Here is a 72,089-nt window from a genome sequence, read left to right on the forward strand (position 1 = left end):
AACTGTTGTGTAACAGATGCTCAAAGTGGTATGGATGTTGAAACAAAGGTCACTCACAGTTTCTTTCCAGTGAGCCAGACATAAAGCCCACTGATGCCAACATATCACAGGAGAGCTTTCACAACATGCCTCTGTATTTTTCCATTAATTAATCAACCTTATGCAGCTGAGTTTCACAGCCAATAACTGTTATATGTATCCAATTATTCTAATACAATTGCCCTGAGCCCTCTGTTTTTACAGGTAATGCTGACTGCAGGTTTTTACTGCTCTGCCTGTGGCGTCCTCTCTCCCCTGCTCCCTTCACAGCCCCTGGTACTGCATCCACATCTCCACTGCTGCTGCAGGACAGTGGCAGCAGAAATGGGAGAACAAAACCTCTCAAATACCTCTGCCAAGCCCTTTGGGTTTGCACACTTGTTGCCAGACCAGTGATGACCCCAGGAGCAAACTGGACCTGGGATGAGGATTCTCAGTGGGATTTTTGGTGGCACAGCCTCTGGTGTTGTCTATTTGGTCAGAGGAAAATAACCCTTTCTAATGCTTGAAAATTGACACAAAAGCAAGTGGATAAAAATGCTTATGAAACTTGTGGGTTTTCTTCTAACTAAAAAGCAACAGATGTCATATATTTTTGTCTGTCATGCTTTATTAGCTTTGAGTTTTGTGCAATTCAATATTCATATTTGACAGAGTCTTCAACTGAGTCCATATTATGTAGAGACCATTCATGAGCAATTTTAAAAGCATAGTGTATAAAAGTAGAAAATACATCAAAGTCACAGAAAAAATCCAAATTGCAACACGTTTTCACTTTCTGACTTTTTTTCTTCTAAATTTCCTTCTAAATACTATTTCAAGAGAGTTGAGACATTGACATTAATGCAAATTTTCTTTTAATAGGGAAATTACTTTTCACTGTTTTTCATAGCAGATTATACAGCCTCTGGAAAAGAAAAGCAAAGCATGTTTCAGATAAAATAAACTGCACTGCCTCAATGCACAGCAATTCAATATATTTACATTCTGTACAGATGGCTGAATGCATACATACATTACTTTACAAAGCAATAAATAATATTCATAGGAGATATCAAATCTGCACACATTTTATGAAATATGTACAATCTTGTAGTTTGCAATGAAGGTTTTGCAGACATGCATTTGGAAACTGGAATGAAGTGGGCTGTGCCTTCAGCTGTCCTCAGAGTGCACTGCAAATAAAGCTGGTCTGTGGCTTCTCATCTTGCTGTTATAATTTTTATAAAAAGCAAATACTGTGTGGTCTCTTTAAGATATTTTTAAGTGCATGTCATGGTAATGGATTGCCACCCTTCCTGAATCGATTCCTGGCTTGTTCTAGATTGCCAGCAACTGGTCCTGAATGCACATTCAGAACCATTAGAAGTGCTCAATGATTTTTCCTCCACGAACAACTGAACTTGAAATGCCCTCCTGGAGTTTAGTGCTCACCACTCCCTCAAAGGGCTCCACTTCTTGGAAGGAGGTGAGTTCTGCCTGGAGACTGCTAGCTGCTGAGTGAGGGCAAAAAATTTGAGTGTTTTTCAACCTAGACTCTGTCCCTCAGATGGTACTATGCAGCTTGCCCCCTCTCTGAAATGCAACACCACACTTATAGGGAGAAACACACCCAATGTGCCCATTTCCTTTTGGTCATCAACAGATTATGGTTTTCCTATAGATTGCCTCATGGCACATATGTACACTCATGGCACATATGAATGTGTATTAGACCAAGGACCATTGTTCTTGCTCTTTACCTTCAGCCTCTGGCATAGATAGCGAAAGTGTAACTACTGTAGGCATAAGATTTGGCTTGAGAACATTCTGCATTTGCTCTTACCTTCTTCTGAATGAATCTATGGTAATAAGACATTTTTATTCTGACTTTTCCTCCCTATTCAGTCTCCTACATGAGTAACCCACATAGCACAGGGGAGACAGGCCATAAGTTGACTTCTGGTCTGACAGAGCTTGAAGCAAGCTGTCTAAAGTCCCACAGGGTGCCTGTGGCCATTGGGAGTGTTTTCAAAGCCAATTCCCCTTATCATGCCAATGGGGAGTTTGACATCCCCAGAGGGACAAATGAGCAAAGACCTGAACCACCATCAGAAGAGGCCTCCTATGTGCTTCATTTAGGTGACTTGTGGGGAGTAAAATACTCCTTGTTAAACCCTCTTAAGAGCCTGCCTAAGATGACATGAGATAGTGGTGACAGGGCAGCAGCTGGTGAGAATAGATAATGGGGCATCAAGTGCATCCTTCTGCTGGCCAGTGAGGGGCTGGACAGAGAGGTGCCCTGGGCAGAGACACTCAGGTAAGTGTGGTGGGACTTAGCTGGACAGACATCAGCCATTTTAAAATTAGGCATTCAGCCCATGTGGTCAGCTAGAGCTGGTCTGGGAGACAGGAAATGGGGTGCTGTGTCTCATGTAAAAGGGAGGCATCCAAAACAGGGGCTACAATGTGCACTGGATGTGCTTGTCCATCTCTGTGGATTGGAGAGGACAAGGTGGGTGTTCAACAAGGCTGGGTTCAACAAGCCTGATTTTATCAGTGCTATAGGTAGGAGAGTGGCACCCTACACCTTTGGAACTATGCTCAACTTTGTTGCTGACCTCCAGGACCAGTGGGGCCACCCTTTTCTACCTGCTCAAGTAATTTGACTTGAGTTTAGAGCAATCATAAAACACAGATAGAAACATCACTTTTTTTTTTTTTTTTTTTTTTTTTTTTTTTTTTTTTTTTCTTCATTCCTTTAACCTTGGAAATGCTTTGGACATGAAGACTTGCTCAGTGGACAGGTGTTATAGTCTTCCTTCTGTGCCTCAGTGTGGAGCCTGGTGTCGAATCCACCTCCACTAAAACCCAGCTGCAGAGAGATGTTGGTGTGGATAATACACTGTCTGACTCTGCAGCTGGAAGTGCTGAAACAAAGCCCAGATCCATTCACTTCAAAGCAACATACTGGGTGGACCTGACTTGCCTTGAAAACACAGAGTAGCACTTACAAAGAGATGTTCAGCACAAGGCAGGCATTTTGCCATTATGTGTAATTAATTTACATTAAGATAGATTCAATCTTTTATTTCAAAAGAATTCTAGGGCTGATTCTCTTTAATTCATATCCACTTACAGTAAAACAGTCAAGCTAATCACAGAAATCATTTGAAGTAGCTATTTCCATAAACAAGCAATTAGGCACTTATAAAATGAGTTTTAGATGTGATTTTAATATAAAATGAGACATAGTCTTCATGGATAATCTTAGCATTAAGCAGAATGTTATGAAGTCTCTGTTCTTTTAAGATTTTACAATTGCTGTACTCAATTATTATGAAGTGCAAGGTAGACACATAATACTAATCCAGCTGGCCAGCAGTGAGGGACTTTCCAAAGGAGGACTCTTTCCAAAGGGAACTCTTTCATCCCTCTTGTGGCATGACCTGCGCAGCTGCTCCACCTGTGTGAGGACTCAGGGGTTAAGGGTGAATTCTCATGAAACTCAAACAAATTTCAAGGTGCTGAGCCTTTCCAGGTGGCCTGTACAATTAAAGTTCAGGCTTCCTAGGGATAATTATAGGAGATCTTTAGCCTGGGCTCAAGCAAAGAGCACTTGGGGTGCCTGAAGCACGATTTGGAGATGTGTAGAGCCTCTTTTTCCAGGGGTAGAGCAGGAGGCTGTCCAGCTGCTTACAGCCCCAGCTGCAGGCAGGATGGCGGGGGGGAATCCTGCCAGCCCTTCCGAGAGGAGAGAGGGGTCAGGGGCTTGGTGGTCTGACCAGAGGGAGTGTGTGAGCACCAGGCTGCTGGCTCTGGGGAGGCTGCAGAGCTGCATGTGAGACGATCTCGCCCCTACAAGAAACACTCTGTGCCAGGGAGGGCTGCAGGAACAGCAGCTTGTCCAGCTCATCCTGCTGAGCCCCCCTGCAGGCTGGCTGAACTCACCTGGGAGGGGTGTCTGTAGCTACCCAAGCTAAATTACGTGTTACAGCCTAACAACAATTTTTCTGTTCCTAAATATCAATTTACAGAAGACCCAAATCAGCTAGAATCAACTATCTTTCATCCATGATTTTCAGGGTTAAAAGACAGTATCACATATAAAGATGGTGTCACAAAAATGAAACAAAACAAAAAAAACCCAACCAACTAAAATGAAATTATTTTCTTGCATCCCTGAACTACTGCCATCTTCCTCTTGGAAAGGGCAATATCAGTTATCTCTTATGATTTAGGGTGAATGACAGAGGCCCTGCTGTGGTTTCCTAGGATGGAGAGGATAAGCTACCCTGTTATCATGGCCCAGCACTAACAATGAGCAGTTAACATTCAGGGGATTGCTCACTGCTCAGATAAGCAGCACTGAGCTTCTTGCCTTTATAAAAGACTGAAAGACGGGGATTTTTTTTTCCCTACTGAATACACACAGATGGTTTTCTGCTGTAAAAAAATATATATTTTGTCAGAAAAAATGGGGAAGAAGGTATATTATTTCTGCCAAATCATGCATAAAAGTATAATCTTTCTGGGTTTTAACTATAGCATTCATTCCACATAAATCAAGCTAATTGGGAGAATCAGGATTGCACATATCAGTAACAGGTTTCCTGTTTTCTTTTTAGGTGAATAGAGATGCTTTAAATTTTTGTTTGTTATTTAAACCAAAGAAAAGCTCATTACCTTATATATTTTGGTGGATTTTAAAAAATAATTGAGTTAAACAAATATTTTAATAAATAAATATTTGTGTTTAAAAGTAAAACTCTTCCTTTCCTCCATCTGGTATTTTTTCTTGCTTGCACTTATTGTTGCCATGCAGCAGAATGACACACCTTTGATTTTTCATATTTAAACATATTCTAAAAGGCAATATTTGGAAGTACTGCAAGGAAAATGCCTCTTGTAGACAGAGATGAGGAATCTGAATTGTTTACCTGGTGTCAGTATTAGCAAGTTTCTGTACTTTTTGATTCTTTGTGGTGATTTTTCAAACCTAGAATAAATAGTTTTAGAGCCAAATTTCATGGATTAATCCTAAACTAAAGTACGAACAGCTGAAAGCTGTGATTTACTTGGCATCTTCACCTCCCACCAGATTCAGGAAGGGAATTCAGGAATCTCAGAAAAATTTAAATTTCTAACAAAGAACAATGTTTCATCCTATTTAATTTCTCCTGAGAAAGCCTGGACATAACTCAATATAACAATGAACATAACTCAATATAGAATCAAAAAATGGTTTGGAAGGAACCATAAAGACCATCTATTTCCAACCCCCTCCCATGGGTCCGGACACCTTCCACTAGACAAGGTTGCTCAGAGCCCAGTCCAGCCTGGCCTTGAACACTTCCAGGAATGGGGTATTCACGACCTCTCTGGACATCCTCCTCCAGTGCCCCACCACCCTCACAGTAAATAATTTCTTCTGTATGTCTAAATGTAAAGCTCCCCTCTTTCAGTCTGAACCCACTGCTTGCTGTGCTATCACTGCAGTTCCTGATGAGCACTGCCTCTCCAGCTTCTGTGTAGTCCCCTTTCAGACACTGGATCTATGCCTGTTTAACATCAATTTTGCATTTCACACCGATTCAGCACATGGCAGGCACGTACTTTCAGTGCCTCTCTGCCCGGTACACTTGTGACCCAGGAGGTGGGGAGCAGCAACACTGCCCAGCTATGGAACACACACAGTTGAAATGCCATGTGTGACACAGGACAGGGCAGGCTGAACCCAAAGGGCTGCCTGGTTCAAAGGGAATTTCACCTTTCCACTTTTAGACGTGGACCCAGTGTGGAAAATTCCTCGGTCTCCCAGGAGCCAGGCATTTCAGGGACACTGAAACACAGCATTCCTTAAACGACACGGTCTGAGTCACTACGGCAATGCTTCCAGTGCTGATGGAGTGAGCAGAGCTGAAAGGAGGGTGGAGAGCCACCCCAGGGTCACGGCCAGGGACTGCAAAGCCTCCCAGGACCGGGCAGTACCTGAGTGCACAATGCTGGAGCTGCCTGCCAGCATTTTATCTCGGGCACAGGTTTTCTTGGGTTATGCTTGGGCACAGGTTTTATCTTCGGCACTTTGAAAATTGACCAAACAAACAAACTGCTGCAGACAACGCTCCAGGTTCAAAGAATCAGCACTGCAGCTGTGCCAGCAAACACTGCGAGAGCCCGAGATAAGGGATCAGGCTGCTGCTGCAGTGTAAAGTACATCGTGTTTTTGAAGCCAAGGTAATGAGAGAAGGAGTGAGAAAGACACATAAAAAATTGCAGCTACAAATATTTCAGTTATATTCTGGGATATTTCAGAAAACTTTCTTGAACTTTCCTTCCTTCCCTGACTTCAAATGTTGCATTGATATTTTTCATTACTTTAATATGAAGATGAAATATAATCAATTCCAACCTCAGGTCTGCTCTTTCAATGGTATTAAAAAATGAGTGCAAGTTTGTGAAATATGTTTCAAAATACTTTTTGCAAGGAACTTTTTTCAATGTATTTTTTTTCACAGACCCACTCAACTGTCTTAAAGATATTGAACAGGGAGCCAGGGATCTGAATAAAATGAAGAATGTTAATGAAAATTGACATCTCATCTGAAAAGGCTTGATCTAATTTTCTAAATATTAAAATAACTTGTATGTATCTTAGATCCTGATGAAAAGATTGCATTTTGCATGGAGCTCCCCCTAAATTTATGCCTATCAGATGCCCAAACAAAGTTAAAAGGAATCATAGAATCACAGAATCATTAAGGTTGGAAAGACCTCTAAGGTCATTGAGTTCAACCAGCAGTGCCAAGTCCACAACTAAATAATACTGAGCAACTTAGAGTGGAGTGGGGCTGAGACACATGTGGACAACCTGCAGCTGCATTTCTGGAAAGCACTATTCAGACCAGAATCATATCCATCTTTCCTGTTCTTGGAGGAGTCACTTGCTCTATTTCAAAGGAAAGTATATACTCAATAGCACTTATTTAAATCTACAGTGCTAAATCTTCATAGCTCTCCTGTGTTCAAAACAACATCTTTCTCAGGGAGGCAGGGTACTTGATTTGGCATAGCCCTAAGGCAGTTTTAACAGTGCTCTTTCCCCCGTATTTATGATTTTCTCAGTTTTATGATTCATGATTTATGATTTTTTCCCCTTTCCTCAGAAACAAAAAACTCAGAAACTTTTCAAGTCTCTTGTAGAACAATGGTAATCTCTTGTTTGCTACCAAATAGGAGGACACATTGTGTAGCACACCTGGTGTGTTTGCTGTTGAAGTATGTAATTCCTGCTTGCCTTTGATTAAATTCTTACAAGGCTAAAGAAAATATTTAATAAAAATACCTCAGGCCAGATAAATTTTTCTCATTTTGAAATGTCATAAACAGCTTGGAACTCAAACAAACTCTCTGAAAGAGCTGCAGACTGAGCTTCTGGTACTGTATGTGGCTTCATAATAAAGATTAGGGAAAGCACTGAAAATTTTAATAAATGAGGACTTCAGATAGCTCAGTAAATTGCAATTAACATCGCAGTGACACAATCAGCCAAGCAAGGGAATTGACTCATCTGTAAAATAACCCTATCCCATTAGTTTTCAGCCTGATTGGTATGTGGGGGCACTTATAACTGCAGGAGGGAGTGACACACAGCTGGCAGTGCCCAGGGCTGGTGGGGGAACAGGGCAGTGTCACCCTGAGCAGCACACCAGCACAGTGCTGTGGCCCCATCCTGAGCCCACCTACCTGCATGTCCAATCTCATCCAGAGGACAAAAGGGAAAACCAGGCAAAGTTTTCAGAGCTCTGCCTTTGGCATCAGAGCTTGTTTGAGTGCTTGGAGACAGCAGCTCCCACCAGCGTCCCAAAGGAGCTGCAGACATGGGGCTGAGTGCTTTTACACTGCACACATGACTTTCTCTACAAACACAGAGCAAACCCAGGACAAAGTTTTACCAGCTTTCATTTATCTTTTGGTGTGATAATGAAAAGGATCATCATGAAAGAGGACAAGGGCCATTAAAAACCCAATATTCTGCTACAGTGACTGGTTTATGGCCTCATTTGGCAGCAGTTTTATTTATCAGGTGTGCAGCTTCATTGCGTGTCTTATAGCCCAGGTGCTTCAGGAGCTTGTTATCTGCAGGACACTGTGCTCCTGTTCCAGAATAGATGGCACCTGGCACAGGAATTGTTCTGGGTCAAACATTACAGTAGACCAGTTTCTCCAACCTGCTAGCCAGTTTTGGCACGCTGTCTTCACAGAAATCTGTGAACACAGTAGAAAAAAATGTAAGTTGGAGATCACACCTTGAATTGCTGATAGCTTTTGCTGAAAAACTAGTTTTTTACAAAGCACTACTACATGAAAAAATAGCTGTACATCAGTTTCTGCTATTGCCTGCCCTTAGTTAAACCTGACTAAGATTTTGTGGTACCACTTAGGTGATGGAACATTCACTCTCTCACACCTTTGAAGACACTAATGCTTAGAAATTGCCCTGCTGTCTCTTCCACAACATGGCAAAAGCTCACACAGTTGAAAGCTGTAAACATATTCCAACTCACGTTTATTCACGTTACTGCTTTCACATTGACGTGGTGCAAGATACTGCTCATTTCAGATGGGGCCACAGACATGCCCCAGTAAACTCTTGATATCTTTTAGACCATGAATTAATACTGTACTCAGAACATTAATAAATACTTGAAAAGTCTGTAAATGACCTACGTTGAACTTCTCTGTAAAAGTATTTACCTTATTTAAATGCATTTATTTCTATGTCAAAATACATTACACCATGAAGTGATGGATGCAACTGTTCTGACAAATTGTGTGCGACTGATATGGTCTTTATTACTGCTGTAAGTCCGCGTAAGTTTGGGATTGAGCAGGAAGTAATGAAGATTCTGCTGAGCCAAAAAAGATTTGATCTTGGGGTGCTCATTTTGCTCTCACTGAAAGCACAGCAGGGAGATCCTGTGTGCTGGTGCTCAATGATCTGATGCTCTGGCAATGCCTCAGTCCAGGATGAGATGCTGGATGCTTCAACCTCAGCCCAAGATGAAATGTTGGATGCTTCAAGCTCCTCTGAGTTCTCTGAGCACACCACACCTCCTTGCATGCGTACATGCATGCGTAGGTACATGCGTATGTGCATGCGTGTGTGCACTGCTCACCATCCCCACGGAGCAAAGTCCAGCAGCCACGCTCAGCAATTGAAGTCCCTGACTGTGCCCTTTAGACACAGCCCTCGTGGCAGATGTGGTTGCCATTGATCAGGCTGAAGGTGGCCAGGGAGTGATTGGTGCTCTTGAGGGAGGTCATTCGTGTGGTGCTCCTGGCCATGCTGTGGGAGCGGATGAGGAGGCGAGCCCTGCAGCACAGCAGCTGGTTGTTGAACTGCTTCCGAAAGCTCTTGCTGAGCAAGTAGAGGGCAAAGGGGTTGACACAGGAGTTAGTGAAGGCCAGGATCCGAGCACAGATGCTGGCAATGAAATGCAGCACTGAGGTGTCCACCTCGGAGTAGTGGTAGGAGCGGTACAGGTAGATGATGTGAGTGGGGAGCCAGCAGAAGGCGAAGAGGCACACAAAGACCAGCACGGTCCTGGCCAGGCGCTTACGGGACTCAATCTGGACAAAGAAAGAGAAACACAGATTAGCTGCTATTCCTAGCTCAGACCAGGGGCTGACTATTTTTGCCAGTGCTGCAGCTTTCCAACTAACATGTGGCAGGTGGTGTGTCCAGAGAAGGAAAATCTGGACTGCAGGTGAACACAATCAAGAACTCTCCTTGTCTGTCCTCAACCCCTTTCCCTTATAAATAAATAATTCTGGAAATTTATTACATAAGAAGCAGCCTTTCCTTTCCTGTTTAGAGATAAAATTCCAATGGCTTGTCCCTTTGCAAAACCCCAGCTCTGGCAACAAAAGTGTGGACAGTCTGCATAAGTTATCCACACATAATATATACAATCATATGTAATTTTAATAAATTACATTATTATTATTACTATTATTATAATTAATTATCGTCTAGGAGTCTGGGATATTTCACAGAGCTCACAGGCAGGACATTCTGCCATGGGGCCATGTGGTGTATGTACATAAAAGTGTTGTCAACAGCTCACAGCCCTTTGAGACCAAGGCAGAGTCTGAAGGGAGAGGGAGAAAGAGAATATTCTGTACGTGGAGGAACACCAAGGCAGCAGCAGCAAGGTGGACCCATCTTCTAAAAGCACTGGAGCCACCAGGAGAGAGCTACAGGTGGTGAACAGATGGATGACCATCTCTTGGCATCATCTCAGCTTTGTCAGGGAAAGGTGCTTTCCCACAGCCAGTTAGCACACAGTATAACCTTCATGCAGATCAGCCCTACTTTTGTTTTACTTACTTCTACAGGCTTGGAGTCAACCCAAAGGTATTGCTCAACTGCGGGGAGCTGAGGTAAACCATACCTTGTCTTTTGTCCACAAGTGCTGCACATTAAGATAACAAAGCCACTGGAAAACACATCTCTCTTCCTAATGAATGCAAAAGCCATGAAGGAGGTTGCCCAAAATGAGAGGAAAGACAGAGTTGCCCAGAAAAACCTGCTAAAATGCATTGCTCCCTGGGAGAGGTTGTGCAGCTAGAGTTTGCAGGATTGGAAAATGTAACACTGCTGACCTTTTAGGGTTCCCTAATGTTCTTCTCTGTGGGAATCCCAGAGTAATACTCCCCAGACACTCCTAGGGAATTAGTTGCATCCCACTTCTTGCACTTAAGTAGGATGTGAATGGCCCGGAACTGCTCCTAGCCTCAACCCTGCTACCCTTGCTCCTGCCCCAGTGCGGCCACAGTGCCTGGCCAGGCTCCCAGGACACTGCCCCACCCTCACTCTGCTTCCAAGCTCCACAGGTAAATCAGAAACTGAGCATCTTACACAGGCTGATCTATTCTCAGGACAGCTGCAAGCAGGCAGGAGAGACATGGCAAGCCCATTTTGACTTTATTTTGTGCCCCTTTAATGGCACTGACTAAGAATTAGCCATTGAGCTCAGGAAGGACTGACATGCAGCAGGTGGTAACATCTCCAGCAAGCAGGCTGAAAATTAAATCCTTTGAGAAAGGGCTCTCCTTGGCTAAACCATATATTCTTTTAAAATGTATTCTTAATTTGATATAGGGCTATTGAGGCCACATCTGCACTATAAAGAAAGGAAGTAATGCAATAAAGAAATCGATACCAGTTATCTCAGATGGAGACGTATAGCACTTGAATGCACTGCAGGACGGGAATGATGGACGGAGGGGGCTAGACCAGCCTGGCCTTTTGCCTTCTTTAGAGTTCTCTCCCCAAAACCAAAGGGGAAAGGGCTGCTTGTACTGCTCACTTTATTGCCACTAATCAAAACAGCCATCGAATCAGCAATGAAATGGCCTGCAGGGGACAAGATTTACGCACATTCAGAAGGGAAAAAGGATAGGGATTTCAGGGATTGCACATCATGCGATGGGCAAAACCCAAGTCTTTCCAGCCTTACTGCTTCAGCACAGGCACCTGAAGGCTATGTAAGATGATTGTGTTGGGTCAGCCTAAGGTGGAGGTGTCAGCTGGGTGCAATTGAGAGGACAATTGCTCAGCTACGAGCAGCTTGTGTCAGTTTAGCTGAGGTTGAAGCACACCCCAGTTCAAAAGAAGAGGTAAGGCAAACAAGATAAATACATAAAGGTAAATACGTTGTTTAGAAACAGGCAAGGCTTTATCAAGGTCCTCTCTCTGACAAAGCAACTTTGTGAAGTTTTGATTTTCTCCCATGTCACCCCTTTGCTTCAGTCTGCAAACACTGTATCTGCTCTGCCCCCTTCCCTGCATCCCAGTCAATACCTCCCCAGGCTTTGGCAAGGGTCTCCTGCTATGCTTGCCATGGTAACCACTCTGCCGAGATCTCTGAATTTACAAACAGGAGGAGATGCTTTGACTGTTTAGCCCTGTAACATGGCTTCTTTCAAACATTTAAATTCTTTTACCCCACCTAATCTATTTAAAATCTGTGTGACAGACATCGTCTTTCACAGTATAAATTTCCCTGTATTCCCTCTCTCCTCCCAGATTGCTAGAGAATGTGGATTTTTGAAAAAAGTCAAATGTCTACCTGTTTTCTCACATGCACATTTCCTTCCACGGGGATGTTGTAAGCACTCCGGATCAAATTCTTAGCAATAAAATAATAATACACTGAAATGACAGATAGGGGAATAATATAAAATATGAGAAATGACGCCATTGAGTGAATTTTGGGATGCAGCCCATCTGAATGAGGGTAAGGAGCACAGCTGATAAAAGTTTTATTAGTCTCTTTGTCATGGAAAGGGTGCAGATCTGAAAATACTGCTTCAGGGATGGCAAGCAACATGGATACAATCCAGATTATAGCAGCTCTCACACAAATCTTCATCAGTGCATGGGATGCTTGAATCTCCATTGGCCTTACTATAGCTTTATACCTAAAAAAAAAAAAAAAAAAAATAGTTTATTGACCTTAACATTCAAGCATAGTATTCCTGCTTTTCCCTTCCATTCAGAAATAAAAACACAAACAAAATCATTCTTTACTCAAGACTATATTTTCTGGTGTTTTTAATTTCAATATTTTCAATAGATTTCTCAATTAAAACCAGAGCCACCTGTCATCTGTTCATTCAGTTTTGTGTGTATTGATTCTGAGTTCATTTAATTTGCAATTGACCCAGGAAAGCAGTGGGCTCCCTGGCATTAACATGTTAATTAATATTAATATTAATGTTAATTAATATTAATATTACATTAATATGTGTCCAAATAGCATTAAGAGAGGAAGTGCATAGACTTCTCTTCAAAAGTGTACAGCAGCTTACACCCCTTCCCAGAACAGTGCTGAAGGAAACTGGGCTGAGATTTTGCCACTTTTCAAGTGTGAATACAGTGGTCTCCTGCAAATCTTATTTCATTTTGATCTACAAAGAGCATGTTGCCTGCTTAATTGCTGTTTGGTGGTGCAGCTGGCAAAAGTTTTCCCTAACTCAATGCATTCAGGTTAAGTAGCCGGAACTGCTAACTGAGTCTCTTGCAGAAAAAAACCCACCATCATTATTGCTCACTATTCTGGATATGTAGAGACATTTTTTGATTTGAAATTTTGTCTTTCATTATTTCAGCCTTTCAAAAAAAAATTACTTTAGAATCCAAGAATATTGAAGAATTAGAATTATTTGAAATTGGTGTGTGTAATGAGCGGGATGGAAAACATCAGCGCTTCATATATGCTGGAGCCCTGCTGTGGCAGGATTTCATGCTCCAAGCAAGCCACAACTCACATATGCATTTAAGGAACACAGTAGAAGAAAAGAAAAGGTAATTTGGAAGGAATATCCACAGGTTTCACAAATTAACACAGAGGGTCATTACTATAACAGCTACAAACTGTTGGATGTTTCTTCCAGGATCTGCCTCACTCTGCCCATGGTGCATTTGGCTCCCCTCTGGTCACTTCTCCCTGGGGACTGGGTGTGTGCCTGGGTCCTGGGCTCAGCCCTCTTGTGTGGCAGGGGACATCCCATCAGCTGTTCCAGAGTCCATTTCTAAGCTCCTTCCAGCATCCTGGCTCCTTCAGACAGCTGAACTGGGTGCTGGAGTGGGAGCAGAGGCAGTGAGCACAGCACCCTGCCCCAGTCTAGGCAGCACACCAGGGCCCCTCCATGCAGCAGCACAAATCCAGGCTCTACACACACTGCATGACTCCCCACCTGCTATAGCCTGCATTATCCCAAAGCTCAACATTTGAAAGAGAAGTCCATCAATCCTGCACTGTTTTACCTGGGCAATTGCTTTATTTGCAGGGTAAGCATGCATTCAACTTCTGATTATATGCAATATTCTGCTCAGCATACCTAACTTTCCCTCCATGTAAGTATATATGTGCCTACATATCTCTGTATGTATTTTAAATACACATATTTATATGCATGTATATTAATATATACATAACTACATATATAGTAGTATGTAAGTAATTGCATACTTATTTTTATGAAGACTGTATCTAGACATTTTGTCATTTACAGGTATTTCTCCATACAGATGTCTTGTGTAGACGACTTTTCCTTTCATGTACTACAAACACTGTGCTCCATACTTTGCTGTTTAACCACTTATTCTCCAAGCTCTGAAGCTCCTCTTTTTTCCAGCTCCAGTGGCCAGACACAGTATTTTTAAGGTTTGCTTAGCACCTCTTTGACTTGCACTCTGAAGGCTGGGGATTAAGTGGTGTCATACCACAAAGCACAATCTTCCAACACCAGATCATAAACTCAGGCGAAGAACGTCACAGCTCTTAAACAAATATGATGCTCTGGATATTGCAGTCATAAAGCAGAAGTGCTAGGCAGATTACTAAAGGAGTGGTGTTGTAATAGCTCAATTTATAGTCTCATTGACTAGATATAGATTATTGACAGAAACACTAGCTCACTGAAAGTCTTCAATAAACCTTAAAGAAGAGAAATGCAAAAGGAAATGAATATCAAGATATTAGCAAAATTAGTTTATTCAAAGGTCTTTCTGTATATGTTTACTGTATGCTTATAAACACGACATGTTAGCATGATTATTTCAGGGTTTGTCTTATAAAATATAGACAGCTGAGAGAATATTTCCAGAATTATGTTCCAGGAACATGGATAAGTTACAGAATATAGAGAAACTGTTTAATTTTTATTAACATTAACAGAGTTGGGGGAGCCAGAAAATTACTCCATTTCAAGTTATTGGAACATTTTAATCAGACATGGCATTTACAAACAATTTAATTTGGACAGAACATAATTAGAAATGTCTAGGAATGCTGGCACTGACTACTAGGCTTTTAGTGTCTTTTAAAAGCCTCCTACAGCAGATGTAAGAGAAGATATGAGACAGCTTTTGCTTGCAAGGGGTTCAGTGTAGACCCAAAGGATGGGAGTGAAAGAACAGAAAGATAAAACAGAAGAAACAAAGCTAGAAAACAGATTTCAAAAATATGAGTTCTCAGGTGCAGAAACATAGGTAGATATTTTCTTAATAGGTTGGCAATCAAATAAAATTATTTTGCTGACTTTCTGCATTACTTCCTTCCTGCATGATGCTGGGTTAATTTAAGCAGAAATCTGCAGTAATCTCTGTTAGTCTCGGAGTATTGATGTGTGACTGATCAGTACTGATCTAGCAGGAATCCCCATTTCCAGTCACCTTGCTGGTGTGTCAGTGGGTCTCTCCAGTTTGTGTTTCAGCAGCTCTACTCTGCCACACCAGCTCAGGCTCTGGACAGGAGCTTGGGAGCTGCTCCAGGTGAGGGCACAGGGGTGCTGTGCATGAGGAATTGGCTCCCCAGGCTGGTGCTTGGGCTGCCATCACTAGATTTTCCTGTTGCTGGTGTTCAGGGTGTGAAAAAGCTGCATCTCCTGGTTGGCTTCTGAGTTTCCCTATCAGCTTTTAAAGAAATTTTTGAAAAAGTTTAAAAACCAGAGGTACAATTCATGCACTGCAACAAAGCCCAAAACTTCAATATATGTCTTCTGAAGATTCAGCAGAATAAAAAAAGACACTGTCAAGAACTCATGCCAAACCGCCCAGATGAAAATGACTGGGTTGCTGATCTGATTGGAAATATGAGAGAGATGCTGACCTTTATTACTGCTCAGTCTTTGATTTTCTCTGTTCCCATTTGTGAAGCAGCAACCTGCCATGTGCACAAAGCTCCCAGCCAGGATAGAAGCCAGTCAGCTCCTTGCCTCGCAATCTCACTCAAAGAAGCCCTCAAAAAAAATTACTCATGGGACTATCCTAAGTGTGCTTAATATAATTGCAATTCATATGAGGCACTGGGAGGATTCCCCTGCTAAGGAAATCCTCCCCACACCAACTACAATGACTCTGGTACTGTCCCTGTTCTCCAGGTCAGTATCCAAGCCTCCAAGAGAAAGCTGGTGATTGTGTTGCTTCAACCCAGAACATCTGATCAGTTCTTAACCTAATCACAAAAATTCATTGCGGATTGGTAGGAGCCCACAGAGCATGTGCATCTCCATTGAACCCTTGAAAACATCTTTTACACATCCCTTAGGATCTCCATCTTGCTCATTGAGTAATTGTTTCTCACAACTGAAACTACTGAAATGACCATAAACCAATAAAATGTGGCACACCCAAGGTCTTTCTGTGCTAAATACTTTTCCCACTGAGGTTACTGTGCCAAGGAAACAGGAAAACTGTGTCATTGTCCCTGTGTTAATAATAATGTAACTAATGATACGATCACCTAGTGTACTCTAAATCTTGGAGTATGCAAACATTGGTTAATACCATGCAATTAGCCCCAAAGCTGCAGCTCCAAATACAAACACAGAAGTAGCTGTAGCACAAAAAAGACAGTTACAGATACACTGTCCAAAGATACCAACCCAAATATGGCCCCAAATGGATGTCAGTGTTTCCTAGGTGTAGTTTCTCTGTTGGTACAAAAATATTTCATCCATATTTGTGCTCCTCAGCTGAGCCAAGAAAATACACACCACCTGAAGCATAAAAAGGCTTTGCCTTCAAAGCCATACTGCCTATACATTTCTAAGCATAGAAAGGCTGCAGTTCTGCTCTCTGGGAAAGAAAGGACCTTATTCACAATGATTGCAGCCTCAGTGCTTCCTTCATGGCTTTTTCCTGTCACCTTCATCCACTTACTTATGCCTGCTACAACAGCCAAATAAATTAAATTAAAACAACTAAAGCATGGTGAGGAAAATCAGATGTTTCCCTGGGATTTTCAATTATTTTAGCTCCATATGTCTAAGTCTCTGGTTTTTTGGTTTCTTTTTTCGGGAAGTAACTTCATGCTGTATGGAGAAGCTGGTGCTATAGGCAGCCTCAGCTTGCTCTCCTCTTCTATGACTACTTGGTATTAACGCATTTCTCCCTTCCCTTATGTCAGCAAGGAAAGATAATGTAGATGACCCAGGAGTGTAGGGAGAAAAAAAATGGTTGAAAAAAATGGCTCTGCCACAGAGTACTGCCCTTTTCTATCTCAGTCCCTCCAAGCACATCCATCTTTCTACAGCCTAACCTCACTTTTGCAAGAAATATAAGAGGAAAAACGGCCTGCCCAGCCTTCCTCCAGAGAAAAGGGATAGTACCCCTCCCAAACGAATTTACAGGAGTACTTAAGTGTCAAGGAAAGTTTCCTCCAAGTAGTATCATCTGTTACTATGCCCTACACCAGCTACGTAAAACGATCCTGTGCCCTCCTCCTGAATTTGTATAATGGTTTAAAACCCAAGTGGGTTAAAACCTTTCAAACAAGATTTCAGAAGCCTTGCCCATCCTTGCTTCGTTACTGGCTCCACTGTTTAGACTGTATCAGGCTGATGGAGAGATGTATGTATTGCTACTTTATTTCTCCCTGAAGTGAGAAATCCACTTACAAAATTTTTAATCTGTTTAAACTGTGATCTATTTTGAGAAGTTGAGCTAATTTGAAACTCAAATTTAAACAAAAACGTAGGGATTGGCTGGAATGGACTGATGTCTTACAGAAACAGTCACATAAATTGCTGAGAACTGAAAACACTGAGTTCCTCCCAGTTCTAGAAAATGAGCTTCTGAAATTGTCATGACTTCCTGTGGTAATGATGGTAGAACTACCCCTCAGTCAGCATGTCCCCCATATTTATTCTGTTCCCACTTATAACTGATATAATGAGAAAAGAGCAATTTGCAGTCCCTCTGATCCCCAATCATCTGTTCCTATTTGCAAGGTTAATGGCACATTGGTCTGGTCCTGGCCTGAGAACAGACCAAACAAAAATCCTTTCATTAAGATGTTGCAATTATGTTCTACAAGCTATCACATTATTGTTTTGCCCACATAATATGAAGGACTGGCTCAATTACCATGCAAAAAAGCCTCAGGCAAAAGAGAAAAATTGATGCTATGGAAAATCTACATAAATGAAGAAGATGGAGCCCTGCTTAGTGTGAAGCTCCACCTGGAAAGCAAGAAAAGAGTCTTACTAAATATACCAAGAAATTTATGACAAACGCAATGCCACAACTTTCTTTATTGTTTCCACCATGAATATTATGAATATTTATAGCTCTGAAGACAATTCAGTAAATCCACAAAATTGCTAGACTGTCTAACCCATCAACACACTCCGACAACCTATTCTGGGTCTATCTGCTTTCTGCATACTTAGTTAAGATTATCATTATTATGCACGATTCTTGAGTGAACATCTGTTATTAAAATCTTCAGTAAATTGCATATGGGCACAAAGACGTCTCTAATGGGCAAATCTTAAATACATTGGCAGGTACTGCCTACTTTATCTTTTTATTAATTTAACATTTAAATAAAAAGAAAAATGAGGCATTGATGGAAGAGGCATAGTTCTTACTTTAAAGCATATGTTCAAAATTCAATCTGTATACCTGCATACTGCTACGTTATCCTGGAATATGGACAAAATAAGAATCTCAGTCTAGGAATGCCTAAATTCAGAATTGAGACAGAGTGTTTTAGAGACCACTGAACTGCACTACATACTGGGGAAGGAGAGCATAAACACTCATCATTTGATAGTGAATGTGTTATTTCTAATCATAACCATCCACAGCCTAAAGTATTTCAGAAATTAACTATACATATGAAAAACAATGGCCCATGGACATCATAAAACCCCCCTTTTCATCCAGGATAGTTATTCCCAGAAGGTGATCTTCAGCCTCATGCCAAGTTAAAGATTTCAGTGTAGTCAGCTTCATGGTTCCTTATGAACAGATGTGAGACTTGCTGTCTGAAGCAGGGCTGGGACCCATTCATTTACAGAACCACAGAATATGCTGAGTTGGAAGGGACTCACAAGGATCATTGAATCCAACTCCTGGCACTGTACAGAACACCCTGCATCAGACCTTGTGCCTGAGAGCATTGTCCAAATGCTTCTTGAGCTCTGTCAGGCTCAGTGCTGTAAACACTTCCCTGGGGAGCTGTTCCAGTGCCCAACCACCTTCTGAGTGAAGAAACTTTTCCTGATATGCAACCTAAACCTTCCCTGACACAACTTCAGGCCATTCCCCCTGGTTCTCTCAATGATCACAAAAGGGAAGCGATCAGTACCTGCCCCTTCTCTTCCCCTCATGAGGGAGTTGTAACTGCAGTGAGGTCTTCTCCCAGTGTCCTCCAGGCTGAAAAGACCAAATGACCTCAACCACTCCTCACACAGCTTCCCCTTGATACCCTTCACCATCTTTGTTGCTCTCCTTTGGATGCTCTGTACCAGTTTAATGTCTTTCTTGTATTGCAGTGCCCAGAACTGCCCCCAGCACTCGAGGTGAGGCCATCCCAGTGCAGAGCAGAGGGGGACAATCCCCTCCCTTGCCCAGCTGATGCCCCCTGGACATGGTTTGTAAACATCCTTTAATTTCAAAACCAGCAAGCTCTCACACAGCTCTCCAGCACCAGCTAAGCATTACACACATTTCTATGTGCTCAGTGCCTGGGTACAGCCAGAGGGATGTGCCTGCTCATGCCTTGTGGCACCAGAACACATGTAACACATGGGGTTGCAATGTGCTGAGTGTCTGGAGTGCAGCTGGGAGAACTGGTACTGGCATTGGGGCCACCAGGCAGGAGAAGCAAGAACCAGGGATACTTTCCATCCAAGGCTTTACTGCCTCAACCCGAGCCTCCAGGGATATCAGCAGCCTGGGAGTGGGAGAGCTGCATGCCTGAAGATTGAACTGTGACCAGGGCAACTAAAGCTGTGGCCTCAGACATGGAGCCCTCATTTCACTCAAGAATCTGCCTTATTTCTGCTGAAAGCACCATCTTTGGTGCATAAAGACAGAATCACTGAGTAATCTAAGCAGGTGGCATAACTGCTGGATATCCCACAGAGCCAGTTATAGAAATTCATTCGAGTTTCTCAACAGAAAAAGGTCTGCCTGTGATGTACAATAATTCAATATTGCACCTTGTTTTGACAGAGAAAGAAGAGCTCATCATTGACCTAAAAATTAGCACTTCCATAAGCTGTGGCTGTGGTGTGCTTACATTAATTTTGTGGAAATAGAAGAAAATGCTATATATATTTAGCATCAAGGCGAGACTGGATGAGGATTTGGGCAACCTGGTCTACTGGAAGGTATTCCTGCCCACTTCTGGGGGGTTGGAAGTTGATGACCATTAAGGTTTCTTCCAACCCAAACCATTCTATGATTCCATGATCCTGTAACCTTTAGAGAAGCAGATTTCCTAAAGTTAAAAGCAGCTTTCAAATCAACCGACTGAGAACACAAATTTAAAGGGGCATCACTAACTATACAACAGTTGGTGACTTCCAGCCTGCTCCCTGGTGTCTCCTTCCTTGTCACAAAAAAAGCATGGCAAAAAGCTGCCCTGGATAACAGAAAAGGAGGAGTCATGCTAAAACCTCAAAGAAGTAATTACAAAAATCAATATGCAACAGATGGGGAAAAAAGCAAAAGTAAATGACAGCAAGTATCGAAGTTTTAAAATGTTGATGACTGATAAGGGACGCTGAAGGACCCAACAAATTATCAAAGGTCACCCTGTAACAGACAAATGTGCATTTTTAAATACATTAGGAATAAAAAAATCAGTAAGTCAGGCATACACATAAATAGTGAAGATATGAACAATGACGAGACAAAGTAAAAAGCAATAACCCGACAGTCATCTTCAGCACCAAATGAACAGGAGATATATGTGGTTCTGTACTATGTGTGCAGTACTACACATGTAGCAGAAAACTTGTGAGCTGTATTAAAGAAGATGTGAACCAACATCTGCTAACATAATTTCACACCAGCAGGCCTGAATAATTTACACCGAGGAGTACTAAAGGAACCAGCTGAGGAACAACTGGTGCTAATTTTTTTACAAATCTTGAAAAAGTGATAAATTTCCTCAGAAGTGGAGAACTGGCTTCAGAGATGTGCTGTTCAGAAAAGCTGGATGTGTGACCAAGAAAATTGCAAGTATTTGTGCTGCTCAAGTCCAGTTTTAGAGGGAATAAGAGATAGCCTAATCCTGTTAACAGGTGATAATTAACACGTCTGTCTTGTTTAACAGACAGCAGATGTCAGGTGTTTTTTATCTGGTCATAACATGATAGGGGATGTAAATAGGATGTGGGCCATGCTGGTGTACAGAGGAGCTGGGCATGGGGACTGTGCATGTAGATATGCATATGTGTGAACCAGGGTATATGCGGTCCTTCCTCTCCTATCCATGCAATCCCTGTCCCACTCCCTCAGGAAAGGGTTAAAATTAGAACTCCTGGTCTGGGGAGGGGGGGTTTCAGGTGGGGACCCTCAGCCCCATGCTTCCCTAGCAGGGCAACAAGTATGGTGGTAAAAAGCAGTGTGTGGAAACTCTCGTAGCCTGGATCCTGGGAACTTTCTCTAGCTGCAGTGTTATTTATTGTGCATATCACCTGCCTTCAGCAGGCTATAAAACCTCTGCTGGAAAAGTTTACAGATGACACAGTGACTAACCAGACTGAGAATGCTGTAGAGCCATTGGGGTAAATGGCCATAGTCTAAAATAAACCATTTTAATTCAGTTATGTGTAAAATAATAAATGCAGGAGCCAAGTGAGCAGGAGATAAAAAAAAAATAGTGCTTTGTTAAGGAAAGAAGAGACAAAGGAAGACATTAGAGTGACTCTTCTGCATGTGACAAAATGAGATTCTCATTTCACAAAATTCTCATTGTGTCATGGCTTTAGTGTAATTTAATATAAAGCTAAGCCAGTTATATGATGCTTAAGTCCTTTCCATGGTTTCAGTAAACATGGGTTTCATAAGAGATTATCACCACTATATGAATCTTCAGCAGCATGCAGGAGCTGAATATTCTATTGCTATCCTTGACTTCTCTAATCACAGAGCCATAGAATAGCTTGGTTAGGAGGAGACCTTTAAAGGATCAACAAGCCTAACCGTCTTCAATAAGCAAGGACATATTCAATTAAGTCAGGCTGCTCAAAAACCCATCCAAGCTGGCCTTGAACACTTTGAGAGGGGGGTGTCCACCACTTCTCTGGGCAAGCTCCCTCCAGTGCCTCACAACCCTCACCATAAAAAATTTATTCTTTATGTCTAATTTAAATCCACAGTCTTTCAGTTTAGAACCAATTCTTTTTGTCCATTTCAAGCCTTGGTAAAAATCTCTCTCTGCCTTTCTTATAAACCCATTTAATATTGAAAGGCTGCAGATAGGTGTCCCCAGAACTTTCTCTTCTCCAGACTGAACAACCCCAGCTCTCAGCCTTTCAGGTTTGCTGTGAGTTAGGTTATTATGCAGTGGTTAGAGGTCAGACAAATTTCAATTTGAAACATGACATGAGTTCTAAACAGAGAGGATAACAGTGCCAGACGCACAAGAGGCAGCAGAGTGATATATGCGCCTTTAGTTTGAATACTCAGAAAGCAGCCTCATATCACTGGAAAGATTTGTTTTAATCCAAATCCTATGAGATATTCAGTAGCCTCTGTGCAGAGGTGTGGGCAAGACATGCTGCTGATTTGATGGCTAATGAGGTATCCCCTGGTCCTGCATCCACATCTCTGGTTCTCTCAGGTCATTTGGGCATTCATCAATCTCATGCTTCAGGGTTGCCTGAAGGTGTGAAGAAGCATTTTTTCTCTCAGGGTGCCACAGTACTGTTTTCTGTCCTGACTTCTCAGAGAGCTTCAGAGACTGACTTTGGACAAAGGGCAAATGAGGACAAGATGGGCAGAGCTCTGACAGTGCTTCTCCCTTTGATGATCCACAGTCCAATTAAACTGATCACTAGCCTGGCATCAGGAGGGGAATTTCTGCAAGGCATCTCCAGCTTTCTGCTTTTCTCTACAGCAGAGCACTTGACTTGCTGCTGGGATGCCTTCAGGTGCCTTGGCACTGTGAGAGCCCCATGGACTGTCTCCGTTTTCTGCCCCATGGCATAGAGATTTTGAACGTCCTTGCTCTGCCTGAGATCCTATGCAGCAGACATTGTGTGGGGGGATTGCAGAGCCTGTTATGTGCAAGAGATCCCATGGTGTCCTTGATTGTATGGGGTGAGGTGGGCACCTGGGTGTCAAACTGCTGAAAAACAAGGTGAGAGGACTCCATAGGGACAGTGGTGAAGTCTCTTTCCAAAATAAAGGAAACAGGTTATTGCAATGGTTGTCTCTGAGCAAAGCAGTTACTAGATGCTTCACAGCGTGGTTGTGCCTGCTTCTACTTTGTCAGCTCAGCTACCTCCTACTCTTCTCAGCCAGGCCATTGTCCACACCTGAACATCAAATAGTAAGACACAAACTGATGGGTCCACCGTAAACTCATCTCCCTGCAGTGATGGTGAAATGCCAGCCCACTTCTGGGACACATGGTTGGCTAAGTCTCTGCAGCTGGTTGCTCTCCTTAATAAGTGTGTACAGCACCTCGTACTATGAGACCATGACAACTGATTGGGGGTTTTGGGTTTTACTGAAATGTAAACAATAGGTAATCTGACTTTTCTGCCTTTTGATTGCTTAAATATTGACAGTCTCCAGCACATTAGCACTGACTCTAAACTCAGACTTCCGCACCAGTCCCACCGCTATAAATGGGAGTCTAATCTTCCTGGTTATAGAAGTGCATCTATTGTGTTTAGGCCATCTGCTCTGGTTAATCAAGAATTCAGAAAGTTTGTGCTGTTTGATCAGTTGCTCATGGTGCAGATGGATGCAGGGGCTGAGGAAATGAGAACTAAAACTAAGGGTGTAAAGAGTGTTTATATTATACTGACACAGTGGCCAGCAATATGGATCTTAGGCTCTTGTACATCAGCTGAAGGAGATCTGTATATCACTCTGTTACCTTCAGCACATGAAGGGCAGCAGCATAGACACTGTGCAAGTGGCAAGGATGGAGATGGGGCTGCCTGGTGCTTCAGTGTGAGGGAAGGCTTTGGGCTGGGCCTCAAAGTCCCTCCAGTTTTCTTCCCTGGCTTGGAAGGACCGATGTTTTGGCTGAAATCATGAGGTCACGTCAGTGGATCCATGTGGGATATCATTCTGCTGACTTGCACTGACTGGGTTAGAGCTGTCTTGGTATTTCAGAGTGGCTTTCTCTGCCACCCCCTCAAATCTTCCTGGGGCTGCACAGTAAATTACAGCACAAGTAAAATGCTCCAAAATAGTGCCTTAGAGACCTGAAGGTATTTTATGAATACTGTGACTAGAATGCCCAGAATTCTTCTTGACTACTATGGACTTAGCACTTTACAACTGATGGTATTTTTTAAAAAAAGTGTCATTATGTAAATCAGTTCAGTGGAAATATGGGGTGGCTTTTCATAGCTTTTTCATAGTCCTCTAGTGGACATATAAATCAGTGATTGTAAAATAAAATAAATTAACTGGCACGTAGATATTACACCTCCTATAGTATTGTAGGTAATATTAATAGTAGGGGCTGGAGACATCTAAATCACAGAAGAGATGAGTCCACTAAACAAAGACTTTTGCATGTTTAAAAGTGTGTTTGTAGAAATTCTGGACTTGTTTCTTTCCTTGCACTGCTGGTTTTTTTAGGAGTGTTGTTTGAGAGTTTTATTTCTTAGATAAACAAACTGTCATGTGATTTCAGAGGAATATCAAAAGTTGTGTTCATGGGTGCATTCCACAGGACCCAGCATAGCTGGGAGCCCTGCAGCATTCCTGCATCCATCCCTGCACCCAAAGCACTGAGGTGAACATTTCCAAAGCTAACATCCTCCTTGCAGGTGTCCCACATGACTGCAACCCTGCTGTCTGCAGCTGGTTTTACCACCGTAAGCCGCCTAATCTCCCGTGTAATGTCACTGCACATATCTCACCACGCTGTCACTCCCACCCCAGGGCTGCAGGCAGCTCCGGCTGGCAGGCATGCTGCAGTTTTCCAGTACTAGAATCCACGTAATCCAAGGTGCTTAAAGTAAAGATGCTGCTTGTAAACTCCAATTACATTTTACACTTACTCCGCGGTGTGCTTGTAAAAACAGCATTGCTTCAGGAAGGTTTCGCTGCATGAGCACCAGGGCATTTCGATCTTTTACGATGTCAGCCTAACAGTGGGGAACTATGATCAATGCTTGACAGTCTGGTTAATTCAAATGCAAATGTACATACCCTGTCAGTCACGGGAGAAGCCAATTAAATAAAGACGTCTCCCATGACATGGCCAATTAAATAGTTGCTTTTCCTCTCGCTGTGCAAAGATTTTCCTTAATTTCCTGTCCCTTGCTGAGACAGCCTTGGCTTTTTTGCCTGGGCTAGAAGCCCAGGTGTCACTGCTCTCACGGGTGCCTCTGCACTTCTTATCCTTGCACTGAGGAGGAGGCGGAGGAGGGCAGAACCCAAAGCCGCGGGTTTTTTTCTGGGATGAACTGAGCAGCAGCTGAAGAAACCATTGGCTCGACAGTGCAGAGCAGCAGGGCAGACAGATGTCCTTCCCCTACCAACCTCATTTACTGTGTTTCTAAAACACACAAGCATCATGCACACACATGGGCTGCTTGTTTCCTTGCTCTTGAATACTCAGCACTGGCGCCTTATCACTCATGAAAGGTGGCTGGAAGCAGAGAACATGCCTTAACCCTCTCCTGGCTGCTCTGAAAGTTTGACCCACTTGCAGGAAAACAGGTGTCACCAGACAGCTCCCACTGCTCCTGCAAATGCAGCCAGACAGATGCAAGCACTGTGCAGCCAGTGGAGTGGTCCCAGAGGAAGTACATTTGTAATATTGTTAACTCTTTCTTGTCCTTTCTTACATATTTTCTGAAATAACAATGAAATCTGAAGGAAATCTCATGATTGTACACAGACCCATCCTAAGCACCCAGGGACCCTCTGGCTACCCCTTCCTGCTCAAACCTGTGCAGGCATGCTCAGCTGTGTCCATATGTACACAGAGCATTTGCAGGCTGGGAGGCTCCCACTGCAGGAAAAGCTGAGGTCAGCAGTCTGTCCCTCTGTTTCTCCTTGAGAAGTTTTCAAGTGAACAGTCAATCCTCTGGACAACCCCTCCTTCTGGCAGCTTTATGTGCTCTGTGCTGGAGGCTGGCACTCAGCCAAGTGTTTACCCTCACTGGCAGATGAGACATTCCTAACACAGGGCAAAGTGGAAATGATAAAAGTATACCTCAGGAAGGCATATACTTTTGCACTGATGATGTGAGCGCAAAAACCTACTATAACTGGCCCCTCATTTTCAGAAGGTGTTTTTCTTTACACATCAGGCTTCTGTTCTCATTGATGTCTCTCTTGGTGTCACCATGATATGTTAAGTAATGCCAGCAGTTGTTTCCATTTGCTTTTGTCAATGGAAGGATGCAGAAACCAAGAAAGTTTTATGACAATTTTTTGCAGATGATGAATTATAAACAAAAGGTCTGTACTACACTGACAAGTCTCCCTTTCCTTGGAGACAGTGCAATGTAAAGCTGTTCAGAGCAGGAAGTTTAAGAGGCTTTTCTCTCACATGGTCTATGGCTTTGATTAATGAGAAGAGAAACATTCACATGCCTCATGTGAGCATTTCAGGTAGAATTCACATCATTGAGCATTAATCATCTCACCACCCCTTTCATTGGTTTCCCTTCAGGCAGTGCCATGTCTGTCATCAGAAATTGCTATCTGTGAAACCACCCCACATGCCAGGCTCAGCATCTCACCTACAGCAGGGTGTTGGCCTTCCAGACCCTCCCCAGCCCCCAACAAGAATGACCATGCTGGTTCACATTCAACTCACACTTTGGAAGTTTCCCCTTTACATTTTAAGGTTATTTCCCTAATGATTCTGACATGATTAATACTGGGGTCTGGAGTTCAGGGTGACAGCTTTAAGGAAATAAGATTAATGGACTGTGAGCTGACAAAATATAGACTGTACTATTTTGTAACAAAATTAACCCAGCACTGCTGTTAATTTATCAAAACAGAAACTTCAGCAAACTTAACAGATAAGGGACACTGGTGTTTCAATGCACAGCATGTTAGATTCATAGACTTCACAAAGTTACAAATTTCATTATTATCTCCTGCAGTGGATCACAGATGCATTAGAAGAGGGTCAAATGATCCCTTGGAAATGGAAACATTTGATCATCAGTGCAGCATGATGGTTAACAGGTTCCTGATAAAGCTAAAGTTCAGAACTTGAAGTCATCAAACCCCAAGCTTGGCACAGCTGCTGTTTTCTGTTCTGTTCTATCACTTCAGGCAAAAAGTGCTATTGATGTGCTGCTCAGTAAAAGCATTTGCAATGTTTACTTTACGTAGCATGTGATCAGATAGCAATAAATATGTCTAATATAATCTTCTTTACAATGCATTTTTCTTTTCCTTACATCCCTTAAAACAGCTTACACTATAGCTTGAGAAAGATGTATTTTCCTGGAGAGATACTTATTGTTTTTCCAACATTTTCTTCAGAGAAGTCAGAGGGGATCCAGACATCAAACTCAGGTAGCAAAAGTGCATGTGGTCTTTCACTAGTGCAGTTTTCCTATCTTCACAGCACTTTAAAGCATATTGCTTTAAGACTTTTATCTACATATAGGTCTGTTTGTCATCTGCTACTGGGATAGACAGTGCTATTTTTATATATCCCAACATGGAGAAGAGGATAAACATATTGACCATTCTGTCTCTGAAACACTGAGGAGTTGTCTGCTTTTGTTGAGACTGCAAAAAGTATAATGAAATATGTTTGTGAACTACATTGAAATCTGAACAAAAGAAGTCTTATGTTTTAAAGCAGCTTAGCAAGAGACAGTGGCATGCAAGAGACTACCCAAAGCAAACCTAGTTTCACTTACTTGTGAGCAAGGATATAATCCCCATGTCTTTTGATCACAACAAAAGTGAAATAATTTTTCATTCAGTACCTCTGTGTCACTTCAGCATGGTGACAATGTATTTCTTAATCTCTTTTGGAAGCACCCAGAAGATAAACCAGGATATTTACTACACATTATTTTTACTAAACATTATTGGAAAATGAAGTTTCTGAACCAACAGCACAGATCAGTTTTGATTGGATAAGGGGCAAACTGTTTAACCAAGGGAAATACACTGGCTATGGCAACTGTGATTCCTGGTTTCAGGGAAGCTCATTTGAACATTTGAAAAATATTTCATGAAATATTGCCTCACATTATTAACTTTAAGGAAGCAAGCCACTAGAAAGCATTGATTCTCACTGCACTTTAAATGCTGCTGCAGTGCCTTCGCACTTCATGAAGTATGAATAAATTATCTTTTTGGCATTTATGAACATGCTATCTTTTAGCAGAGCTTCATTAATGGCATTTTCTCATTTTCTCTCTCTGGTCTTTAGCTTGATCTGCTCTTTGAATTAATGTAGACTATTAGCTAAATTAGACAAACATGTAGTTGAGAAAAAGTATCCTGTGTTCAGTCTGCATCCTCTTCAAGTTGTAAGCTAATATCCACCAGAAATCACCTGAGGTGGTTCTTCTCCTCTCGTTACATTAAAAAGAAACATTTCACCTGAACATACAAATTTATAATTGTGCATTTTATGAAGTCATAATTATGCAGGCTTCTTTTCAAGGCAACAGCAGCCAAGCTTACCTGTCAGCTGAGAGAGCAGTGAGAGTAAAGACTGACACCCCTACAGAGGTGAGCTGTATGAAGGGGATAAGTTTGCATCCAGTTCTGCCAAACAGCCACTCATCAGCAAGGTACCTGCTGGCATCCACAGGCACACAAGTCACTAAAAGCAGCAGGTCTCCCAAAGCCAAACTGGAAATGAACAAATTAGGGACATTTCGCATGGATTTCACAGTACAGAAGATCTTGATCAAAGTGATATTGCCAATAAGGCCTATGAGAATGATGATCCCATAGATCGTGGGGATGGCATAGAGGAACGCTGGGTAAAACCAGTCTTCCCCAAGGAGGGAGAAGTTTGCACTCTGGTTGACAGAGATGTTATAGAAAACGAAGTTATCTGTTTCTAGGTCTAGCAGAAGGCACTCTCCAGATGCCATCGTCCTACTTTGCTCTTCTCGGAAAACAGCTTTCTTCTCTGAAAGTCCTCAAATTAATTTCTTGCTTTAATTTTGCTGCTCCTTGCTGGCTTTAAACAGTCAGAAGAGTTTTAAAAGTCATATTACTTTGCAACACATCTTGTCAATAACCAAAAAGCACCTGCAGCTGTCTCCACAGTCCTGTTTCCATAAGGTGAAAGGAGAATATGTTTTAGCATTGTTTGAATTGTGAAACTTGCCTTTTCCTCCTTGACTTCTCTTGCTGTTAAGTATTCCTCAGCTCTGGAAGTCCAATTATCGAATTCAAAGACCAGCTAGTGGCAGGCATTTTCGCAAACGGGGCTTGTTAAACTCCCAGCTTCAGGTCTGCCCGGCAGCTCCGAGTCCGAAAGCAGGGAGTTACAGAAAGCAAGAACTTTGGGGAGTTGCTGCCGCGCCGCATTGCCAATCTCTCCCCGCTTTCGCTGCCCGCCCTCGCCAGCTGGATTTAAAGCGACGGGGGAAAGCGGGGCTCGGCTGGCGGCTCGGATCCCATAGGCAGGATGTTCTGGACGTCAATCCTTGCGCTGCTTCCCACGGTGTGCGCGGGCTGCCGGCGGCGCGGCGGGAGCGCCCGGGAGCGCTCGGGGAGCGCCGGGGAGCGCCGGCCGCCTGCTGGATGCTCCGGGCAGCGCGGCCAGCGCCGCCCTGAACGCTTGAGGCGAAAAAAATACACATCGGCTCGCTTAGGGCTCCTGACGTGCGTCAGCGGCTCGCCACACACCTCCTCCTCGCCCCCCCCCCCGAGAAAAACCAAACCCAAATCTCCCCCGCCAAACCTTCCCCCCACCCCCGATCTCCCCCCCCCAGCTGCCCCCAAACAAACCACAAAAACCCCCAAACTCACCAAAACCAAACAGCCCGACCCCAAACAAATCAACCAAACAAAATCCAACCCAGTTAATTTCATACTTCAAACAATGTGTTCAGAAAAGCCATCCCACCTTCTTAACTAAAAGCACACCTATTTTCCTTGCACTCTGGTATTCAATTGTTCCAATGAAAGCGAATGATAATATAAAACCAAATTCATCTTCCCCTTTCCTCCCTAGACAAGTGAAATTAATAAAGCCAATTAAGATAAAACCCAACATTGTCGTTAAGGTAGGCAAATGAATATTAGCACTGTGAGTCTGAAGTTATCTGAGGAAGCCTGAACTCTGCACATTTGTTGTTAGTTTTTTAATTTGGAGGTAACAATACCGAGGTACAAAGTTCACCATTCTATGCAATAATTACTATTTATGATGTTCCCATCATACTGGCATCCATAGATAATGCAGGTTGAGATGCAGCAAAAAGAAATTTGCTTGGCTTATAACAGTCAGAAAAAACTCCTTTGTAGAACTGAATTAAGAAATTAAGATGTAACTATTACTGATGCCTTACTGCTTTATATCAGGCTATTTATGAATATATGCAAGGACTTTCTGGACTGTGGTGATACATAGTTAATTTGGAAACCAGCCTGCAGAATTAAATGAAGCTGTACTTTACATTTTCTCTTGCAACTGCTCATTTTTGCAAGCAAAAGAACGTTTCACCAACTGTTAGTGTTACTTAGAAGTGAGAGGGGAGGCAATTCAAAGCAGGCATTAAAGTGATCACTGGTTTCTGCATAAAAGAAGCATTTCAGGACACAATCTGGAAAATCTCCAGGGGCTTGAAAGTGGTGTCCCAGGGTGGGATTTGAAGCAGGAGGCTTCAATAGCTGTTTTTCTGCCTCATTCTTGTGACCCGGGTCAGTGTTTTCAGCTGTTTTTCTGCTGTCCACTCTAAGTCAACAAAGGACTTATGTGTACCCTTAACTTCAAGTAGGGCTACTTACATATGTTTTTCAAGCCAAACACCCATGAAAGTGCTGTGCTGAGAGCTTCAGCATGCAGAGGAGAAGCCAAATTTTCTGCTATTCCTTTCAGACGGAAGCCTGCTTTTAAGAAAAGGCTGGAGGTTACCCCCGTTAAAAGCAGAGGACACAGAGCAACTGTGCACATTCTGGTCGGGGCACACGGGCACTCTGTGGGTCAGGGCCAGCTCTGGGCAAGGCTGCCAGGTTGGGTGGATGCCATCTGGAGGCAATGCCATATTTGGCACAGCAGAAACAAAGGCACAGAGAGAAACTGTGGAGCTACTGACTCAGCCCTGCCACACATGATGGTGGGACTCCTCTGCCAGAACATCCCCCAGCATACCTGGGAGCCTGGTGATAGGAGCTGCATGACAAAGGGACGCACACCTCCCCCTTCCTCCTCCCACACTTTGCCTTCTGAGCATTGGCTAAAGGGGAGAGGACACTTCTGGAAGTGGGAGCAGCCACTTGGTGAAATCCGGATGGACCCCTTTTCCCAGCAGCCTGCTCAGTAGTTGGCAGTGACCTACCCTGAGTAGAAGGTGGGGACTTCTTGTCTCCCTTCCCATTCAAATGACTAGTTGACACTGGGATTTGTAAACCCACCACACAGATCTCTAGCTCTCATCACAAGCCTTTATTTTTCCAGATGGAAAACAAGGTGGTCAGTTTGACAAAAATCCTCTAAAAGAAACTCTAAGTCATCCCTCTTCACCATTTGAACTCTTCTACACTGAAACCTCTCTTCCCTTTACATGGCAAACCATGTGGGGTGAGCAAAGGAAGAAATGAGAAGCAATGCTGGAAATCCTGCTGATCTGGTAGCAGACAGTGATGTTGATCACTCTTTTGAGATGGGGCATATCACCATATGCCAGATGTCTCCACCAGTGAAAGAAAGGGCTCTCATGACCGCTGGGAAGATGCATTTCACCTTTATTTTTGCAAGGCTGATAGTTTTTCCAGGAAGCACTTCAAGTCTATGCTTACAGCTTTCTCATTTTTGCTTTTGACAAATCCAGGCTTCAGGTTTAGGACAAAGTCTTCTGACCACAGAGAATGAGAAACTGAAAAGCCAAAAAAAAAAAAAAAAAAAACCCCAAAAAAACCCAAAAACCAAACCAACAAAAAAAAACCAACCAAAAAAAAAAAAAAAAAACAACAACAAAAAAAAAAAAAAAAAACAAAAACAAAAAAAAAACCCCCAAACTCTAAACCAAACAAAACCAGATCCTATAATGCTTGAAACAGATTAGATTAAAAAAAAAATTCATTATTTGTGTCAAATGTAAACAGACTGTTTCAGGGAAGATGAAGGCACAGATTTTATTCACCATTGCCTGGCCTGCAGATGTTTCTGAGAAGTAACTTAAAAATGCTGAGGATGTTTCCCAGACATGTTTTTGTCTTGTCATAAATTAAATTTGAGAAGTTTTGTTTATAATAAATGGTGTACCTTTTAAATAATTTTGCTATAGCATTTATCTTCCCTGAGCAGGCAAAATGTCTGGGCATTTGTATGAGCATACTACTTCTGTGCTCATTTCAAGATCCCAAGCCTCTCTCCAAAGGAAGTAAGCATCAATACCCCTGTTTTACCACTGGAGTAACCTGCATGCATTAAAAAAAAAAAAAAAAAGAAAAAAAAAAAAATAAAAGAAAAAATAAAAGAAAAAAAAAAAAGAAAAAAAAAAGACTGGCACAAAGTTACTTAACAAGATGTTGGCAGAGCTGTGAATAGAATAATGCAGGGCTTATGAGCCTGGTCCTGCATTATAATGGTTTTTGGTTGGTTGGACAATGAGAGATTCCACACATACTTTCAGTAGATGCTTTTTTTTTTTCATCTCTTAACCTTTGTCCAGCCTCCAAATGACAGCTGCAAAGAGACAACCTTCTTTTACTCCTTAACTGTGCACAATGGAGAAGATTTGTAAAAGTTTGATAGGCAAAATTTTCAAAAGCACTTAAACTTACATGAAAGATAATGAAATTTAGGCTCCTGCATTGCTAATGAGCTCACCACCCAGAAGTGGACACAGAGTTTCAAACAAATGCAGTCTGCATTGAGAAAAGTACATGAGGACCCACTTTTCAAAGGTGCTTGGAGAGCTGCAGCTGCCACAATCACAACTCCAGGCAGATTTTCAGAGCCCTAGCAGCCAGTGTGCCAAGGTCTTTTGAAAGACACTGATCATGTGTTCCACAAATCTAAATGGACCACTTTGGAAAATCTAATGCAACAGGGGATTCTGAGGCCCTTTGAGTTTCCATGGGAGATGATCTGGTGATGGGAGCCAGAGAATGCTGGTGCAGCCACCAGCAGACCTTGAGGCTGGCCCAGCCATCACCTCAGATAGCAGGAGCAGCCTGCTGCACCAGGGTGGGCAGCCCATGCAGCATCTCCCACACCAGGCACCTCCAGCAGGCAGGGAATGTGGGGGTGATGGGGAATCATGTCCTTGGAGCATGGCTCTTTGGCCAGGGCTGTCATGGTTGCTTGTGTGACTTTGCTTTGTATCAGCCTCTTCCCAGCTCAGAGGAGGTGGATAAACTTGCATCCACAGTCAAGAATCAAGAGAGGAGTCCCTGTGCTAGGGTTCAGCTGTTTCCTGATAACTGGATTACTGGGGCTAGGAACTAGTGAACCAGGGATTACTCACTGCTGAGCTTGTGGAACACAACATCCGCTGATTTACCAAATATTCTCCTTCTGCAAACTCTTCATCTCCCAGAGGGAACAAAGCAGTGTAAGGCATCCTGCCTATAATCTCTTCAAGCAAATGCTGCATTTTTATTGCTGTCACCCCTACATGCCCAAATCATGCTCTGTGTTCACCACTCCATTTCAGTCACCAAAGTTAACAGAAACTGTTCACAAAAGGGTGATTTTTCTAACCCATTTCATTCCAGGGATCACATTTATATCAGGGCTTTACAGAGAGTAAATTACATAATTTTTTTATTTTCTTGAGCAAAGATCTGTACTCATACCTGCATGACTAGAGGTCAGAGAGGCTGGGGAAGGAACTGAATATAATTCAGCATGAAAGTCCCCTGAGTAGATATGATGTGCTGGTTTCTTGCATATGTAAAAATGGAAATGAAGCATTGTCAAGTTTCCTCCATCCTGCAGCCTTGCTGACGCACGGCCTACAGTGCAAATGAAGATGCAGGCCATACAATGTGGAGTGCTCCCACTGTGCCTTTGAAAATAGCTTGTTCATTCTAAATTAGGCAACTCCTTCAGTGTGTTTTTAGCTTCACAAATCCCTTACTTATTTATTCCCAGCATTTCATCACGACATGCAGTCATCAAAAACTGACACAGCTGGAAGGGATGTCTGAACTGCCTAACACACTGGATGTGTGCTCATGGAGAAGGAAGTGTTTGAAGGAGACACATGCAGATATACATTTACAGGAATCTTTTGCCAGGCTTGAAGAATAACACAGCCATAGCAGCATCTGAAAATGCTGTAAGTGAGACAGTAAAGGTGGCATGGTGAGCCAGCAGGAGCAAGGAACCAGCCTGTACCTGCTAAATGAGGGATGAAAAGGGACTTGAGACTGTAGAGAGCTGCCTGTGTGAGCCACTTTCAAGGAGGGCACCTTTGGAAAAGATGCACAGAGTGCTGATGTGAGCCCAATGCAAGGGAAGGGATCTTGGCAACCCTCCAAGAAGCAACAAGACATTTTTTGAGAGAAAAGAATGCTTTAACAGGCAAGATATAGGCAAGAAGTCTTAGCTAAAAAGTTTTATTTCACACACTTTATACAGACACTCACCTCCCCACACCCACACCCTGCAAGACAGAAAGCCTGGGGCTTGCAGGGAGAGCAACAAGTAGGAAGCAGGACTGAGTGAAAAGCAGTCAAAGAAAGTGCTGCCACCTTGGTACAGAGAAAATATTAGCATCTCTTTCAGCCATGTTGGCAACAAATAACTCCCAAGGAAGTATTGCAGGATGACATTCCCATCCTGATAGATGGAAGCAAAGTCATTGAGATTTGAAAGTCATCTGCATGAAAGGAAGACATTGTGGATAAGGACAGCTCAGAGGGGCAAGGAAGGGTACAAAGGAAAGATCATCCCACAAACAGCTGAGGAGAGACAAAAAGAAACCATCAAAGATCCTGCAGAGTGGAAAAAGCATGCAGAAAAAGAGAAGGCAGATGAGAAAAGCAGGGAAAGCCAAGATTTTGGGTTAAATGTATAATCAAATACATCATCCTAAGTAACTACATGTCCAAGTTAGGTGAAGCTAGTAGCAAAGTTTGGGCTAGAGGAATCTTAAAAAGTTATAGACTTTTGTGCACGAAACTTCAGTGCTGTGGAAGGGATGAAGTCAGATTAAAAATCTGGGCTGGAGCTGTAAAAGAAGATGTACTTTTTCCATGCATCTGTTTTCCAAGATAAAAGGGGAATAAAAGGATCTAGGTGCAAGAAGGTTGGGGACAGCAGCATTAGAAGGGCAAGAAAAGTGCACATAACTCATGATTGTCCTGAGTTTGCTAATTCTTCCTGAAGGGAACCTCAAACTGGGCACTTTATAGCATGGCACTTTGTCAAACACTCCTGAAAAGCTCTCCTGCTCTTGGCCATCAGCAGAGCCAGCACTTTCCTGCAGTTTCTGGCCCTTAGCAGGGATGTGGAAGCATTTCCCTGGCAAGACAGCTGAGAGCAGAGCATGGAGTGGCATATACACTGCACAACAAGTAATGTAACACCACCCTCAATGCTTCCTTCTAACACCTTTTTTTTCAGGACCTACTTCCAGACAGCACTGAACTCCACTGGGACCATTTGGAGGTACCTCAGACTTTACTTGATTGGTGAAACCTGGGCAGAGTCAGTCTGAGAGTTTATTCAAACACTAATTCTGGCAAGGCCAGGCTGGAATACTAAAGGCCAGAAGGTCTATGCTGAGACCTAGAATTGTGAGCATCAGCCCTGTGTCCATCAGCATCTCAGCTGTGTCACTTCACAGGAAATATAGGAATAAATCTTCATTCCTGACCCCTGACTTGCCAGAAGTATCATTTAGGACATGCCAGCCCTTCCTTGGGCTGAGCAGTGCTGATGAATTCACACCCAGTTTCACTCCCTTCCTTCCCTTCATCATCCCAGTATCCTCCTTGATATCGTGGGGTAGGATCATTTTTTTTCTTTCAATGTTGTCACTGACAAGCAGCTGGTAGAATAAATTATTGCTGAATGCATGTTGTTCTTTTCTTTTTATAAGGTAAGATGCCCCTTTTTTTTCCATCTTGATTGTCATAGGAAAGTACAATTCCCCACCTAAGAGAAAAACACAAAAATGGAAATATTGTTATTATTAATAATAAGAATTGTACTCTGGGAGTTTGGAACAAATGGAACAACTCAGTGTCAAATATGTATTTTAGAGAAGAAAAATATGTTGAAACACATCATCAACATGACTATTAAAGCTTTTTACTAAACAAATGGTTCCAAAGCTTCCTGGCATAACTCACCAAGAAATGTGCTGGAGAAACACAGCAAGGTAATATTACCATTTACCATCTTTGTATTGTACTTCAGGGATGTTTCAAGAAGAAAATCACGCAATATAGAGTCACACAGTAATGATAATTCAAAACAAATAGGTTTTGTCTACATCTGGTATCTGATTTCTTTTCTATTATCTTCCCTCACATGAGAAAGACAGCAAATCTCAAATATTTAAGGGCAGTGATTTGCTTTTTAAGTTTCAAGGGGAAGGAGCCGCAGTTGTGACAGACGAGAGGCCCCAGGCCTCCGGTGATGCTCCGGTTACTCCGTGCACCAATCCCTCATCAGCCTTGCGGCCCGCGGCGCATCCCCGCGGTGTGCTCCGGCGGCTGCGGGCAGGGGATCCCTGCACCCTCACAGAATCTCTGAGGACAGTTTGGCTTGAGCAAATCTTCCGTGCTTTACCGGGCCCGGCGGGACGCGCCCCCGCCGCCCTTCCCGGGGCTGAGCCCCCCAGCCCCGCTCTGCCCCACGCGGCCGCCAGAGGGCGGCGCTGAGCCGGCGGCGCGGCGCGGCCGGGCGGGGGCTGTGAGGGGCCGTGAGGGCCGTGCAGGGGTCTTGAGGGGCCGTGAGGGGCAGTGGAGGGGCCGTGAGGAGCTGTCAGGGCTGTACAGGGGTTTGAGGGGCCGTGAGGGGCAGTGGAAGGGTTGTGAGGGGCCATGAGGGCCGTGGGAATCCCCTCTGCTGCCGTCGGGCCTCAGCAGGCGCCGGGAGCCAGCAAGTGGCAGTGACAGATTGAGAGGGTCTTCCTACAGGGAGGGGAAGAGGCTGAACTTGGGCAGAGCTTCTGCTCTTGACTCAGTTTAATTTAGCTCTGATTTTAGTTCCGTGCGCTGTCCCCAACACCCGGGGCGCAAGGCCGATGAGGGATTGGCGCACGGAGTAACCCGGAGCATCACCGGGGGCCTGGGGCCTCTTGTCTGTCACAACTACGGCTCCTTCCCCTTGAAACTTAAAAGGAAGTCACTGCCCTTAAATATTTGAGATTTTCTCTCTTTCTCGGGATTTGCTCTCATTCATAGGATTTGTTTTAGTGGCTTCGCATATCAACAGAGCGTTTAACTCGATCTTTATTGCTTAACTCCAGCTGATGTCTGAGAAGCAGGGGAAGAATTGGGTTTTCTGGAAAGCAAAGCCATCTACTAGTGTAGTTCTGTTTCTAAAACACCTCCTATGAATTTGGCAGTGCTGGGTTTTGTGCCAAGTAATGACTTTGCTCTGAAAAATGGTATTAGAAGGAAAAGTGATGCAAATGTTACGCTGACATACAAAAACTGTGGAGAGAGAGTTAGGGTGCTGCAGGGCAAACACCTTGCTTCTGGTGTCTGAAGAAGACAGCATATTAAAAATAAAATCAATAGGAATGTGAAGAAATACAAAGAGTAGGGGAAAAAAATCAACATTCATAGAAGGAAGCCATTGCCGTCAAACCTAATGTTATTTAAGTTATGAGTCAGTGAGGTTGTAAATAAGGATAGTCAGATGATACATAAATGCTGGGACTCCATGAAAGCTTTCATAAACTTATGGTTTAATAAAGGTTACAAAATATGAGACTGCTTTGTATAAACAACTTCTGAAAATATACAGGTAGATGGGTGTTGAGAATGGTCTTGTATTCTCTGAGCATCTAACCAATGATAAACTAATGAAGGAAAAAAAGGGGGAAAATCAATCATTTGCAACAAGCAATTATATTATCTACAATGAAGGCAGAGGGATAAAAGGCTTTGCAATGCTGAAATAACTAGGCTTTTATCCCCAGAAAAATAGTACATCAGAAGGAAACCTGAAAGTGTGAAATAGGTAAAGCTTAGTCTGATTTGGAGCATAGCTTTGCTTGCAATGAGACCGACAGCCAATTCTGATATCACACTGCTTTTCTAATGGCATAACTTCCCTGAACTCAGTGATGTGTTGTCTTGATTTACCAGAAAAAGACATGTAACAGCATTCAGCAAATTCAATTCTGCATTTATAGCAACTGCAAAGAGAGACAAAATTGAGGTGCAGAACTATGAGCACACTAAAGTCAGCCCTGAACCAGGAGAAGAAAGCTTTCCATCCTTTGTAAAGAAGAAAGGCACAGTGTGCAATTCCACTCCATCTATGGAGAGTACATTTGTAAACATGTTCTTAAACTTCACTCAGAAATCAAACTGCTGAAGGTCTGTAGAGGATGTGCCAATGGATATGATTTAATAGGACCTCAATTCAGTTATGTCATTCCAATAAAATACAGCTCTTCTTCCCACGATGGATGTTATCCATATGAAATGAGAGAGCTGGACGATCCCTAGAGTTTACAGCCCTGACAGTTCTCACCATGAATACCATAGGGAAAAAAATCTTTCAGAAAGATGCATGAGCCCTCAGCTAAAATTAAATCAAAGTCAATGTAAAATACTATCTGTATTCATGAATGTATTGACGGTTCTCAGCACTCATTTCTGTGTCTTGGCAAGTCAGTGTCCTATCTTATTTAACTGAATAAACAAATTATTGGTTTTCTGGGCAGACAGACAAGTGTGTGAAAAATAAATGACTTTTTGAATAATTTTCTCAGCATATCACTGTGCTTCAGCAAACATCCTATTCATAGAAATCCCAAATAAGGGGTTTCTAAAACAATACAACAGTTTACTATTGTTTTTTCTTCATTTCATGGAACTAATCCTATTATCTGTCAGACTGCACTGTTAGAAGGGTAGAGAATTCAAGTACAAAGTAACTGTATCATCCTGGAAGTTCAGTGAAGATGTGAATGTGGAAAAGACAAAGCATCTGACAAATGCTTTGAGGATCTTCTACCAAGGAATGACTCTGCAGTCACTCAACTGCAGCTGTCGTTGTGACACTTTGCTTTGCTCTCTTTACTTGGGACAGGTGTACGTTGGACACATATCTCTTTTTTTAATCTTTGGGGTGCTTTTCATTTATCCTGCAATCCATGTATTTAGCATTCTTCTAGTGTGCTTGTATTGTTAATTTAGATGTGATATGCAGCACTATAAAAGGCAAAAGGGCTGTTCCAGCTGTCTGTAACTTTGCAGCTGCAGCTAAATGATTCACTTCTATTCAGCAAAGAAGTTTAGACCTTAGGCAATATGAACACATTGTAGACTACATGAAGAACATTGGAGTCCTCAGCTTCCCCCTTACAAGTCTGACAGAAAAGAGAAGGTTTTCAGCAGGCACTTATTTTGCGAAGATGCTGTCAGTAAAATGAAGGAATTTAGCTAACCTCAGAAAAACAGCTATGCTGGTGGGGTATTGGACACAGATGAAAGTCATTAGAGGACTGAATTATCAACAATTATCTGTAACACACCAATTATTCTGTCATACTGAAAACCCTTTCCAGGAACTTGAGCAGTAACTGAAAACAAGACTTTCCTTTACCCACCTTCTGTGAGATTAAACTTTTGTGCCTAATCCTGTCTGCTTTCATGTGTGCCAAAACACAGATATCATATTAATATTTAAAGCACTGGGGAAGAAAGAGTAGAAATAATTAAATGCTTTGCCATCCAAATTTGAAAACCATTCTATCCCTTAGATGAAAAATACCCAGCTGTACTGATAAGACATTTAACAGCAGTAACAGTTCAGGCTGCTCTCTGTAATGTACAGTGCAAATGGACCATTTCAAGCATGTTAACTATGATAAAGGTAAAACGAATCTGTGTCGTTGACAGTATCTAAAACAATTTTGAGGCAGACTCAACCCAACACAGCTGTGTAACTTTCAGCCACATCTGAAAGCTCAGTACAGATTTTGTGGTTCTTGTCCAAACCTCGGCAGTCAAATAGAAGGTTTTCCATTAATGGCAATGGGCTGCACTGGGAACACTCTTGGCCAATGTCTAACCACAGCCATTTTCCTGACATAGAAACTTTAACTTAACTGAAGACTAAAAAGTATCAAGATATTTGTACACGGGATGGCACCCTACATTTCCCATCTGAATAGCTCTAATTTGAGACCAAAGAACCAGAAAAGCTAGAAAATGTTATTATGAAAACTCTGTGAGGGAGATGTTAAATGAAAATACCTTTTTTGACAGTAAGCTCTGTGTGTGTAAAGGAATTCCAAGTACTCTTTTTGTCTGGGCCAACGCGGCAGGTGGAGGCACTTCACCTCACCACCCAAGCTGTTCCTTCACTCAGAATGGTTATTAAGGGTGCTCATTCAGTGTTTCATGAGGATAAATGAAGCCACAACAAAAAGCTATGAGTAAAAGTTTTCCACCTATCAACTTGTTAGTGAAGTTCAAAGACTCTCACTTTTTGTTGTTGTCTTGTCCTATTGCTCAGCACCACGGAGAAGAGCCTGGCTCCATCCTGTAGTACCCTCCCATCAGCTACTGATAAATATTGATGAGGTCCCCTCTTAGTCATCTCTCCTTGAGGCTGAGCAGGCACAGTTTCCCCAGCCTTTCCTCATAAGAGAGATGCCTTATTTATCCTTTTTGCCCTCCACTGAAGCCACTCCAGGATCTCCAAGTCTCTCTTGTACTGAGGAGCCTAGAACTGGGCACAGCAGTCCAGATGTGGCCTCACCAGGGCTGGGTAGTGGGGCAGGATCAGCTCCCTCGGCCTGGTGGCAATGCTCTTCCTTATGCACACCAGGATTCCATTTGCCTTCTTGGCCACTAGGGCACACTGCCAGCTCAGATGCTTCTGTATTTTGTGCTGTTCATCCACTGCACACTGAAGGAGTGAACAAGTGGGAAGATGGGGAAGGTAAGCATATTCTAGTGGGGCAGGACTCCCACTTCTAGAATGAGGCCACAAAGTGCACACAGAGCCCCTGCCACGGCTGGCCCTCCTTACATTTCTCACCCTGACTTCTCATCTCCTTCTACTCTCGAGCTTTGCACTCCTTGTAAAGCCTTTGGCTCTGTACCTTCCCCAAATGCAGCGGTCATTACTCCAACCAACCCATTCATCTTTTCCTTCCTGTACTTGGTTCAATAGAATAATTAACATTTTCACTGGAGCTGACCCAAATGGCCCTAATCAAGAGGAATTGGCAAACTGGCTAACTCCCTGCAGATATCTGTCAGGGATGAAGTAAGACCATCTTCTCTGTAATAGATACCAGGATTCAAAAAACTACTACTCATTTTCTCCAAGTTCATCATGTATTAGAAATAGCAGAAAGGATTTCAGACTTTTATATTAATGTTATGGGCCCCACCTGTGCAGCATGGGGATTGATGCATGATATGTTATATATTCCTTTACATTGGTTTTGGTTTTGGTTTTTGTCTTCCTCTTAGGTTTAGGCATCACAGCCTAAGGCCAATGTAAAGATGTAAACATCCGTTTCCTAGTGGTTTACATCCTGAAAATTAAGTGCCTTCTCTTAAAAAATGCAATTCTTATCAGACAAAGGAAGAGATTGCTGTTATTTACTAATGGTTTATCGGAACAACATCCTCAGACAGATGAGCATCTTCTTATCTGTGTAATCATCCAGGAAATTCATGGCTGTTGGAGCAAAGCTCTATGAAGTATGTGGAAACTCACTTTTCTTTCAATGAGGAGAGAAGCAGATAGTGAGGATGAACTGTGACACAGCTGAAATCTAACCCATTTCCTACTAGACAATTGCCAAGCTTTGGTGTGTTCCCTTTGGCAGAAATGCTCTCTCAGAGCACCAAAATGTATTGTCTGAGGGACTGACCTTATCACTCTCTACAACTGCCTGAAAGAAGGTTGTGGCCAGACTGGGAATAGCTTCTTCTCCCAGACAACCCATGACAGGAAAAGAGGGCATCATAATCTTAAACTCTTCTAGGGGAGGTTTAGGTTGGACATTAGGAAGAGTTTTTTTAATGGAAAGGGTTATTAGATATTGGAATGGGCTGCCCAGGGTGTTGGTGAAGTCACTGTCCTGATGGTGTTTAAGTAAAGACTGGATGTGACATTCAGTGCCCTGGTGTAGTTGGCAGGTGTTGGGTTGTGGATTGGACTCAGTGATTTCAGAGGTCTTTTCCAACATATTGATCCTGTGATTCTGTGTTTCAAAGAAAGAAATAGTAGTGAAGTGCTGTTATACAGTGAAAAGAATGAAGTAATAATCAAGACTCTTAACCACTCTGGAAGGAAAGATTATTAGTCTTAAAAAGAACCACAAATGAACAACCATGAACATGATCTGTATTCAGTCAAGGCTTTCATGTTGTCATGCTCCATCATGAGTGTCTACCAAGCTTTGTGTCCAGCAACATCCCCTCTGTCTTAGTGACACCTTTTCAGCTTGTTGAGTGGTTCTGCTCTTTACAAGTGCAGCCATAGTCTCTTGAGGCAGACTTGAAGTGTATGGCTCTGACTGATGTAAGAGAGTATTTGAATAGACATGTGAAATGAGAAGTATGCTTCTTATTGACTATTTATTTCTCCTTGGAAATGCTGAATTCACTTGAGCCCATGCTGACAACGATCTGTGTTTATGAAGATTCATAACTGAGTCATAAATACTCTAAAATAGCCTGAAAATCCCACAGCAAGCGTATAACAGGAACATGTTCAGGAATAAAGAGAATTCAACTGGGAATGATAAGACCTTTCATGCTGACATAATAATATCATGATATTTTCCTGTTCTTTCTGCTATGGCTACCACACACTCAGGACCCTGCCATACAATCTGTACTGATTTTGGCCAGTGTCTTACTCCATGGGTGACTGGTGGGACTGCTCTTTATGTAAGATGTTGCTCCCTTTAAGTAATGGTATTGTGGTCCCTAATGAGTTTAAATTGTTTAAATAATGCTCAAAAGACAAATGTCCTGGCTACAGTACCAGACAGGGATAATGAGTTAGACTGTGTGTGAGAGCGTAAACATTTTTCTACCTTTATAAAGCTAATACCTTTATGAATGGAACTCAAATTATGAATTACCCAGCTGCATTCTGTATTAGATTTGTATCAGATTCCTGTTTTCTCAATTTTAAAGAACAGTGCTTTTTAAAGACAATCTATAAAATGAACAGCCTGGGTAATCTTGGAAAGAATCTTTCCTTTTTCATTAATGAAATGGGATAAAAATCCCAGCAGACTCTATAGTACACTTTTCCTTAGGAATGTGTGAATTGAGATTAGTTGACAGTTCAGTTATCTGGTATTGATTTTACTTGCACTATCAACCTCCTAACCCCTGGCTAGCAGAGGCAGAGTCTTTAGCTTAATGTTGTTCTGTTTTATTTTTTTCAAAGATAAACAGTAAAACATTATCTGTGGTAATTTTCACAAAAATGTTCTCATTCGTTTTTTACACCTCTCAACAATACATGAACAAGTTTGTTCCCTAAGCACTTATTTGGTAGAAATTATTTTCCACTCAGCTGAGGAAACTCAATCTCCACATTTTTAAGGAAGTAAATAAAACATTGAGTTTGAAAAGAAGAATGCTTGGCTCTAGTTTTTACTAATTTCTCCGTGACTATCACCAGAACATGACCAAGATGATTCCATTATCATGTGGGGAATTATGATTTATCATTTAGATCAGTGAGTCATAGTATTATAGAATAGTTTGGGTTGGAAAGGACCTTAAAGTATCATTGAGTTTCAACTCCCCTACCATGGTCAGGGGCAATTCCCACTACACCAGGCTGTTAAAATTTGCAAGTGCTCAGTGTTTTGCAGAACAAAGCAAAAAGGCTTCCCTTTAAAAGCCTGCACTAAATATTATCCATTAGTGAATCAAAATGTGATCACCTCTTTTGATTCAAAACAAAACAGGCATGCCATGAATTCCATCTCAGCTGGAAGGTGAGTAGCAAGAGCAGTTTTTCTCAGAAAGGAGAGCATTTCACAGGCTATGCAGAACTCACAGGAATATTCCTGTGCCACTCACAAGGAGCTAACTCTGCCTGGCATTAGGACCTGTAGAACAGGAGAAGGGCATGGGGATCAGCATGGAGAGCAAGCATAGAGTGCTGTGGCAACATTTTTGTGGGAAATGCAGTCCCTTTTCAAGAGCAAAATGAGGCCAGAGGTAGCCTGGGAATAAAACTGCCCTGGCTCCCAGCAGCAAAGCTGAGCTGTAACTTTAGGCTCAGCCTAATGGCACCCAGCAGCAGGTGCTCATGCCATGTGTACCCTCTGAGCTCCCAGGCAGCGATCAGGGCAGTCCCCAGAGCTGGGAACTCGCCTGCATGGAACTCTCTCAAAACTCTGCCAGACCCTCTGTGTCAGGCTTTTCCTATCATGAACTTTGGGCAGTTCTGTCACACTGGTGTAAAAGAGGCTCTTCTGAGTTATCTGCACTTCTCTTCCCCTGAGTGTCATTTAAGTAGCATAAGAAAATTGTTTTACTATTGAAGCCCCATGGCATCTCAGGCCTTGTGCTTCTCACTGATTTAGCTCTCTTCCCAGCTGGGATCTCTGCAGGGAATGAGGCTCTCATTCTGCAACTGCTTTAAGCTGAGAAAACTGAGGAGCAGCTGTCACAAGAGAGGTCCTGCCCTGTCCCTTTGCTGGGGTGTATGTTTTCCACATCCACCTCTGTGGTCCTGTGAGTACTGATACCTGAGACCTGGGCAGTCTCAAGAAGCAGGTCCAGCTGGTAACAGGAGTACAAAGAAATGAAAAAACACTTTTTACATCCAGGTTGGTTTTGATGTGGAAGTTACCAAGCAAAATGTGACACATGAGCCAGAGCACAGACAGGCAGGCAACTTGGGGAGATTCAGCAGAGAAGGTGGCTGCTAGTTTCCTGTTTAAGATGGAGGATATATCACCACACATTAGAGCACTGGGGGGAAAGTCTGTCCTCTCCAGGGTTTTTTGGGATCTGACTCTGGTTGCCTGCAAGGTGCTTTCCTCCTGTTCCCCATAATGGTACTGGGGAAAAGGTGTCCTTGCAGCTCCCTATTGAACTGTGCAGTAACACATGTCCACTTGCAGCTTCTTCCTAGTCTCTAAACTCATGATGTTCTTACAATTTTCTTATTCAACACCAATTATTCTTCTAAGAAAATGCAGGGGTTTTAACAACTTTTTTTTTCACTCCACTGCCTTTAAGGCAGGGCTATAAATCATACTAAATGTCTCCACATTATGTAAATTGACTCCTTTGCAGAACATTTTTCATTCAGTATAAACAGAGCAATTACACCCTTTGATGTTTGCCCAAAATTGCTATTTCTTTTCCCCCTTCCAAAGTGGGACTTTTAATCTGTGTCATCTTTTCTCTTGTTTTATGCATGCATTAAATGAGAATGTGCTGCAAATGCTTCATCCCAACTCTCCTTTTTTTTAAAAAAATCTGCGTTTGACCTGTTATCCTCCTAGCCCTTCATCTGATGTGTGTCCTTTCCACTGATTCATTTAATCTCCTTCACTTGCATTCCCTTCTTGTATTATTAGGTGATACTTTTGGTACTTTCCCTTCATTTTTCTTTCTCTTTTTTCAGAGCATGTTTCATGCTTCAATACAGGACATTCAAAAAATGTCTTCTTTTGCCATGTCATGGCCAAACATCTTAAGCAGCTTCTTTTATGCCAGTAAATTCATCATTTTGCCAGAGCTTCCCTGTGTTTCTATGTTGGTCATCCTAGTGGATGCCGTTGACACAAACAGTTGAGTACTAGAAAGCTTCTGCTTCTCTGCAACACTGATGTTGCATTATGTGCTGGCTTTGTATGTTGCATCAGAGATACCTATAACAATCATGTTTTGATCCAAGAGAACCTGAGCAAATATTGTTTGATCCAATAACAACCTGAACAATGAAAGCAGCAGTTTCCAGAATATGGCCTTTAGAAAAAGGCATGGGAGCCTAAAAAACAGAGCAGAGCTCAAATTTTCCTCGAAGTATGTAGAGGATGTCAGAAATCACAGAATAGATGGGATTGGAAGGAACTTCTGGATATCATCTAGCCCAGATCCTCTACTAAAGCAGGTTCACCTGGAGCAGATTGCACAGAATCACATCCAGGTGAATTTTGAGTACCTCCAGAAAAGGAGATTTCACAACTTCTCTGCACAGCCTCTTCCAGTGCTCTGTCATCCTCACAGTAAAGAAGCTTTTCCTCATATTTAGACAGAACTTCAATTTGTGATTGTTTCCCCTTGTCCTGTAGGGCAGCACTGAAGGATCTGGGCCCATCCTGCTAACAGCTGCCCACAGACAGAAATGCCTATTATTCTCAGCGATGAATTTCTTTTATCTGGTTAATGAACTAATTAATTACTGAAAATAAAGATCAGATCTGTGTGCCATTTTTATAAACTGAAGATGTAAGCTAAGGGATGTCTGATTTTGAACATCCAAGAGTGCTGAGTTGCTCAAAGTCTAAGGTGCAGTGCAGTTTAGAAACTCCACTACACTCTCCTGTTAGAAGATGAATTTTGGTGCAGTTAAAGTCAGATAGATCTTCTTTATTGCACTAACTGTTTCAGATAGAAAAATCCATGATGACAGCTTGCTTCTCTGTATCATTTATTTTCTTAATTGCTTTTCCATGGTGCTTCTTTAAGAACAGAAACACATGGAGTCAGTCACCCTGACAAAGTGCTCTTCCACTTAGCAGGTGGAAACTCACAGTTGATTTTATCCCTACAAGTGTCGTCTTTCCTTGTCTTTCTGTCAGTGTTTTTGAACAAAAAGTCAATTAATTCATCTGCAGCTATTTCTTCTTTGCAATGCTATAAACTTTAAAGTACGTCTGAAGCACAAACAATTAAGTGTGCCAATTTTTCTCTTGGCCAGCATCTTCTGTGCATCTTTAACTGATACAGGCTGTAATGCTGTTTTCTAGGGAATGCTTATAATCTTAGTAGAAGGCTTCTGCTATATAATTATTTAAATGCTTCCGGTCTCAGATGAATTGACCACACTGATTCTGCAGACTTTATCACAGAATGATTTTTTGCTGCTTCATCTAGTCCCTTTTATTTTATCAGTTTGTTTTGGTGTGGGTTGGTTTGTTTGTTTGTTTTTTATCTGGAGGATGTACTCATTTTGTCAATCAACATTATAGCTTTTGACAAAAATATTGGTATCTGCAAAATCAGTGATCTGCTGAAGGTGGTTTTGTTCAGTTATGTGTAACTGGATGTTGGAAACTCAGCTGGCTTCCAAACTATCTGAACACTTCCAGGAAGCCCCGTTTTTTGCTTTCACATCAGCACCCTCCTCATAGCTGTATTATCTGTTACTGAGGCAGTAAGCCTCTCCTTCATTTTCTAGACAATTCTTTATCCTTAACTAAGCCATCAAATATCCATGACCTTGCTCTTGGAAAGAGCTGATATTTTTCTTCAACAACACACTGCTGTGGCAAACTGTCCACAAAACACCCATGAAAGATACTGGATGATTTTTGGGTAATGGGTAAGGCAGACTGATGGTATGTTTGGAGCAATTTGGATCAAGATAATATTATTTTCTTGTGGATTGTCCAATTTGTTCTTTCCTCTCTCCAAAACCTGGGACAATTTTCTTTGGAGCTGTCTTCCCACTTGAGGTCAGTTTCCAAACACAATCTAGTCCCATAGAAATGAAGGCTGTGGGTGGCTCATTTGGAAAACTTCAGTTGCAACCAAATTGTAATAAAGTCTTCATATATTTTTACAAACACTGATCATTCAGTGTCATTGCACTCTAATCCATCCCAAGGGATCTATTAACAAGAACCTGGGTTACTCTCACCTTCTGGGGAAGGTTGTAACAGAGGTGTAGGGCTGGATTTTGCCTCAAGCCTTTAGCAGTTGTAGTCAAGGAGCTTAGCTGGAAGTTTTCTTACAGTCTTCAATTGCTCTTCTTCAAAATTAAAAATTACTTTCCTAGTTACAGTAAAGCTGGAAACATTTAAAACCACTGTCCATTTTCCATACGAGTCACTCTATCCATGCTTTCTGGAAGTTTCATGTGCATGCTTTTCACCTTTGCACTTAAAGGTTTGACATTGTGTTTCCCCTCAGGCTCAGAAGAATAGTAAAAAAGGAAAAACTGTATTTTAAATGTCTCATGAGCCTCAGCTCACAAACTTAGAAATCATCTTTGTGAGAGCCACTGTTTACTCTCTCCAGTCACAGAAAATTCCTTGTGGCCGAAACTGTAAAAAGTGTTTATTTGAATGTTTAAACCCCTGACAGTTCTTTCATTCCCTATTAGAGAAGTTTTAGTGTATCCTTTATCTTATTGGAACACACTGTAGGCAAATTATCCTTGTTTACCTCCCTTTCTATGGCAACCTCTTCTAGTATTCCCTTTCACTCCTTAGAGGGGGAAACCTTCCTTTCCTTTGCTCTCTGCCAGCCCTGGGCACTGCTTTGACACTGTTCCCAAGTCCTCCTAATTCATTGTGGCCCCACACAGTTGTTACAGACTGTTCTTGTTGTCCACAGGCTTCAGATGTCGAAGAGGGGAAAAGTCCTGTTCTGTTTACAGTGAACGATCACCTGCCTTTGCCACACGGGGTTTAATGATGCAGTGCCTGCAGTCAGAGATGCAATCTGCCTTCTAAAAGCAGTGATATAATTTTTACAGGTCTCTATTATGCAGGAAAAAAAAAATGAAGGGCAAATTTCTGCTCACGTAAGTTTACTCTGCTATTTTAATGTTATTAAGGCACCCTCCAGCCAGGCAGGAGACAGGTCAGGAGTCATAGTATCATAGAATGATTTGGGTTGGAAAGGACCTTAAAGTATCATCAAGGTCAGGAGTCATCACAAGCTGGGCATGAGCCAGCTTTTGGCTGGATGATTTGAGAGAAAAGTGTATCTTACGCCATGGAGCAGGTAGAAATGGAGTTAGAAAATGAAGTGATGAAAATGTTTCCTGGGGGGCTAGCTCTGAATGGGTGCCATGTGGGAAATCTGTGAGGTGCCACAGAGCCAGCATCCCTACCGAGACCAGGACTAGTAGAGCTGCCAAATTTCTTTCCCATGCTTGCCCTATAAATCATGCCTATTTCTAAAGTTTTGGCCACCAGCAATGATCCCCAGTGTCAATAGGGGTTCTAAGTCCATATCTAAGAAACACAATTTTTCAGAAGAATCAAATTGCACCAGTTTTTCTCAAATGGCAATAATACCACTTTTATCCAAATTTTTGGTGGGGAAGGGCTCTTTAATGAGGCCTGAAATCCCATCCTAGACAAAGCCTCTGGCGACAGACAAGAAACACGAGTATCTCATGTCTAAAGTTTAGACATGCTAGATCTGCTAGACTGTAGAGGTATTTAATCTTGACTCATTACTGTGTGTGATTTGTGAACATCCTGAGGAATAAAAGCAATGATTTAGTTTTCATTTATTTTCATAACAATATTTATCATTTATAGTAACTAGGACAGCTTCCTGCAATTTGGGAAAACCTCCATGTATTCTTACCTAATTTAATGAATCACCATGGAGCCCATATTGCATTTTGAACACTTGGAGTGAGCTAGTTATTATTCATCTGCCTCCAGATTTCAATCAACAGCTCTGGGAGGCAGAAAAATGAAAGAAGAAACTCTTGAAATATAATCAGAGAAATAATTTACTATTGCTTACAGAAATTAAACATGTTTATAGAAAATTGAATCATTCTGCAAAGGCTCCTCAACAGGAGTAAATTTACTACCAGTTTGATTTGTAATGATTCTTTCAGCAAATAAATAGAAGTAGGCCCTTGATGATTAAAAATTACTGTTATTTAGAAATATTCTGCTATGATGGAAAGACAGTCTTGATAGAATGAGTTGACTGTTTTGTATTAAAATTGGGGGAAGATGGTTGGGAGACTAAGATCTCTTGGATATATAACTTAGTGATTGCATCAGATGTTGAGAATGGGGAGTTTACTACAAAGGTTTTTGTAAAAAACCTTGCATGCTGAAATAGCAGATCAAGGTCTGCAAGCACACATGCCTCATACCACAATAGTATCTCAAAGTCCTGTTTAAAATTAATTATATCCTCCCAACACCATTAAGTCTAACCAATGCTATGTATTCAATTTATTTTCTTCATTTCTTTTGCATTCCCAAATGGAGAACAGTAAATATGGAAATCAAATTTTAGTACAATTCAAAAGCAGGTGCAGTTTTTTGTTTGATGCTCTGAATATTTTTGTATATGAAACTTGAGCTGAAAAAGGTGCGAGTGAAGGTTGCTGGTGGACATTGTACAGTGTGAAAAAGTGTTGAATAGTTCAAAAAGCCATTACTGTCCTCTGGGCAATCTTTTCAGTGCAGAGTGGGCCTGACTATACTTATGTGGAAGCTTACGTGGCACCAACTTCAGTCAGTAAAATCCACAGGTGGCTGATGGCTGTGCAACATGTAAGGGCATATGGAAGAATGAACTTCAAAGCACTTGAGTAGACAGAAATTTTGTCAGCACTATTCCTCATCAAAGTTATCCATGCTACTATTCTGCCCTTTCTTTTCCTATGGAAAATTGCTTGCAAAAATTGCTAGCAAACTGTACTGTCTGCCCCTGAAACACCCTTTGTCTTGACTCTTGATGATTAAACAAGTTTTGAAGTGCCAGTCATTTACTGTAGTCATACTGTTGAGTGAAGATAGTGTGATTAGACAAAGTAAGGCTCTAAAAAGCTAAATCTCACAACAGAGATCAGCTGGCTCTGCTTTTTCTTTGTTTCTGTGCTAGACTTCACCACTTTAGCAAAACATTGCTTCAGGCTTTTTTATGATACACCTTCCTTAAGTGAAGGTGTTTATATTTTCATTACAAGGCAGTGTGATCTCTTTTTGCAATGTTTGTACCTGCTGTAGCATTGCTCCTCCAAGAGCAATCACTTTCAAGGGAAGGAAGAATCTTACTATTTAATAGTCACTTTATTTTGGTTAAGTGTTAATGGACTTTGCTATTAATAAAATTTTTGCTTTTTACTCAGAACTCCTTGCTACTCAGGATGTGTCAGGCTTTATTTGTTGCTGTCTTTTGAATAATTCTCTTCTGAGGCTGATTTATGAAGAGGCCATCCTTAAGGTGGTTCATGAATACTAGTGAAGGATGCCCCTTACAGGTAACTATTATTTGTTACTGCCTTGGCATGAAATGTTAAAGAAGTATCAACACGGATGACAGGTGATTGATTTTGAAATTCCTTCAGGCTCAACACAGAGCCAGTGAAATCCTCTGAATCTACGGAGTCAGAGGATACAGAACTCAATCCACACAACTGAATCTGCAAACCTCCTTCACCCCTCAATTTGGTGTTTGTGTATCTTGAGAAAAATGTTAAGTCATTTTTACCGAGAATATATAAACAGTCAGTCTTCTGCTAGGTGTCTCTTCAAACTTTTGTAAATGTGTCAATGCTTATATATGTTTGAGACAGATATATATCACCAATTAAGCTCTCCTGGATGTACCAAGCCACCTCCAAGAGCAGACTAAATGTCCATGTTGTGCTGGGAATAATTTCTTCTCTCTCACTAGTGTCTGTTAGTCTGAGCAACAGATTGATGTAGCTGAAGAGGTAATAAAGTAAGGGTCTGTCTGCACTCCACAGGACAACCTGCTCCCGTTACTGCTGTAAGTTCTCACAAAAATTAAAGCAGGATTAACATTGAGAAGAAATTGCTCAAATAACATAGAAAGTCTAACTAAGATTTTTTTTTTCACTGTTGCCAAGAATACCCTTTTAATCAAGGCTTTCCTATTAGTGTCTAGAATACAATAAAACTGGATTAAGCTTTATAAGCCTTATGCTGAGGCAACTTTTATAGGCTTTGCATGCTTTTCACTAATCAGGTAATTCTCTATTCACTTTGGTGTAGTGTCAGGTTGTGGGTGGTGTTTTGTGGAGTTTTTTGGCTTTTTTTGGGGGGAGGGTGATACAAGGATGTGGAGTCTAGGCAGGTTATTACAGAATTAAAACCTGCTTCCCTTTGCAGAAGAGCAGCACAGTGAAACATGCAGGAATTTAGCTTGAGGAGGTGGAAATGTAAATAAACAGGAGCCTGACATTTATGAGCATGCAGGCATTTTTGGATTTCAATCCACATATGCAAAAATTAGCTATCTGCAACTAACTTGTTTTGCATTTGGGCAAAGAAGGGTGCTATAATGAAAACAATTACTAAATCAGAGGATGGCATGACCACTTAAATTCAGTTTTAAATTCATGTGTATTTTTGGAAGTGTAAGACATGGACACTTCAAATGTAAATGACTGCCACTTGAACACAGCTCAGGAGAAATATTTCTGAGCAATTGGCTCTGCTCTGTCTCAAAGAAGCTGAAAGAAAAAAGTGGCGTTTGTGATTATGAGGTTTCTTACTCATTCAATGCATAATATAAACAAATTATCAGTCTTTGAGGAAAGATATTGATTTTGCAGGATCATTCTAATATTCTATGGTGTTTTAAAGGCTTCTTATTTACTAGATCTGTTTAGCTGTTTTGATTTCATAGTATTCATTATATCATAATTATTCATAAAAGTATTACCAGAATAGTTTGGAGCATGTTATTAGCACATGTTTTTTGTTGGGACCTTCTAACCGTTTGCCATATAGAGTGAACAGGACTGAGTTTCTTGAAAACAACCTGGTACTGCTTTAATTTGCAAGAAACTCCCCACAAATCTGTTGTGTTCCAAATACACAGTCTTTTTTAAATGCAGCTAATACAGTCTGTAACAAAAATATTATTCTTCATTCTCTGGAGCAGTCACAAACACCATACCCGAGTGTCCCAGTGCTATTGGTGCCCAAGGGGACCTCTGATCTTGGAAAATAGCTAAATAACAATGTCACAATGCTGCTACAACTTCGGGGCCAGAGTGTGCCTCTGTGGAGCTGTTGTACCTCGCAGTCATTTGCCTTCCTGAGCCTTTTCACTGTTCTCATCATGTAAAGTCGCCTTAAGCGGCTTAAAATGTACTCGGTATCGGGATACATTTTGGACTTCTTCCAAATGTGCAAAAGTACAATTCCTAATTCCTAAGCCTGGCAGAAGTCTGGCTACTTGAAACTGGCAGGGCAGCACAAAATGCTTTTAAATGTCAGTGAGAGCCAAGCTGAAAAATTTTGTTTTACCATTAACTCTCTGGGCACAGACTAAGACATAATGTGTTTATTTTAAAGTCAGAGAATGCTCATGGGAATCATTAAATAATTTCTTTAAATTATGGTATAAACAAAATATCTTTTGTTATAGTGCTTCAAGCAATAACTGTTTCCAGAGAAATTACCTTAATGAAGCTATTTCCCTTATATCTCTCATTATTAATACATTTCTGTTATTATTCACATGCTCTTGTGGATTTGCTGGCACTAGGACAGTTGTACACAGCTGATTTGTAGAGGGGATTGATTTAGATGTTTTATCCCATTCCTTAAATTGCAGTGATGCCCTAAAATAGGCAGAAAGTAGCTAACATACCTACAAATTCAAAGATGTCAGCTCATTTTTGAAAATACAGAAAATAACTGAAATATCAAAGACTTTCTTATGTCCCAAAAATGGGTTGACTTGGATGAGATTATTCATGTAGAGATCTCCTGCACTGTGGCAGCTTTTCCATAGCTAAACCATCAACCATTCACCTTATTTTTACTCCACCCCAGAGAGTGCAACACTCACTTTCAGTTTGGTGGATTAAATAGAGTCTGACAAGCTCTCAGATGGCCCCAGCATCACTTCAGGTACTTTTGACATCTCAGATCTCTGGACCAGTTGGCCTCAGTTGCAGAGATTGTTCCTTGGTCTTCTCTTTCCTTTGTGTAGATGTGTACAAGGATACTCCAGATGCAAATGGTCCTGAGTCATAGACATTTCCTGGGAAGTAAGAAGAATGGTGTCCACAGTTAAATGACACAGATAATTTTAAAGAATATTTTCATTTTCATTTTAATTATAAAAAATGGGGATAAAACAATTCTCATGTTTTTCATGTGCCATAAAAATTGCATGTCAGTATTAGTTGGGCAGAGAGAGAATCTTGTATGATGGCCTGGTCTGGGAATTAGGCTGAGGAGCATGGTGGTGGTGGTGGTGGTGGGGAAGCTTTCTGCTGAAGGTGAATTTCACCTTGCAGAAGATTACAGACTCCATATGGCCACACAGTCATGTTCAAAGCTTATACTTAGGGAGAGCAGTTCAAATCCAGGATACTTGTAGCATGCAGTAAACCAAAGCAAACCTCCGTAGCTGAGTATGACCTAAGATGATACTTCTAGACAGGCTGCTGAAGTGGTGCTAACTGTGTGAGACTGGGCCATTTGGCACTTCCAAAGCATCTCCAACTGTACCAAAATACCCAGGCACTTAACCATGTGAAGTAAGAATCAGAAATAAATCAAGCTGTGGTGTCTGGCAGCTGGTATTTCACAGATATGTAAAGGAACAGAAGTAAAATTGTAACTATTGATACAAGAGGCATGGTAACTGCCTTAGGCCAGATGGCGAATGCAGATTGGCGTACTTTCAGTGACATGAGTGATTTTGTGATCCCAGCTGATGTGCTGAACCAAAAGCATCACTGACTGGAGTGGGTTGGCTGCAAGTTACACAAAATCAGAAGTAGCAACAAGACATCTTGTAAGGTACAGATTCCTCAGAAGTGACACAGTGGCATAGTTTTATCTTAGTCTTTCTTGATGCTTCCATAAAAGATTTTTTTTATTTTTATTTTTTTTACAGTGCAGTAAATAATCTGTATTAGCAAGTGATATCTGCACTGGGTAGTATTTCTGTTTGGTAAGGCTCCTTTCTGTGAAGATATCAGAGCTTTTGCAAAATGTTCCAAACCTTTTTCAATTGGATTGCTCTTAATCACAAGCAACAAAACTGATTAATGATGCTTGGGTGTTGTAAACTGATATAACCTGATGTCTGCTTAGCAGACAGAATATGGTGGGCAAAAGCAATAATTGTTTTCATTGAATGTACCTTAGAATCACACTGGAAGTACCAGAGCAATCCTGAGTAGCTGAAAGGCACGTGTCTGGGGGTGAGAAAGGGCTCAGGAGTTACCAGTCCTCGGCAGGGACTGGGTGTCTGTCACCTGGTTCATGCTTTGCCACCTCCCTCCCTCAGCTTCCCAGCTGCTCTCAGAGCTTGCAAAGTCATTTCAATCCATTTGGTTCAGCTCTATGTATCTTAACTCTCTGTCCTACATGTGTGGTCCTCAGTGGTTCCTTCTGTGCCTGCGCAATCCTGCTGCCAAAATGAGCCTAATTGCTCCCTTCAACTCCTTGTTTCTGTATGACCCAAGATGCTGGAACAATTTGGGTTAGTAATATCCACAAAAAAAATTGCACTTGGTGTGTTATTTTTCACCACAATGATTTTCTTTGTGTGCCTCACAAACACAGGGACTACCTTAATTGAAATGCCAGCAATTAGTCCATAGTAATAGAGCTAAATGTTCAGAAATAAGAACCTCCTCAGCCAGGAAAAAAGGAAATATATCCATCATTCTGCATGTTTTTTTGCAAGAGGAAAATTTTCACTTCTCTTTTCTCATTGGTCTCCCTTTAGTGTCACATAATTATTCTGGACTGCTGGTCATGATAGGTTAGAAAAAAATGGATTTCCACAGGCAGAATATCTCCCACTTATGTATCTGGTTTTTCAAGTGATTTAATACATTTTATGTGTATAGGCATATACATACTCATGTAGATATAGATACACTCACATATATGCACACATTCACGGATATAAAGGTCTAGCTATATATATATGTGCGTATATATATATATGTGTGTGTGTATATATATAATCCTAATCAGTCCTATTGCCTGATCAAAATATTGATAACTTCTTTCTCCTTTCAAATATCAGGAAAAGGCTTAATTTTTCTTTTTCTTTTGGGAGTATTAGCACTGTCAGTTAATTCTGGATCATTTTTCCTCCAGATATTTTGTATCATCTCCTTAGAATGAGTAATTAAATGTCAATATAATAAAAAAAATTAAAAATTCAGTTGACTTTACTGTCCATTAAAGAAAATACCAAATAATTTAGACTTGAGGGTGAGACCAGGTAACATGAAATGGCAGAATACCAGGATGCCTCAGTCCTCTCCCACTTTATCTGCCTTGATAGCCACTTTTCACAGACTTTTCTCTCAGCAGTGAAGTGGTATCCATATTGCTGGTGCTTATGTAGCCCAGCAGAAGATCTTTGTAGTCTCAGCATCCTTGCTGCACTTATTCGACTTTGCTTCAGTGGCAAATTACAACAGTAATTATTCAGTGCAGAAAAAAAAAAAAAACCCAAAACAAAATCCCAAACCAAATAAACCCCCAAGAAAACCCCACTGAAAGGCTGAATAAGGCAATTATTTGCTTTTTTTGGAACAGTAGATTCTGACATTAAAAAAAAAGTGTCCTGTAAGGACCCTATAAATAGAACAAGGTGGTTTTTTTTTTTTTTTTTTTTTTTTTTTTTTTTTTTTTTTTTTTTTTTTTTTTCTCCCCCCGGAGTGCTTTTAAGTTATTCATTATGGGGGTTTCAACATTTTTTTACAGCTTCAGTGCTGAAATCATTTCCAGATTGCAGCAGGCACACAGACATGGCACTCACTGGTGCTGCTTGCTACATCCTGTTTGCACATCTTGTCAAAATCAGGAGCAGCAGGCAATTTCTGGCTCAGAGAAGGAGAGTTTTCCATTACACTTAGGAGCCCTCTGCCCCAGCACATGGAGAAACAGAGGCTGTGACAGACACATGAACTGTTTTGATTTGGACCCAGGGAAAAAGCAGGAACCTGTGTCAGGAGAGATCTAGGTTGGATATTAGGAAAAGGTTCTTCATCCAGAGAGTGGCTGGGCACTGGAACAGGTGCTGGAGTGGAAGTGCACAGCCTGGCAGAGTTCACAAAGTGCTTGGACAGCACTCTTGGGCACATGATGTGACTCCTGGGGTTGTCTTGTGCAGGACCAGGAGCTGGACTCTGGGGATTCATGTGAGTCTCATCTGGCTCAGGATGTTTTATGATTCTATCAGTTTTTTGACCAATATTACACATAAAAGTTTGATAAATCTAAAACTAGATAAATAATCCCAGATATGTAGATATTTCTTTTTTCTCTTTTGCTTGTGTTTCTAGTTTTGGTTTATTTGCGTTTTTAATTTTTTTTTTAAATCTCTGACAATAATAAAGTGATGATTTGGTAATATTTATATGATTTATATATAACTTGAGTTATATACAAGTATTATTTTTGAAGCCCACAAGAACACTGAGATATTCTAGTGAGACAGACTCATTATTCAGATTACTTCCATCCCAGCTGGAACTGCTGAGACAAGACTAATTTAAACTAACCCATGGAATAACTTCCTTTTTAAGAATAAGGCTATCTGTAGACACTTTTAGTTGCAAGTAATAACTTACTAAGATAAAAAAAAAACCTAGATGCAAATATATATATATTACAATTTGACAATGGTGAGTGATTTTATAGTGAATTCACACCTGGTGTGTGATAAGCTGTTGTGGTTCAGAGGAAACGAAGTTGCTTATACAAGGCCCACTACTGCACAAATATAATGAGATGCATCTGAAGAATAAGTTCTAAACAAAATGCTTGTACATCATATCAGACTAGGCAGGGTGAGCAGCTTCTAAGGGAAATCATACTCTTTGTTTTATTACTAGTCATCTGTAGCACTGATGACAACATCCAGTAGTATGTGAGATAAGTGACAGCAAATATCTGGTGGCAAGTTGGCAATTAAAGTGTGTGCTGCCTTTAGACATTTGCTATGAAAGGTGGTTTTGACTTTTCTTCCTTTGAAATATATTTTATCATGCAATGTCTGCTGCATAGGACATATGTTACAATTTAAAAGCATTGGCGAGATACTGATCAAGGAAAGAGGTTATATTTTAAATAAATGTATTTTCAGTCTGTTCTGGGAACACTGAATGTTGATGTTAAAACTGCAATTATTTAATTCATGAGAGGATCCATGTTTCATCATTTGAACAGAGCAACTCGTCTCCCTTTCAATTGCTCTCAAGTTGAAAAAAAACCCGAAATACCACCCCACCAACCATCACTGGCTGAGTGGACTGCTTAGGTCTGCATGAATGAACTGGTATGTTTGAATTTTTCATAGTCAAAACGTATTCAAATGCCGTATTGAATACTTTGGAGAAGCAGATCTGATAATCCCAGTGGCCAGATAATCTGTTAGGAAAAGTTCTTCTTCAGGCAGGTAGCACTTTCCATATGTCCTCAAGCATAAAGAAAAATGTCCTCTATAAATGTGTCTTATCAAACAATTGCAGGTGTTCTTATGTGGAACTGACTCTTCTGTGAATAACTGCACTTTTGTTCTCAGCATTATCATCTGACAGTGAATTTCAAGTGCTGCATGCTCTGTGAGAAGTATTTCCCTTTAGCCTTTCAATTTCATTTAATGCCACTTTGTTCATCTTCTGAGAAAGGGCAAAGGAGAGTCCTTTGAATTACCTTCCCTGGATCATTCATTACAATAGGCAGAGGTGATAGAGCTTCTTCTTATTAAGTTTGGTATTCCTATTTGGTTTCCTATTACAATACCCTGTTTGGAGTTGCTTTTAACTTTGTCAGACATGAATGCTTCAGGCTGTAAATGTCAGCACTACATGCCCACCCTAAGCTGAATATTTTTCAGAGGTTTCAGGCAAAGTAGATTAGCCACTTCTGAGAAGGAAGAAAGCAACTAGGAAAAAACCCAAAAAACACAAAAAGAGAAGCTGTTTTTCAGTATTAAGAAAAGCACTATGATGCAATTTGATTATTCAGCTATAATCCAGGCCCTATGGCTCAGGGTCTTGGGAACTGTGTCTTAATGATCTCTTCTTCTTTGAATATTCACTCTGTAACAGCTACTCGTGCAGCCAGTTGTCCCAATCTCTGTGTCTCCTTCCCTGTGTAGCAACAGAGGCATTCATCCCCTTACAGGTCCCAGATCAGCCTGGCCAAAGTCAGGTATGGGAAACATCGGAGTGGGTACACTGAGGCTGAAATGGAGGGGGTAGAGAAGAGAAAGTCAGGTCAGGAAGGAATGGTGACTGTGTGAGGAGACTGGGCACTGGGAGGAGTCAGACCCCCACAGCATCAGACAGGGCTGAAGACCTCAGCTGCACCCATCTTGTGCTTCAGACCAGCAGGTGTGGGATGTTGGCCAGGGTATCCCAGTCAGGCTGTGGTGACACGTGTAGGGCAGGAGTCAGCCCTGGAGCTGCAGCTGAGGTGCCTGCAGTTGATCCAAGCCCATCATCCAGCTGTGATGGGAACAATAGCCTGTGAACAAATAGAATGGAAAAACGGGAAGTGCTTCAGAACAAAGCAATGCTATAGTTCAGCTTGTTAATGCAGTGGGATTACATCTCTCTTGAGCATGATATTTTGAAGTCTTCAATTATTATGATTGCTTATCATTTTGGCTGACTGTCACCTCCTCAGTCAAAACACAGAATTAAATTTCTTAAGGAAAAAATATCATGTAGTTGAGAAGATGTCTCCTTGTAAGATCTCAGTACCATATATTAAAGATGGTTGGAGGAGTTGCAGGAACCTCTTGAAGAAAAAAAGAATGGCCAAGTGAGGCTGTGGAGGATCAGCTACAATTATTACCTCTGTTACCATGTTCCTATGCAAGGGCATTCAAGGCATATGGTGAGCTTTCTTCATATGTTCCTCATTTTCTGTGATATGTGATATGGAACTCTGGGATCAGGTCTGTCAAAGCAATGAACACTCAAGATTTGTTGCTTGACTCAGAATTTGCTGTACAAGGCTTTGAAAAAACAAGGTTGAAAGTATCTCTAATTTGGTTACTCAAAATTAATGCATGTTTTTCAACTCTAATAGCTGTGTCTCAGATCCCTCTTTGCAAAGTGGATCCCCACTCATTTGCTGGGTATATAAAAAATATGAGCCATTAACAAATCTCACATAAAATAGGCATCATGGGAAGAAACAAATAGTTCTGCCTCCAGAGTATAGTTTCAATAGTCCGCAGGATGTAAAATATGAAGACAAAACTGAGAAAAAAATATGACAATAAAGAGCTACTAAATATGTACTAAAAAAGAAAAGGTGCCTAGGAAAAAACATTTTCATGTAATTACCAATGGTGTTAATGCCTACACTGGGATTGGTCCTGTAAAAGCAGTCAAACAAATGCTCCTGCATTGCCTCTCTAAAAATGAGAGGCTCAGTCTCCACAGTTTGTCCTAACCTGGAATTTCCACCGCTGTGATTTTAATGACCCAGTCTTGGATGACCCCTATTCCTGACCTACCTGTTGAAACAGATTCACTAAAGTGAATATTCCAGAAAAAACAGCCCTGCTCATTTATAGTCTCAATTAGCTCACAGTGACATTGATGCTCACTGAGCTTCTTTCAGTTCTGGTCCCTCTCCTGTGAAATACATCTTTACTTAAACTTTAAAAACTGTGACCAGACAGACGTAATTTTTGACGTCAGTTTTCCTCCATCAAAATACCAAGACAAATACCTGAATAGTTGGCTTGGAAATGTTTAAGGGAAAGGGGTGTGGGGGGGAGGGAAGTCCATTTAAGTATTCTCTTCCACTTCAACTCCAAATTAGATATTTGCATTAAAAACCTGGAGTAAAAGGAATTTTTTTTTCCAGACCTTTGACTGCACTGGTTTTGTCAGGAAAGGGGGATGGTCCTCAGAAAAAGACCCAACCAAAAGTTATCCTAGATAAACAAGTTTCTGGACAGGAAATGGACACAGTACTGGCTGGATTTTTCAGCATAACTTGGAAAATATGGCACATCTGGGCAGTGATGTGTGGTGGCTCTAGAGCCACAGTGACACAGAGGGGCTTCTGAGACACGCCCAAGGCTCCAGGGCTGTGAGGTTTGACCAGTGTTACCCATCTCTGGGACAGGATCACTTGCAAACACTGTGAATGATAGATAAGACATGCAGTTTCTGGGAAGTCAAAATGTACCCAATACCAAGCTGTTAACAAAATCTGTTTCTCACATTAAATGGAGGCAGTGACTGCCTTTCTCTATTCAAGACTGGGCAGCTGTTGATTCAAAATTTCTTGGTTCAAAGTTTTTCCAGAAGGAATTGGATGGATGGGGTTGTCCAGCTGAACTGATGAAAAGTCTGACTGCTGCTAGGCAGTAGAGAGAAAGACAACAGAGTGAAATTAGTCTGACTTACTTCAGGTGTCTGTGTTGAGATGCAGTGACTCCTATCCTAGAAATTCCTGCTTCTCCAGTGATTGCAAAGGAAGGCAAGGAACCCACCTCAAGTCAAGGAAGCTGCACACATCGAGATTTGGTAAGATGAAACTTACCATGGAAGATGTTGTATTTCCTCCCTCTGACAGGTAAACAAGAAACATGCCTGCTACACTATATTGTACAGAGAGTGAGTGTATTCCTTACAGTACCCAGTTAGTCCACCTGGTAGAGCTAGGAAGATGAGAGACTCCCCACAAATGTGGGCAGATGCCTTGTTTTTTTAAGCTGAGCCAGGCTCAGGAAACACAGGGAAGTAGATCGTATAAGAGAATGGCCCCTGTGCAAGAAGTGAGAGAAAAGACACTTTGCCTGATTATAAACTATTTTGGGTTGGAAGGGACCTTTGGCCTCGCCTGAACTTCCTGTACTGTATCTAAAAATAATGAGTCACATTTTATAAGTGATCATACAGCAAAGTGTGTGCTATTCAGAATTTAATCATTATGATTTTCAGTCACAAAAGACATTGTTCCTTAGTTTGATGAAGGACTCCCATTTGGAGTGGCTTAATGCAGACTAAGTGGTAGTTATGAGGAGAAAATCAGGAAGTGAATAATAATTGGACTTGTCTGTTCGTGATTAAAAAGGACATATTAAAAATCAGATAATGCTTAAAAGATCATTTAAGAGGGTATTAATTTTAGTGGTGTGAATTATATAAGTCCAGAGAAACATATTCTAAATTATGAATAGTAAGTAAAAGTAAGTATTTCTGGTAAATAAACCAATTTCTATTTTGAAAAAACATATTTTCTGCACCATTTAAGACAGCAGGAGCCCAATAGAAGCATTAATTTGAATGAACAACTTTCACAGTGTCATTTCAGAGGTTCTAAATGAAAATAAACAGAGTTGTAATCAATCTGCTATCCATATATAGAAGTGGTGAAGCACTATTATGGCAGAAACAATGTTCTCTTTCACTGAATGTGGCAATCTGTGCCTTTAAACTAACAATGTATTTAAGAGTTCCAATGCCTGTAACTAGAGGTGCACTGGTATTCTGTGAAATTCTTCCAGTTGGCACAGAAGACAGTGGCCTAATGGGACACTGTCGGGGCTCTTGCATTAGGATGTGGTATGCTTTTTGACCTGAGACATTTATAGGAACAGGATTCTGAGCCCCAAGTATCTTATGTGGCCTATAGACCATGAAAGGTGAAAGCAGGGCAAGTGTAAGAGGAGACTCAGAAGACTCCCAGTCCAGTAAAAAGATCCTTGGGATAAGATCAATGGTTAGAAACATAGACATCAAAAGAATAATTTTATTCCTATAATTTTAAAAGCACAGGAATCAAGGAAATGATGCATTAACAACAACTCTTCAGCTGGTAAACAAGTAAATTCAGAGACCATCTAAAATGTATTTTTTACATAAATGCAAAGACCCTACAAACCCCCCCCCCAAAAAAAATTAGACAAACTTGTGATTTCTAATGCAAATGATGAAAAAAGATTTTACAAGGATTAAATTGAAGGAGCCTGGTGGAGTGGGTCTGAATGCATCAATCAAGTGACTAAATGACCAGAATATTAATTTTGGGCTTTCCAAGAGATTGCAGTCCAGACTGTGACCAGCGTGTGTGCAGGAAATCCATTGCACAGCCCTGGCCCAGCAGCCTCAGCAGACTCCCAAACCCACATGGAACATGTGGAACATAATTCCCCTCTGTGCAGGGCCCGTTGGTACTGCAGGCATAAAACCTGACCTTCACCCCAGACACCACGAATGGAGGACACCAGAAGATAATGTATAACAGGAGTATTATGGCTTGATAATAAAGTATGCTACATTGTTTAAGATACAGTTGAGTCACAGGAGAGGAAAAAACAAATGCAAAAAGCAAACTGAGAGTCATCATACTGGGAGAGAGATGAAGGGCTAAAAAATGCCAAAGTGAGAAAATAAAGAAACATATTTCTGAGCACAAACTGAAGGAAAAATAAACAGCTCATTTCCCAAATTCTCCTGTCCCAATACACATCTGCCACCAGCATCCTCCATCACTGCTCAAGCAAACCAGCTCTTTCAAGTCTTCTGGGCACCCATGTGTGCTAACTACACTCTGCTATTGTTCAGTACAGAAAAAATTCTGGTACTGGATGAATCTAACACGTCCTTCTCCCTGTTGCAACTTTCAGATCTATGTGAAATGAAAATGAGATAATAGAACTGTCTGTTCTACCCAACACTGCAGCAGTATCACATTTAAATACATGCTCCTGACTTTGTAAAATATAATAATATTGACTTCAAAAGTTGGCCTACACTGAGTATTTAATATTTTCTTCTTTTCTGTATTCATAATTTTTAAAAGGTAGGAATGAAACGAGGTTGATGCAAAGAGAAACATTTAAACTTTAGCCTTACTATTGGTATAAGCTAGAATTATATCTATTTTGACATAGGGAATTAGGCTAGAGGACACATCTATACTGGTACAGATTATGAAATGAGAAATGCTTTGTAGATATTTTTATATGTATACATAGTCCCACCCCCAGAGAGCCATGCCTCACTTGAATATTGGCAAAGTTCAAAGGTAAATTTTGGGTCTAAGATGGACAGACTGTAAAAGCAAGCATTTCTTGGGATTTAGTTTTCGTACGAGCTGAAGGACTGATGTTACATGTGTGGAATTCTGATTAAAATGCAGAATTGAAAGAAAAAAATCATGGCAACCAATGTGTGCAGCTTAACAGCAATGAAATACACCAATAAGCAAAATCACCCTGATGTATTGGGACTGATGTAACTAAATACATTAAAGGAAATGGGCGAAAATATGACTGTGTGATAACTCACATGAAAAGTGGAGCTTATGAGCAGAAGAAATATGTTCTCTCTCCCAAGGATGTGATCATCCAGAACTCACACAGACCAAATCAAAACTGACACGGTTAAAAAATATTTGCGTAGATAACAAAATGCATGACTATATCATTTAACATTTGCCTTTGCTTTGTAGGTTGATTTTATTACTTATAATAAAATGTCATGTTTTATAAATCTCAGTCTATTTGCAGTTCTGCTTCTTATCCCTTATTCTCTCTACTTTGGAACAAAGTCCTTGAACAAATTGAAGTAGGGCTATCAGTCAGAGGAAGGGAGGCTTCTTCTAAGCTGATAACCTTCATTAGTGGCCAATTGATCAAAACAGGCAACAAATTCACAACTGTACATGCAGCACATAAGCATTAGGCATTAGAAAATTTCCAATTTTTTCCTGATATTTTCCATTTAAAAGTGTAAATATTCATCTCAGTGGAGACCATTGATTTTGCACTCATAAAAGGAGCAAAGTGATCAGCTGTCAGATTACAATCCTCAAGTGAGTGTTACATTGTGATTTGTGACAGGGGCTGAGTGGAGGGTGTGAAAGGGGCTGGAAAGGGGAAGGTACAAAGGCACCAACAAGGGTGATGGTGCTTTCCTTGTGGGACTGGTCTCCTTCCCTGGTAGCTAAATCAGTCAGACAGCTTAGAACTTGTAAGAAATCTTTAATTTAATTTTGATCAGCTACGACAAGAGAGATGAATCCAGCTCTCAGTGACTTAATGAAGGGAAGATTTCCATGGGCAGCAAATCATGTTATCCTGCTCTGGAGTCGGCTCTACTGCATTGGAAAGGTGCTGCAAGAGCAGTCCCTCAAATCTAATGGAAAGCTGTGTCAGATTTATGTGAGGGTCCCTGAAACGATGCTCTTTCCTGGCTGAGGAAGTCCATTATCAAGAAATAAATCCCAGGAGTGTTTTATGCTATCTCATAATGATACCCTTAATTCAGCTCTGAACTACTCAGACTCAGATCAATAGGACAAAATATAAAAAAACTGTTATTGTAGATGGGTTAAATGAACATACTCTCTTTTCCAACTGCAGCTGGAAGGATGATTTCAGATTATGTCATGACAAAATGCCCTTAATAACTGATGGATCCACACGTGTGTCCAAATGCTCATCACTGCTTGTGATAGCAAGTTACCCATCCCTGTTATATGGCTTTTTGGATCATCCTCTGGCTTTTTTCTTGGCTCCCCTCGGGTTATAAATACTGAGCTAAAAGAATAAATTAGCTCATGACTTGATGCCTTTAATATTTGGTGTTCTTTGTGAACCCTCTTATTTTTGTGTGAGAGCATGTACAGAGAGAGAGAAAAGAAGAAGAAAACCAAGCAGAAATCTGGGAACATGGGAGTGAGAATGTGCAAAGAATAGTATAACAGGAAGAGTGATTTTACAAGAGGGTGAAAGACAGGCCACAGGGACGGCATGAAACACACAAAGGGTGAAAAGAAAAAAACAAGAAGAGACAGAATGAACCAGAAACAGGACAGCAGAGTCAGGATTACATGACTGAAACAGAATAGAAAGTGTCCTCAGTTTTCAGAAGTGATTGTTTGCTATGCAATTCTTCCTGCACTTCTCTGCTCCTGCCTAGGAGGCAGCTTTTTTCAGTGACTGCTTCTGAGGGGCCTCATCCACACTTCCAGCACATTCCTTGCTTGTGCAGGTGTTTAGAATGACCACAGAAATAGAAATCTCATCCTTGTTCTATGGAGCAAACCTGATAGAAAAATAAAATTCTTTAGATTGGAAAAGACCTCTAAGATCATTGAGTCCAACCATTAACCCAGCACTGCCAAGCCCACCATGTCCCAAGTGCCACACTCATATCTCTTTTGAACACCTCTGGGTATGATGACTTCATCACCTCCCTGGGCAGCTATTCCAGTACTCGATGACCCTTTCAGTGAAGAAATATTTTCTAATATCTAGTCTAAACTTCCCCCAGCCCAACTCGAGTCTGTTCCTCTTGTCCTGTCACTTGTTACTTGGGAGGAGAGACTTACCCCACCTGGCTAGAGCCTCCTTTCATGCAGTTATAGGGAATGATATGGTCTCCCCTGAGATTCCTCTCCAGCTGCTCCTCACCAGGCTTGAGCTCCAGTCCCTTCAACAGCTGTTCCCTCCCTTTCTCCAGCCTAAACAGCTCCCTCATCTCCTCAAAGGACTCACTCTCCAGACCCTTCACCAGCTCTGTTGCCCTTCTCTGGACTCACTCCCGCACCTCAATGTCCTTCTTGTCACGAGGAGCTCAGAACTGAACAAAGGACTTGTGTAGCCTCACCAGTGGGACAATCACTGCCCTGGTCCTGCTGGCCACACTTTTACTGACACAGGCCAGGTGCCATTGGCCTTCTTGGCCCCTGGGCATACACTGGCTCATGTTCAGCCACTGTCAACCAGCACCCCATGCCCTTTTCCCCAAGGCAGCTTTCCAGACACTCTTCCCCAAGTCTGGACTGTTTCCTGGGGTTGTTGTGACCCAAGTGCAAGACCTGGTACTTTGTGTTGTTGAGCCTCATAGAACTGACTCATTGATCCAGCCTGCTCAGATCCCTCTAGAGTGCCTTTCTGCCCTCAAGCAGATCAACTTGGTGATGTCTGCAAATTGGCTGAGGGTGCACTTGATCTCCTCATCCAGACCATTGATAAAGACACTGTACAGGACTAGCCCCAGTATGAACCCTGTGGGCCCAGTATTGACAGCTGGATGTGACTCCATTCACCACTCCCAGGGCCATCAGCCAGATTTTTACCCAGAAAACAGCACTCACTCATCCAAGCCATGAGCAGCCACTTTCTCCTGGAGGATGCTGTGGGAAATGAAGTCAAAGGCTTTACTGATGTACAGACAGACACACCCACAACTTTTCCCTCATCCCCTACCAGGTCACCTGGTCACTGAAGGAGATCAGGTTGGTCAAGCAGGACCTGTCTTTCCTAAGCCTGTGCTGGCTGGGCCTGACCCCTGGCTGTCCTGTATGTGTGTCTGATGGCACATCTTGATGAGCTGCTCCATGACCTTCCCCGGCACCAAGGTCACACTGACAAACCTGTGGCTCTCTAGGTCTCTTCCAGCCCTTCTTGTCAATGGGCATCACATTCACTGACCTCCAGTTCCCTGGTACCTGCCCAGTTGGCCAGGACTGCTGGTAAATGATGGAAAGTGGCCCAGTGAGCACTTCCACCAGCTCCCTCAGTAGTCCCAGGTGGATCCCATCCATCCCCAGAGACCCATTTGTATCTAAGTGACGTAACAGGTCACCAACCATTTTTTCTTGGATTATTGGGACTTCTGCTCCTCCTCCCTGTCTTCCAGCTCAGGGATCTGGGTACCCAGGGAACAACTGGTCTTCCTATTAAACACTGAGGCAAAGAAGGCCTGAATTACTTCTGCCTCTTCCTTATCCTTTGTCACTAAGTTCGCTCCTGCATTCAAGAAAGGATTTTCCTTAGTCCTCCTTTGCTTGTTAATGCATTTATAGCAATATTTTTGTTGTCCTTCACAGCAATAACCAGATTATGTTCTTATTGGGCCTTGGCTTTTCTGACCTTTTCACTGCATAACTTCACAATATCCTTAGAAATACATATTTTAAAAATTTTTCCTTTATATTTTATACTTATTAACAGAAAGCCTGGGGTGTTGTGCATAATTTCCATATTGCATTTATCTAATTATTGCTTCCCCCTCTCCCTTTACAGATCTTATGCAATTTTTTTTTTTTAATCAATGTTTATTTGCAGGGTTTACTAAGTGACAGATAATATGAAATATTGCTTTAGGACAGATTAATACATATCAGCTTCTTATGAAGCCTGGGTGATAAATGACACACCATGTGTAAGTGAAAGATGGGCTGACAAATCTCAGAATGATAGCGTGTCTCTTTAATGCCTTTGCCACAGCCTGCTCACACATCCTTCTTTGAGCACAGCTTGGGATCAGACTTTCTATTTTTCTTTTCAAGTTGAAACCAGAGATCCATTGAGGTGATATATATTCTGCTTACATGAAAAAGCATTTGTGATTATGATGCATTCAGCTGGGATCTGTTTCTGCAACACCAAGGATATTCTCTCTTCCATGAAATCTTATTTGAAAGTTAAATAGCAGCAAAGTGAAGTTATGATGCAGTCTGGGAGATGTAATAGCATTCTTTCTTGTGCTATTTAAAAGTATATATATTCAAACGCATGGAAACAATATAATTTAATCTTTCTATGATGACCTGAAAGAAACGATTTGCAAAAGAAATTCTGTAGTTTCAGACATTTAAGGCTTGACTGGGCTCATTTTAAAGTTCAGGGGGGGTATTTGCTAAATGAAAGACAGATTTGGTGCAGTGCCTGCAAAACAGGACAGTGTGAGGGGACATTTCTGCCATTTGCATTTCTGTTTCTGTCTCCCAGACAACATGGCAATGTGAGCAGCAATCTCATCCCTCAGCAAGGGCAGCTCTGGAAGCGTTCCCACTGCAGGTGTCATGGATGGCTTCAGAAACCAGAGCCCACTGTCCCTTCCAGAGGACAGGGCACTGGGCAGCAGGTGACACCCTCAACAATTCTGAGCCCACCAGCTGTGCCCCGTGGAGGTGGAGACCTCTTTGTCATATGAATCTGGCCTGATCAGAGGACAGTGAAAAGCTTGGAGAATGCTGCTCTTCATCGTTGCCATATGGCTTTATTCACTTTAGGAGAACAGGCCCTGTTCTCAGGCTCAATTTAAAAGTCAGGCTCTTCTCAACACATATAATCTATATTCAGGTTTCCTTCACCAAGGAATTAGAGAAACATGGAGAAAATAGACTTCTATGTCCTATGTGTTCCAGGCAGAGCTCTTAAAGCTACTATGCAACATAAATCAGTGTTTATGGTAAGAAAAAAAATAATCTTTATCTCTTGTTTTAGGAAATCTGAAGGTCTAGGATATGCTGTCTTACCAAGTATCTAAGTGACTGCCAGGTCTATACATCATATCCAGAAAATCCTTCTTTTGTCCCTTGAGGAGACAGAGATTAGCACAAAGGGTTTACAAAAACAGAGTTCTGGAAAATATCAGTATTGGCCCTTTGACCCATGAGCTTTTGTCTATTCTACTGAGAATTCTACTCAGGTGCTAATATATGGCAATGGATCAAGGCATACATTTTACCTTTAATTTCATGATCAATATGTGCAATGGTGAGAACAGAGTCTGTGGACCTTAACTGAACTGTCCAAATCACTGCACACCACTATTTTCATGGTAAGAAAAATCCCTTGCAGATCTGATCTGGAAGAGAAGATGAATAAAATCAGCAATTGCAGCATGGGAAATGCCACCAAAGAATTGTGGAGGGTGCTTTTTCTTGACATGGTGTAGATAAAACAGAGACCATTGCACAGAGCCAAAAGAATAACCTATACCAGTTCTGGTCTTCTTGAATACAATCCAGTTGGGTCACAAGCTTCCAATAGCAGCAAATTCTGTTTTGGATTTTCTGAATGATTGACCCCAATATGAATGAATGTATTAATTCAGCAGGAAAACAAATCTCACTCATCTAGTCAAACTGGTCAACTAGACAAACTCACTTCCCTGTGCAAGCCAAATCTGGGCTGTCAGAAACTTCTCTGGGTGTATCTTGAGCTTCTTGGAAAAAGATTTAGTTTTATTTTTCCTAATGCTCAATGAATGGGAAGAGCTGATTGTTTTTGCAATGTCACAGTGTCCCATCCAAGTGTGCTAATAACAGACCATTTAGTCCAGCACATGAAAACAGATGCAGGAACAGTGTATAAGTTATCTTCCTTCAAAAAATGACTGCAAGGGTGAAAGTAGGAAAAGGTAGAAATCAGGAGACATTGTGGAGGGGTCAGGTTTGGGCACTGACAGCCCAAAACAGGGCTCCTTGGTTATGGGGGAGCTCTATTAGAGCAGCTGGTACCCTGAGGGAACATCCCAGCATGGGGAAGCTCTTGGAAAAATAAAGAAAAAAACCAGGGTTAAACGATTGTCTATTTGATATTTGCAGCCCCTGTCTGGGCTTTTATTTGAGAGTGTCACTTGTAAGTGCAGCCCTCAGGAAAGCTGCTGGCCAGAAAGGTCTAATTGACACTGAATCACCTGTCCCCTGCTTGCTGCCATCCCACTGGCACTGGGAGTAGGTGGCAATAAACAGCTTGGCGTAGGTGGCTCTCTTTTATTAGCTACCTGGAAGCTACTGAAAGGAGGAGAAAGAAAAAAAAAAAAAAAAGAAAAAAAAAAAGAGTTCCCCAGCTGAGAATTAAGTCAAAAACATCAATTGAATATGAGGCTGAAAACTGGCAGTACTGCCACAGTTAAGAGAGCAAATAGCAGTTCATTCCAGTGCTGGAGAAGTGCGGATAAACTCTCATTGTTCCCTCTCAGCTGAGTCACTGCTTTCCTTGCTGAGTGTTAAATTAATCATTCCTCTCATTTCCCACTTTGTTATAATTTGAGGTTGTGTTTTCAACCCTTTTTTAACCAGTGTAGAAGAATGCTGAGCTGGTCTATTTGCAGAAAATTGAGCAGGTCCCTTCCATTTCTGTTTTGGCAGGGTGAGAAATGTAAGGAAGGTGAAAGGCAGTGACCACAAGCAGTGAGTACCATCTATATAACCCAGTTTAGGGGGGTGAGGATGACTGTTCCCTGATGGGGCACACCTGCAGCATGGCACTTGGTTTCCAAATGTGTGCAAAACATAAGACATCCTTGGCTTACCTGTCCTACATGAGATTAGGAATTTTTCTAATGGGACCCATCAGGTAATAACAATTATTTCAGTCAAGATGCACCTCATTTCTACTGGTTTGAACAGAATTGAGCTAATTAATTAAAAGAGTTTGGGTCATGATCTGGCCAAAAGACATACAATTTGCTGATTTAATTGACTGAAGACACAGCTGCTCAATGTGTTAAAATAATAGTATGAACTTCACTGCTGTTTTTAAGAGGTGCTGTAATTTCCCTACCAGCACAAGGTACAGTAAGGTACTGCTCACACTCCTGTGGTAGTAGCATTGCCTTCAGCTTACCTGAAAGAAACAATCTCACTTCAAGTGGACTTGAGGGTTGAGTACCTGTAGTAATTAGAGCCCTGAATGGCCCATCATTGAGGAGCTTTTAAAAGTTTTGCTTTGATTGCCTGCTTTCTGGTAAAATGGAGTATAACTCTTCAATATTGGAGTTACATTTTTTGTGTTGTGATAAGTTCAAAATACCACTATAAAATTTTTTTCTCATCAGCCACATGCCATCTCTACTATCTCAGGTGTCAGTGTAGCAGCAAAGGCATTAATTATTGGAAAAATTTAAGCTGAATATTTACTGCTAAATTAATTTCCTAATAAAATAGTTCTGTTCTGTAAATTAAATACTACATTTCTGTCAGAAATTTATGTGAAAGAGTAACTCATAGATATTTTTCTTACATTATGAAATGAAGAACTGCTAAATTAACTGATGTTG

The 72,089-nt window shown here is 41.6% G+C and overlaps 1 protein-coding gene across 1 annotated transcript; it reads right to left on the minus strand.

The window, feature by feature from the left end:
• Positions 1–9,258: 9,258 nt before the first annotated feature.
• On the minus strand, positions 9,259–29,121 carry GRPR (gastrin releasing peptide receptor; the record flags this gene model as incomplete). The annotated part of the gene is made up of 3 exons (XM_083882119.1): positions 9,259–9,651; positions 12,156–12,507; positions 28,703–29,121. The coding sequence occupies 3 exons, from the start codon at positions 29,119–29,121 to the stop codon at positions 9,259–9,261; spliced, it is 1,164 nt and encodes a 387-aa protein (XP_083738245.1).
• Between the last annotated feature and the right edge of the window lie 42,968 nt (positions 29,122–72,089).

This window comes from Zosterops lateralis (assembly GCF_965231275.1).
Source record: "Zosterops lateralis genome assembly, chromosome: 2".
Lineage (NCBI taxonomy): Eukaryota > Metazoa > Chordata > Aves > Passeriformes > Zosteropidae > Zosterops > Zosterops lateralis.